The 72,089-nt window shown below is 36.8% G+C and overlaps 3 protein-coding genes across 3 annotated transcripts in view; all 3 read right to left on the bottom strand.

Annotated features, from left to right (window-relative positions):
• The window catches only part of LOC113352098 (F-box protein At3g07870-like), an 819-nt gene extending 494 nt beyond the window's left edge, over positions 1–325 (bottom strand). The window contains exon 1 of the mRNA XM_026595968.1: positions 1–325. This exon is cut by the window's left edge and continues 494 nt beyond it. Coding sequence (XP_026451753.1) covers positions 1–325 — 325 coding nt within the window.
• Positions 326–36,013: 35,688 nt separating this feature from the next.
• Positions 36,014–37,547, bottom strand: LOC113352097. Its single transcript, XM_026595967.1, has 4 exons — positions 37,291–37,547; positions 37,006–37,166; positions 36,463–36,912; positions 36,014–36,369 (listed from the first exon to the last, which is right to left on the bottom strand). Exons 1-4 carry the CDS (start codon positions 37,545–37,547, stop codon positions 36,014–36,016), a joined length of 1,224 nt encoding a protein of 407 aa, XP_026451752.1.
• A 25,952-nt stretch (positions 37,548–63,499) lies between these two features.
• On the bottom strand, positions 63,500–67,344 carry LOC113354039 (glutathione hydrolase 3-like). The gene is made up of 7 exons (XM_026597490.1): positions 67,036–67,344; positions 65,742–66,100; positions 65,126–65,647; positions 64,804–65,039; positions 64,450–64,714; positions 64,225–64,362; positions 63,500–63,951 (listed from the first exon to the last, which is right to left on the bottom strand). The coding sequence occupies exons 1-7, from the start codon at positions 67,112–67,114 to the stop codon at positions 63,673–63,675; spliced, it is 1,878 nt and encodes a 625-aa protein (XP_026453275.1). The 5' UTR covers positions 67,115–67,344; the 3' UTR covers positions 63,500–63,672.
• Positions 67,345–72,089: the final 4,745 nt, after the last annotated feature.

Below are 72,089 nucleotides of genomic sequence, written 5' to 3'. Positions count from 1 at the left end.
AAGACCCGACCATGATATCCCTCGTGGGGGCTTTCGTAGCAAAACTGCCGTGTTCTATCTTTGAAAGAGTCTTGCGAGTGTAGTAATAGTTCATCTTTGTATGATCATAATGATCATACTCATCTTCATAGAAAAGTTCTTCTCTAATTACCTCATCGATGCCAATTCTCCCACGAGAGAAAGCGAAAAAGAAACCTGCCTTTTCACTAGTCCTATAACGGAGGATTGCTCTCCAAGTTTTGGATACACGTTTGGCATGTAAAGCTTCCTCAATAGGTATTCGAGAAAGTATGTTTTCTAACGTATCACTGTGAAGATTCTCCATGTTTAAATTCTTCAGCTAGTTTTTTTCTCGCTTTTCTAGAGTTTTTCTCTGCTATACGGCGAGTAGAGTAAGCGAGTCCTAAAGGTTTTAACGCTCAATAGTTGGGCCCTCTACAGTTGTATGGTAGTCTTGTGGGCCCAGTGTTGTGAGGCTGTGTCAACACATTTTGATGTTACACCAACCGGTGGTAGATAGTTTTGGTGCTTATGGTGGCCGAGGTTACCGGCCTACGCACATATCATTCCAATTCCCGACAATGGATGGCGCTGGCATAAGTAGGAGCATCGCTTACATGCACCGTAACAGGAGGAAATCCTATAGCTACACCCGAATACAGTGAATAACCAAAATCAACACATTGATAAATGAATCTATTAATATCATGAAGAGATGATAATTTATGTGTGAAGCTACAACCAAACCCTAACCTAGACTCAGACAATATCACTCAAAATATATATATCCCGAGACAAAACTATTCAACCCCTTTTACGATGCCATAAGGCTCACTTTTATACACATTCAGTGGAGTGGAATACAACTCGTCTTTTACTTCGCTGGTATTCACACCATTCACGTGACCCTCTCTTTCATTTCGCTACCCCTAGGCCCTACATTCGATATTAAATTTTATTTTACTTTGGCGATAACCCCAGTGATTTGTCTGTACATCTGTCCTTATTTCTTGCTCAACAATTTATCTTCGTTCTTATTTCTTGCTCAACAATTTATCTTCGCTCGATATCACTTCTCTTCACTTCCACATTTTATCTTCGTTAAACTCAATGTTTTACGTTTTTCGCTATGTATTTTATTTATCTCGTTGCTGGTACTTCGCAACTGCCGCTTTGTAACTTCTATTTTCACAAAGGTTCTGTGTTTTCTGATAGTTGATTTGACCTCTCGAGCATCTTAATAAATGCTTTGTCTCTAAACTTGGTAATAATATCTTCTGACGAGATTTGATCACTGATTTCGTTTCTTCATAACCCTACACTTGGCGAGGATATTTTCTGTACCTACATGCACAAACTTCCTCATATAGTTTTTCCGTAAACTTTTTGTGGTAAAAATGTAGGTTTCATCTTTATTAGTTTTGTTCGTAAACAAACTGCGAATTCAACACATTCTTTAAACCACAAAAGATAACTACACATGATGATGGTTAAGCGGAAGGGGAGAAATATGGTGGCGACTGGAATTTGGGATGCCTGATGATTTTATCTATAAAACTATCCATTCAGGATCAAAGACGTTTGTAGGAGTAAATATGTGACAGATGCACGTGGAAATATCTTAGGCTATGAAGCACCATAAGACGAACAGTGACGAAGCATTAGATCAAACCTATGGATCTAGATGAAGTAAACGAAATATCTACCACATCCGATCAGAAAGTGCACACATGGAAAGCGTGAGAAGAATCAACGGTTCTGTTTGAAATAAGCAACAAAGCATTAAATACTACTTACGAGACACGCGGGACAGCAGAAGGGTCAGATCAAGGTGGGACCGATTACAGAAGACTAACGGGACACATGGATCGTGTCCAGAGATCCATTGTCAATGGGCGAAGAACCATCGGGACACCTGTATCTCGCGTGACATAAAACATCGGAAGTATTCAGTCATGATCATCCGATAGGAACATCAAAGTTGATAGAATAGTCCAACACTGTAATCTTGTTGTATGTATGCATTTGCCTCTAAATATCCAGTGAGCGAAGTAGTGAGGTAAAGATAGGTTCCGAAAATTTGTCTTAATGTTCATATTAGGAATATAATTCATCGTTCCACAAATATCATAAAACATGATAATTGTAAGGGGGAAACTCACTTTTACTACAAGGAAAGCCGATTTCGGGGTGGATTTAAAAAAATACTTTCCCCTCATAAATAATCATTTTTGAAACTCGTGACAAATTTCGAAACTCCCTTTTTCAGCCAAAATGGAGATTCCGAAAGATCATAGAGATAACACAAAATAGGTGTAACTAATTCATGGAACGTTGTCTCGGTTTTTATAGACTAAGCAAATTTTACCATAACAATCATTTCAGAAATATCTTAAAATAATGCTTAACACTTTGGTGTCTGTAGTTACCAATCAAATCTTACTAAGGGTGCACACGGTACGGTTCGGCTCGGTTCTTGCCGAGACCGAGTACCTGTACCTTACACCCTTCGGTACCAAAAAAATGGACCGGTCCCGGTACCGAGTACCTCGGTTCCGGTTCCATTTTGGACCGGTCGGTTCCGGTCGGTACCGGTACCGGTTCCGGTTCCATTTCAGGGAAAAAAAAAAGAAAAAGAAACCTACTGCCCTGTTTTTTACTTTTTTACCTATTTTTCAATATCTCAAAGCAACAACTAATAAGTAGCAATATTAATAGCAAATGAGAAAATGAGCAGTAGTCACAGACTCACAGACACACACTAAGTCTTGAAAATGAGAAAATCGGATAAAAGAACAACTAGCAGTCTAGCAGTGCTGTAGTAGCCTTGAATATTGATCTTCTAATCCATGTCAGCAACACTTGTGGTGTCATCATTGTTGATAGGACCAAGTAAAGCTGCAAAAAAAAAATAATAGCAGTTAGTAACCATTAGACTATATCTATTACTGCCAAACACAAGTAATATCCAGAACTGTGTATCCAACATACCCCCTGCACCATCCAAAACATTCATATTAGTCTCAAACTTTAGGGTTTAAATTTAACACACTACAAGAGTTCGAAAATAAAAACAAAATCAATCTCAAATACAAGACTTTTACTCTCTGCATGCTATGAGTTGAACAGCAGCTGCCAAAGCTGATTCACCAGCTTATAGACGGAAAGAAGAACAGGCTATGCTACTCTTGCAACCTTTATCAAAGCTTTATACTTGGAACCTGTCACACCAAGTAGGCATCTCAAAAACTCAACAGCTAACAAATTCTTTTCCAGATTACCATTAGATCTACAACATCAAACTCAACCCATTCCCTGTATAATCAAAAACCCATATCAGAAACAACCTAAAGCTACCTGTTGTTGTTGTTTAATTTCAATAGAACCAATGGATTCAATCCATGATATTCAAAATTGATCTCAAACAAACCCTATATCAAACATGCAATCTATAAAAACCAAATTCTCATTTAACAAATTAATCAAACCTGAAATTAATAAAAACCCTAAGTCAATCTATAGCTGTACAACTACAAATTAATCTGCAATTAAACCCAAATTCATCTCAAACCTAAATCAGGTTCAATCGTGCAATTAAACAATTAAACTAAACATGCAATTAAATATTTAGAATCCAGAGTTCATCAAACAAACTACCCAAAAGCAGATGAGTGACTTACTGATTTACCTTGACTAAATCAAATTACCACAAATCAGAGTTCATCAAACAAATTGTTGTTGACTGAAAGAAAAAGAAGAAGATTAATTTATTCATCTGAATAGTAAAGATGGTGGTGGTGGAGAAGAAGAGGCGGTGGTGGTGGTGGTGAAGAAGAAGCAGCAACAGCTGGTGAACTGATTTCTCTAATTTTCTTCACACCGGAATCAAAAACGAAGAAACAGACGAAGTAACAGAGAAGATGAAGATCAGAAAAAGGGGAGAATTTCTTCTTCTTCTCAGAGAGAAGTACTGAGAAGAGGCGAGAAGAGGCGAGAAAAAAATTAAGGGAACTGAAACCCTAAGAATTTCTTCAGAGCTTATATACCCCCTATTAATCCAACGGCTGAGACAGATCCCTTATCCCCTAAATCTAACGGTCACAATTATTCGGGACTTCGGTCCGGTACGGGACGGTTCATGTGTTGGACCGTGTACCTGTACCCCCAGAGCTCGGTTCCTATTTTTGGGACCGGTACTTGTACCTTGTACCTCGGTTCGGTCCAAAATCAGGTACGGTTCCATCGGTTCCGGTTCGGTCCGTCGGTCCGGCTCGGTTCCTGTGCACCCTTAAATCTTACACTAAACAAACTAACACATGTGGAACATTGTATATGTATATTATTTTTCATTGATGTGGCTTTGGTGCAAATTTGCGAACTACGCACATGTATTATTGAAAACAGAATAAGCGAACGGAGTATAGACCAAAAACAAATGCATTTCGGTCTCCACACAACCAACTAAATAATAAGAAACACTTTAGTACGGAGTTCAAGAAGGAAAAAGGCTAATCAAAATCTAAGCCAGGAAATGAAATTTAGAAAAAAAAAATTAAAGAACAAAGGCTGAAAGTGAGAATGAGAGGGTAAGGGTTAGCAAATCATCATGTAGGTATGAAGAAATAAAACTTGTTCAGGAGCAGTAAGAACGAGGCACTACTCAACCTAACCATACTAAAAGTGAGATGCAACACCTTGCAATGTGTATGTGTAGGAGTAGCATTTCCAACTATTAAAGAATAGAGCACCTCAAACAATATAGAAAAGTAAAAATAAAGAAAAATTATTGCTAGGGGAACTTTTTTTTTAAATCCACCCAAAAATCGGCTTTCCCCCAATCAATTACCTAAAATATTATTATGACTGGAAATATAAAAATCAAGAGCATGCACTTAAAGGCGAAACATAAAAGCGATCGTGATCTTAACAAATTTTCGATTTTAGAACCATTCTAATAAATTTGAAACATCAGGCTCTCCAAATATTTCAAAGAAGTAACATTAGTTTCTCCCAAATATTTCAAAGAAACAATGCTCCGACAATGAGGAATGCTTCAATGTGCAAACATTTCATACCCTTAGCCTGATTATCCCAAAGACAGTTTAAGGTTGAAGTTTTAGGGTCATAGCAATGGAGTCTCATTTCAATCTCAAGACGCATGTAGTGTTTATACCACAATAGAACTTCATTGTTCCTTGTGATTGCAAATGGCGTAGGTCGTGGCGATTTCATCTGCATACTAAACTCCTTAGTCCATGGAGACGAACTTTTTCTGTGGTTCACATTATTTTTCTTATACTACCATATGTCCGTGTGTGACGGTCCTTCAAGTGAGCATAATAATTATGCATCACAGAGTTTCAATCCAAGTCAGTACTCCGCCGTAATGGTGCAATGCGAAGCCATAATAGCACAACACAAGCCATAATAACAGTATTCTATATAGACCGTCAAGTGCTAAGAATGGCATAATCCCGCAGGGCCAATGAAGTGCAAGAGTAGCACTACATTGTAAAGACATTTGACTAAGTAATGAAGCTTATTGGCAGACACAATGAAGCTTCATTGAAGGTTTGGCAAGACATGGCCAAAGTTGACTGATGCAACACGCGATGTTGGCATCGATGCATATCCATGGAATTGAGTTGGCCCAAGCTCAAGGATGATGCAAGAGTGAAGTATAGATCAAGAGTTGGTCTATGGAATTATTTCAAGTATGGCCAAAGCTTGAACAATGCAAACAAGTTGGTAATGCAAGAGTTGCATTGCTGTTGTCAAGCTAATTGGCGAAGTGAAGCATATATGACGCATGAGTAACTAGAGTGAGCTTAAGGAGCTGGCCTCGATGTTTGAAGCATAAAGATTGTCCATGCATGAGTTTGGAATGATAAAAATGAAGGGACAAGAGATCTGAACGTTGGTGCAAGACAGAATCCAGTATGACACAACAAGTGGGCAATACGACTCAGGTGGCGGTTACAATTTAGTTATTGGCTTCACAAGCGTGCCAAAGGTGTGATACAATTTGGAAGGGTTATTAAATGAGTTCATAAGCTTAGTAGAGTGTCCCTAACCGTTCAAAACAAGTGTGGCATCAGTTGGCATGACAACTCAAAAGGTGGCAGTTGAAAGTGGCGGTTATGGAAACTACTTGGACACTTGGCTGTCCAAGGCTTGTGTAGTGGTTGCACATAAGTTTTGGCCTGATCATAGTTATTATAAATATATTAGGAATCAATAATGTTGGTGTTGTTCAATTGAGATAAGAACCACTAATGTAGAGAGAGTTTTAGGCATTCACTAAGAGGGTGAATGGCCTGTTTTGGTCCATGAGTTTGACGAGTTTTGTAATCTTCCTTTAGTGCAATAAAATGGGTTTGTTGCAGTAATCTTTATGTTCATTATGTTGCTGATCTTGTGTGATAATTGCTTAAGTGCATGGCAGAACCTCTTATGCTTATGGGGGCATGAAGAGTTAGAGAGAAAGAAGAAAAGACTTCCGTTGTGCAATGCCTTATGAGTGAAGGAAGATGCATACTTTGATGCAAGTGTGCAAGGATGAGTGATTGTGGGTGAAGATGATTGACTGAACCACAATCATTTCCGGTCATGTCCCATGAAAATTTTAGGCGATTAAATGGGCATGTAACAGCCGGTATCAGAGCTGTGTTAGGGGACACAGTTGCTGATTTTTCTCTCTTTTACTCAAGTTAATGTCATTTGTTTGTCAAATTCAGTGGTGAATTTTTTGGGTTTCACTAGTATGGAGACTAGAAGAAGTTGGTCTTGTGTGGAAAGATCAATTGGAATGAACTTGAAGCTTGATGTAGCAACATGCCATGAAAGTTTATGACATCCCAAAGTGTTAGACGAACGTGCAACAGTCATTGAAAACCGGGTTTTGAAGTGATGGCATGACAAAACTATGGAGTATGCTGACTTCTATGGTGCAAGTCAGGTGTTAAAGTCCATGTTTCTCACAAGTATACGAAGATTATTCATTTGGAATGCATTCTTTTGTAGTGTTATCAGTAACGAATACATTACAAGTTGTAATGGGAATTTTAGGGGAAATTCCTGAACTCAAAGAAGTTGATGGCCTTTGCAGTGGAAAAGTAGATGAAGAACATGTCTATGTGATAGATTGAAGATGTTTTCATCGTATCCAGTTGGATGGAAGATTAAAGTTATCTCTCTTGAATGCATGTACCTTGGTGGTAATGCAAAGTCTGGTTGAACCAGCATGTTTTTGGCAATGTGATGCCATAAAAGAAGAATTGGATGGCCAATTCTTATATAGAATAAAGCTTATTTAAAGGCTGAAGAAATAAGCACAAGTTAGGGAAAAACCGATACACCACGGTCTTGTGTTTGTAAATAGTTCTTCGTTGATGCTAGATGAGCACAAGGAGTGTGCTTGCACCTGGTTTATGAGTGGGATCAATATGCTTGAACAAGGGTGTTCAAAGACGTGCATTTGATCATATAACCACAAGCGGATGTTATTTTTAACTACAAATCAATATTTCTACAAATATGGTTTTGGAGAATGGGAAATACAAGAGTTTCCAGTTGTGCATGGGCAGTAAAAATGAGTTCCAAGTTTGAAGAAGAATGCGGCATTCTTGATTCATGGAATGTAGGAAGTGGCGCCTCATTTGCAAGGATTATGACCTTTTTAAAATTGTCCAAAGTGTTTATCCGCGGAAGTCATTGAGTGATATGACTTTTCTGAGCTCTATGGTGATGCTCAGAATCACCAAGTTAAGTCCGTTCCAGTTGTGCAAAGGTGCAAAAGTTTGTGTCAAGATTTGAGTGCCAATTGGAATAGCATGTATGCAACAGTATCATGCGCCAAATGAGATTTGGGAATGGCCAAAATGCATAATGCGTGAAGAAATTCAAGTTAGGAAAATTGTAGATGCATGGAGAAGAAGGACAAAGTGGTGGTGATGCATAAGAATGGCCTGAGGCCATTATTTAAGAAATCTTCATGAAAGCTAAAGCAAAATGATAACATCAGTCTAAAAGGAGTATTCAACTAATTGTCAATTATAGTGTGCTTCGTTATGGGAGTGGCATACGAACGTTGATAGTTGGAAGAGTGCATGTGGCAAAGTGAATTCTACATTGGAGACAATAGGTATTGTCTCACTTCCTTTGTTGCTTAGAGGCGAAGATGAAGTCAGTATTGCAATGCTTTTTAGGTCTTACAAGTTGCAACCGGTTGGCGCGAGTATTTGCTCAAGTTTGAGTTTACTTTCAGTTTGGGTCGAGTGGACCTTGGTGTTGGAATGAAGTGTATCTATGTAAGGTAGTAGTGAATGAGGGTATTTGAAGTGAAAGATCTTGCCTCTTTCGTTCAAAGTAAAGCTAGTTCGCGTGGAGGATGCTACATAGGATATTAAGACAAAATATGCAATAGAAGATGCTGAAAGTGAAAGAAGCAAATAGAGTTGGTGGCATAGTCGAGTTTGTTGTTGAGAGTTATGTGGAAGTACGACGGCATATGGCAGCGATAGCATGGAATAACGCAGCAAGAATGAAGATGTAAGTTCATTAAGTAAATGAGTTAAGATTGACTCATAATTAGGAAGAACATGGTGTTGTTTTTCCGCCACATTAAAGCGTAGCAGTTTGAAAGAGCAAGTGATGCTTAAATTGCTGGTTTCAAAGGCACGTGAAGAGGATACTGCTTTTAAAGCGATGGAGGATAGCCCCGGGTATCCTAAGTCATGACTATACCAGAGTCATGCATTTCAATCATGATGTTGCGACAATGCAAGCAAAAAACAGCAAGGTGTAAGTTTTTTGGCATACAAATGATGCAAGTCCAAGAAGGTGAAGATTGCAACATGATTTGGAGGCCAAATCTAGTGAAAGTGCTGATGTTTGCAAGGTGCAGCAAAGGCTATAGATTGTGGCGCATACCAAGAGTGGTGTGAAGTCATAGAGTGCATACCTTAAGGCATGGCATGATTTGGCGTAGGCTCATATGATTGAAGAATGTGGCCAAGTTTTGTATAAGTCCTGTAAAGTTGCGTGGTGCAACTAAAGTCGGAAAGTGAAGGCAAAAAACTATGGTAATGATCATTGTGATCAGTTGGGAAGAATCATTACTTGTGTACACTTAGGCACAAATGATTCATGCGAAGTTCAAGCACAATTCAGGGAATTGACTAAGGAGAATTTCAGTTTGCATTTGAGTATTGATATGCGACTTGAAGAAGAGTTGGAACGTATACAGAACGTATCAAAAAAGTTCAAGATCAGTAGGATCAATGGCAAGGCAGTAAATCTAAGTGATGGCATTAAGTACTAGGCAGAGAAGTTTTGGCAAGGTTAAAGGCCAAGCAAAGTTTGCTGATTTCTGAGAAGGGATCAGAAGCGTACAAGGCCAGAGAACAAGTATAGAGTTTATACTTGGTTGCGTTCAACGAGGACGTTGAACGGATTAGGTGGGGGAAGTATGTGATGGTCCTGCAAGTGAGCATAATGATTATGAATCACAGAGTTGCAGGCCAAGTCAGTACTCCGCCGTAATGGTGCAATGCGAAGCCATAATAGCGCAACGCAAGCCATAATGGCGGTATTCTGTATAGACCGTCAAGTGCTAAGAATAGCATAACCCCGCATGACCAATGAAGTGAAAGAATATCACTACATTTTAAAGACATTTGGATAAGTAATGAAGCTTATTTGCCGACACAATGAAGCTTCGTTGAAGGTTTGGAAAGACATGGCCAAAGTTGACGGATGCAACACGCGATGTTGGCATCGATGCACATTCATGGAATTAAGTTGGCCCAAGCTCAAGGATGATGCAAAAGTGAAGTATAAATCAAGATTTGGTCTATGACATTAGTTCAAGTCTGGTCAAAGCTTAAATAATGCAAACAAGTTGGTAATGCAAGAGTTGCATTGCTTTTGTCAAGCTAATTGGAGAAGTGAAGCATATATGACGCATGAGTAACTAGAGTGAGCTTAAGGAGCTGGCCTCGATGTTTGAAGCATAACGATTTTCCGTGAATGAGTTTGGAATGATAAACATGAAGGGCCAAGAGAGCTGAACGTTGGTGCAAGACAGAATCCAGTATGGCACAGCAAGTGTGCAATACGGCTCAGGTGGCAGTTACAAGTTAGTTATTGGCTTCACAAGCGTGCCAAAGGTGCGAGACAAGTTGGAAGGGTTATGAAATGAGTTCATAACCTTAGTAGAGTGTCCCTCCAAGCAACTTGAGTGTAATGAAGGAAGTTTCGTATTCAAACTCTATATAACGTGGCAATTTGACGTAATCGAACTTCTAATCTTCCATATCAAAGGATACAATCTCACTTTCTTGTACGTTATCAATATCTTCTTGCAACCAGTAAAGTGCTCCATTTGCATAGATACCCGGCGAATCATTATATATGTATAACCATCGATACATCCAACGTATCGCCACCCACCGCCAACGGTATATACTTGAACATGAGTCTTATGTGCATCGGAATAACATGTTGTAACAACCTTGTATTCATTAGTTGAAGGACAATAGCCAAACCCACTTGCTAAACGACGACCGTAGGGAAGCTCATGATAGTTATATTTCGGAAGAAAGACAGATTCTCCCGTTAACGGGTTGCATATTAGAAAAGGTTCTGTGGCTTCTAAGCATCTGGCATCTCTATCAAATTTGCAAAAACAAACCAAACCATTGCAAGACCCTACCATGATACCCCTCGCGGGGGATTTCGTAGTAAATCTTCAGTGTTCTATCTTTGAAAGAGTCTTGTGAGTGTAATAATAGTTCATCTTTGTATGATCATAATGATCATACTCATCTTCATAGAAGAGTTTTTCTCTAACCTCCTTGCCGATACCAAATTCACCATAAGAGAAAGTGAAAAAGAAACCTACCTTTTTACTTGTCTTATAACGGAAGATTGCTCTCCAAGTTTTGGATACTCGTTTGGCATGTAAAGCTTCCTCGATATGTATTCGAGAAAGTATGTTTTCTAATATATCACTGTGAAGATTCTCCATCTTGCTGTCGATCAAGTTGGAACCAAACTATAATAAATCCTTCTGCTAGCTATTTTTCTTTGCCATGTGGCGAGAGAAGCAAACAAATTTCAACACCACCATATGTATGTACGATTAGTTATGTATCCTAAAGAATACATTATTTATATGTCCCTACTTTTACTTTTGACACCCAATAAATATATCCTTATACAACAATAAATATGTCTCTACTTTTTAATAACCTTATCCACTTAAAATTATATTACATTAATGCCCTCATCCATATAATATTTTTTTTTATTTCAAAAATGGAACAAATTTCTTCCTCTACCCCTTCACCACCACCACCAACAACAACGACATTCAACTACCATTCCACCACCACCGTTCAACAACCACCACCTACCAACCGCCACCACCACCAACAGTCCACCACCACTAGTCCGCCGCCGCTGCCACTACCACCGCCACCGTCGCCGCCACCACCACTGATTCAGATATTTTGTATCAACAACAGTAGTTGATCCAAATAAAAATAGAACCAACAGTAGAAGTTGATCCAATTAAGGGGATCAACAACGGTAGTTGATAAAAAAAAAGATCAACTGTAAAAGTTGATCCAATTTATGGGATCAACAATGGTAGTTGATCCACTAAAATGGATCAACAATGAAAGTTGATCCATGTAAATGGAGTGAACTTGGCGTGAGTCGAACACGCATCATCTGACATGGAGTCAGTCATGCTACCATTGCACCACAAGTTCAACAATGGAAGAAATTTAAATGATTTAAACTACAAGCATGGTTATACTAATCCAAGAAAATGTTGTTGAAAGGATCAACAACAGTAGTTGATCCATTAAAAAATTGGATCAACAACAGGAATTTATCCCATAAATGGATCAACAACAGTTGTTGATCCCATAAAAAATTGGATCAATAACAACAGTTGATCCATTATATGGGATCAACAACAACAATTGATCCCGTAAAAACATATAGATCATCACATGTAGCTTCATAAACAACAACAGCTTCAAGACCAAGCTCTTCATCTGAAGCTAAACACAAACAACACCAACAATCACACAGAATATCCACCACCACCATCACAAAACCCAATACTACCACTATCTTCATCAACAATTTCAATACTCTTGCCTCACCACAACCATCATTCCAACCGGAACCACCACAATCTCCATCATCAATTACATCGTTTTAACCTTCTTCAATCTACATCATCAAACACAACCAGAACCATCGCAAAATCTGCATCATCAATTCCACCGATATCTCCATCATCATAAATTAAACTGAAAAATCAAGTAACAAACTTAAAATCTCCATCATCAATTTCATCATTTTTACCTGAATCTGTTATCGATCTAAAGAAGAATGAAATAAAAAACTAGGGTTCGAGAAGGAAATGCAAATCAAGTACATACCATCATTGTTTCTCGTTGAACAATCACCAGATTTGAGATTTGTAGCTGAATAAAGAGGAAATCGATCTAAATCGATTCTTTAAAGGAGGCAGTGATACTGATGGTGATAAGAGGTGATGGCGGAAGTGGAGGTGGTGCTGGCATGGCGGTGGTGCGACAAAGAAGGTAGCCGCTGTTTGTGGAAGAGGAGAGAGAGTTTGGATCTGAATCTGGAAAAATGAAAGAAAAATTGGTAATTAAATTGATTTCTTTTAAAGAAAGTAAGGATATATTTATTATGTGATAAAAATATTTGTATAGACCATCAAAAATAGGACAATACCACTATCCTAAAGGCCTAAAGCTGGTTAGGCCCTTTGCAGTTGTATTTTAGGACTATTTTAGGACTTATATGGGATGCTGTACCGACGCATCCTGATGTTACACGAACGTTGTGGTAGATATATATATAGTGATAATTATGGCGGCGTGGCGGAGGTTACGAGCCTAAGCCCACATTATTCTGACAGGTTAAGGTGGACTTGCACATACTTAACAAAGAAACGATTATCTTTAATCTCAAGATCCTACATACTCCACATACTCCCTATTCTAGCTATATCTTAGATTTGTGGGGTTTATCATACCCATCACAAGCTCTTCCCTCCTGCGGAATAGTTGCAAACTCCATGAACTCAACATCATTCGCAAGGGCCTTCAATATTCCAAATGAAAGACAAATATCAATACTTATAATCCCTTCTGCGGGGCCTGGTTCTGTCAAAATCTTTCCCTCATATTTGTTATTGACCCCAGAGCGGAGTGCGACCGGTCTTCCCCATCCAAAATCATTGCCAAAGACATTGAACCTAGGTGATGATCCAACCCTTAAACTACTAGACGATAGCAAATCCAAGTCATGTATAGAACACAAAACAGGTTTCTCGATCCATGACTTCCAGTAACTTTGAATTGCGTCGTTGTTGCAGGACATAGTCACCTGCCTCAACAGCAAAGCACCCCACTCCGATCCCCTTTCCAGTAACTCCCCGGATTTTGTTGTTGCGGCCCCAGAAATGAACGCATTTCCAAAGTAAGCATTAGGTAGCTGTGGATACAACCTAGCTCTGCTTCCAATCACTAACTTACAGCTTGTAGTTTTGTTCGGGGTTAATCGCTTGGCACGTGTTACCGCCACCCAAACATGAGCCAAAACAGCATGTATGGACGAAATATTCTGAGTTATACCATCACTCGTTGATGCGTTTGCAGTTTTCTTTTTAATCCTTGCGATGTTGTTTGGTGTAAAATAGAAGATTCTCTCTTCAAATGGAGGTGGATTAGATGTTTCTACGAAAAGCTCATCGATGGATGAGAAAGGGAGACAAATAGGGTAAGTTGAACCAGCAGGAAACCACCGTGGTTCAAAAATAGGAAGAGGTGAGATGTTATGGTGATTTGAGCCTTCTCGAGCTATTCTAGACCATGCATTCATGAAGTTCCAAAATGACGTACCATCACAAGCAACATGGTTTACACTACACCCAATAAAGATGCCATGGATTAGTTCCGTTACTTTAACAGAGAGCAAGGGAAGAGATAGGCCTTCGTAATTGTGTACTCCATCAAAAGTGAAGAAAGAATGAATTATATGGTTCGGAACGTGCGTTGGTGTGAGGATTTCAGCTAGGGTTACCTTAGCTTCAGCATGAATGAACTCCACACCAGTTGAGTTGCAGTTTATGTAAAATGATATAGAAGCACCGCCCCAGTTACCATCATCGTCACGTTTTGAGATAGCTAAGCGCCCAGCTAGAGGGTAGAAATTAACAAAAATAATGCTATGATATGTTACTTCATCAGATCACACAAATAGAGAAGAAATCAGAAGAGAAAGAACTGGAATATTGCTGAATTCTATTTCTCATGTTAACTAGTTGTGTTGATTGATTTCTTCAATACATTGCAGACTCAATTTATACTAGTTGAGAACATGACTCACTACTAACAGACTCCTACAAACCAGCAACAACGACTCACGACTTCCACTACTACTGACACGTTCAAAGCAAGACTGAAGACACTACTACTGACACGTTCAAAACAGAACTGAAGACTAACAAATAACTGAAAACACATACACGAACTAGGCACTAATTTTTGACACTCCCCCTTAGTGCATAGTTACGGTCAATTACTCCAAGAAGGTTCCTAAAATTTTCAAACTTAACTCTTCCAAGTGCTTTGGTAAAGACATCTGCAACTTGTTCTTCACTTGGAATGTTCTGCAGCTCTATTTCTCGATCAAGCACCTTCTCACGAACAAAATGATGTTGAATTTCGATGTGTTTGCTGCGAGCGTGAAACACCGGGTTTGCTGCAAGCTGCATTGCACTCTGGTTATCACATTTGATAGGTACTGAATAGTCTACCTTGTTGCTGATATCACCAATCAATCTTTTCAGCCAAATGCACTCCTGTGTAGCCATAGTTGATGCCACATATTCAGCTTCAGTGCTTGAAAGTGCCACAGTACGTTGCTTTTTACTGCACCAGGAAACTGCTGCTGAACCCATATAGAAACAATATCCAGTAGTTGAGCGCCTGTCATTCATATCACCAGCCCAATCTGCATCAACGAATCCGTGCAACGAACACTCTTTACTGCCTGTGTACATAAGACCATACTCCAAAGTACCTTTGACATAACGTAGAACTCTTTTTGCTGCAATCCAGTGATACACACAAGGTTTCTCCATAAACTGAGAAACAACTCCAACAGCATACAAAATATCAGGCCTTATGATAGTTAAATAGATTAAACTACCCACAAGTTGTCTATATAAGGTTGGATCCTTCAATAACTTCCCTTCATCTTTCAATAATTTGAGACCAGCCTCCATAGGTGTAGCCATTGGTTTTGCATCATCCATGCCAAAACGCTTCATTAAACTGGTAGCATACCCCTTTTGAGAAACAAAATAACCATCTTCCTTTTCTATTTCAAGCCCCAGAAAGCATCCAACTTCTCCCAAGTTTTTCATTTCAAACCGAACGGATAAGTTATCTTGAAGACGTGCAATTTCAGCAACATCGTCTCCCGTAATTATCATATCATCCACGTATAACAATATCATGGTACACATATTTGTTTTCATTTTAACAAATAAGCTAGAATCTGATTCTGAAATCTTAAAGCCACAGAAAGTAAGATATTCAGAAATCTTACCATACCAAGCACGTGGAGCTTGCTTAAGACCGTACAACGCCTTCTTTAGTCGACAAACGTAATCCGGGTACTGCTCTGAGATAAAACCTTGGGGATGCTCCATAAAGATTTCTCGATCCAGTTCACCATAGAGGAATGCATTTTTGACATCAAACTGCCACATATTCCAGGAGTTGTGCACTGCAAATGAAATGACGCTTCTTACTGTTACCATTTTTGCGACAGGACTGAATGTCTCTTCATAATCCAACCCATAGTTTTGTGAGAACCCACGAGCAACTAGGCGTGCCTTGTATCGATCAACAGCTCCGTCAGCCTTCTTCTTTAACTTGTAAACCCATTTACAGGTTACTAGCTCGGTATCTTTAGGCTTTGGTACTAACTCCCACGTGTTGTTCTTCTTGAGGGATGAGATTTCCTCTTTCATCGCATCCTCCCATTTCGAAATTCCTTGAGCTTCTTTGTAGCATGAGGGCTCAAGTCCAGTCATATTTCCTGAAAGAAAACATGATGTCACAGTACAAGGGTTTAATTGAATCACATAATCTTTGAGATGCTTAGGTTGATTTCTTGCTCTTGTTGACCTCCTAGAAGAATCTTCTTGCTGATTTGAATCATCAGAGTTGCTCCCCCTACTACTTGTAATATCACCATCAGTTGTCACCTCTTGGTTTCTCACTGAATTTTCTCCATCCACAGCAACGGGATCATCAATTTCATCCTCCAAGTTGGTAACCATGTTAGGAATAGTGTAATAATTTGATACCTCGTCGAATATCACATCTCGAGAGGTGACACACTTCTTCTCTCTGGATTCATACATTTCCACCCTTTCCTACATGGGTCATAACCCACAAAGATGCATTTTCTAGCTTTTGGGTCTAGTTTTGTTCTGTTGCTTTTAGGCACATGTACATAACATATAGACCCAAATACACGAAAATAACTCACATCTGGTTTTTTTGAAATAGAATTTCAAATGGAGATTTTTCGGTACCTGGCCATGGCGGCAATCGATTTACACGTGACAGAAACACTGCATTGCTTCTGCCCAAAACTCTCTAGGAAGGTTCTTATCGTGCAACCATGATAGACTCATCGAGGTGAGGTGTGCGATCTTCCTTCTGCTACTCCATTCTGTTGTGGGGTACTTGGGCATGTCATTTGTCGTCGAATGCCATGATGACTGCAGTAGGTTAGAAACTCGTCTGACATATATTCACCTCCATTGTCTGTTCGCAAACACTTTATTTTTGACCCAAACTCCTTCTCTACGTTGTTCTTGAATTCCATAAACCTTGAGAAGACTTCGCTTTTGTTTTCCATAAAGTACACCCATGTGTATCTTGAATAGTCGTCGACAATGATCAACATATAATGAAGGCCACTGTAACTTGGAGTTCTGGTCGGACCGGTGACATCTGAGTGTAATAATTCAAACATTTTTGATGACCGGTTAACTGAACTTTTAAACGGAAGACGATGAGATTTACCGTATTGGCATCCTTGGCAGATGACATATTGTTGTATTCTCTCCAGATCAGGTACACCATCAAGTAGTTTCTTTGAAGAGATTTTTGCAGCAGCTGATTTCCAATATGGCCCAATCTTGCATGCCAAATAGATGCACGATCATTCCTCCCAGTATTCTCTACAAAGGCTTCACTTGCAGTCATAACAAACAAGGACTCCTTCTTCTTTCCAGTGAGAATAATGTCACCTGTTAATGATTTAATATTCTCGATAATCTTTACGTCTTCAGGACCAAAAAGAACATACCTTCCCGACTTGGTTATCTGAGGAACAGACAGAAGGTTCTTTTTCAGTCCGGGCACATGATATACATTATCCACATCTACGTTATCTCCATTTCGTTTTTTAACTATGACATTCAGCTTCCCTTCATTCACTACTGGATGCACCGAGTTATCAGCTGTAACGATTGCTCTCCTTCCATCATGTCTACGGACATCCGAAAGTAAGGACTCGTTTCCAGTTGCATGATGTGAGCAACCAGAATCGACAATCCATTCCTTCGTATAATCAATAGAGACATTTGCATTACACAACTTTTTAATCTCCTTCATATCAGCAACTTCAATTGAAAAACATTGCTCCCATTTAGGGTCATCATCCTTCTTTTCATGGACGACATTCGCATTTTCATCCACGAGCTTTGCATGACATCTCTGCTGGGTGTGACCACGTCTTCCACACCTAACACACTCAATCCATTCTTCATATCTCGTGCGAAAATTTCTTGCTATGTGATTAGTCTTCCCGCATTTGTGACATTTAAAAATCTTCTTTCCACGGACCTCCATCTCTCCATCAGCATCTCTTGATTTTTCTTTGGTGAAAAGTACATCTTCTGAACTGTGGTTTCTTGACATTTGCTTCATCAACGCCTCTTGGTTTGAGAGAAGATTTTCTAACTCAATGATGGACGGTTGAGTTGTCCACCCTTGAATACTGGAAATAAAAGGCATGAATTCTTTTCTCAAGCATCGAATTATATGACGCCGCATTCTTGCCTCACTGATCTTCTCCTCCTCATCCAGTTCTGAAATTTCAGCACAAAGGTTTTTGATTTTCAGAAATAAATCAGAGATGGACATACCTCCTTGACTTAATGTCGCAAGCTCATTCTCAAGAAATTGTAACTTGGCAGTATTCTTCTTCATATTCAACCTTTCAAGGTTATCCCAAATTTGTTTTGGCGAGATCTCATCACGAACATGATCAATATACTCCTTAATGATTGATGTTCGCAAGGCATAGAGAGCTTTTCCGCATTTTATCTTCCACTTCCTACGTGCTTCAGCATTATCTTGAGTGTCGTCAGGAATAACATCAGCACCACTTACAAGATCCCACAGGTCTTGACCTTGCAGATAGGCCTCCATACACAAACGCCAATACTTGTAATTGTTACCTACAAGCTTCTCCACACATACTTGAGCCGAATTACCACCATTCATCTTCACAGACAAGAACAAAAAACTAGACTTCTCTCTCAGATTTTTTTTTTTTTTTTTTTTGTTTTATGTTGTAGCAAACTAGTTGTACTCGAATAAACAGGTTTCTCTCAACCTGCTCTGATACCATAACAAAAATAATGCTATGATCTGTTACTTCATCAGATCACACAAATAGAGAAGAAATCAGAAGAGAAAGAACTGGAATATTGCTGAATTCTATTTCTCATGTTAACTAGTTGTGTTGATTGATTTCTTCAATACATTGCAGACTCAATTTATACTAGTTGAGAACATGACTCACTACTAACAGACTCCTACAAACCAGCAACAACGACTCACGACTTCCACTACTACTGACACGTTCAAAGCAAGACTGAAGACACTACTACTGACACGTTCAAAACAGAACTGAAGACTAACAAATAACTGAAAACACATACACGAACTAGGCACTAATTTTTGACAGAAATAGTCTAGAGTGCGTGACAAAGAACTCTTAAGCTGCTCAATAATAACAGTATTTTTTATTTCTTGTTTGGATTTGTTTGTTGGCTTTGCAGGAGGATTACTGAAGATAAGACCATTTTGGAAGTAAACACGTCGGAGGGAACTGAATCGACGGCGTTCAACTCTATCCTTTGAACATTCCGAGTCGTGGCAGGTCGTACTACGCTAGTCGAGATGTAGCGGACCTTCTCTGAAGTCATGGGGTTATCCCTCTCAAACAGTAAATGTATATGAAATGAAAATGCAATAATTTGTATGCATAAAAGTTTCTACAAAATATACAATATAAATAATGCCCAACAACCAGGCATTCTCCAATAATTCTTCTAGTGGTTGAACATCTTAAAATTTGCAGTTAATGTCCAGTTGGGCCAGTTCGGTTGCGGAAGACAGGTAGATGAGTAATATAATTACACCAATAACGAGAATACGAATGAACGAACCAGAGAGCATGGGGTTGTTCTTAGGAGCGATATACGTTGTTCTCAGTACAGTTGACGCTTCCACCGAAATTGAATGTAGATCAGGAAAGCCATCTATCTATCTCACAAGATGATAATTGAAACCTAATACTTACTTCTCCTTCATTTCGATCCCACAAAATGCTGATGTGGACGATTCTGGTGAAAGTATTTGGAAGTTGAGATCTCTCATTCATTCTCGCCCACATCAGCATACAAACAGATTATCTTTGTAAGTACCGATCTCCACTACTTACCTTTCATCCGTACCTACAGAACGATCCCATTCCCATCCAGTACTGCTCATCACCGGTACAACAAATAACCACCTCCAATTCTGATTTTCTAAAAATTCTAAAAGAAGAAAACATATTCATCAGCCGATTTCAACACGATTTATGCAATTATGTAATATTATTGATAACGACGATTCTTATGGACATAATCATATGCCTTAAATATGAGACAATGATTAGCACACAAGTTTTCCACACACTTATAATACAGAAACCAAGACAAGTCAAAGTCAACTAATGTTGATTTGACACACACTGCTCTCACATAGACACATGCTGTCTAATATACCCCTCAAACTGATAGAGGCACAATAACGGTTTGAAAAACAGAACAAGTAAAATACAATACTAAGTAACTTCATCTTTGACACTTGGAAATGAAATATCCTTCAACTTTGTATCCATGAGAGACTGCAACAATCTGGAGAATGTAGGAAAGCAAAGCCCCTTGGTCAGATACACCAATTTGCTCTTCACTAGTAATGTGTTGAAGTTGTAGAAACCCCTGCTCCACCAGTTCTCTAATGGTATGATACTGAATCTCTATGTGCTTTTTCCTAGAATGAAAAACCGGATTAGAGGCGAAGGACAAAGCACTTGTATTATCATGATAAAGCAGTGTTGGAGTAGAAACTGAAACATGTAACTCAGACAATAAATCTACAACCACTTCAGCTCTGCAGAAGCAACAGACATACACTTATATTCAGCCTAAGCTAAAGATTTGGAAACAGTTGCCTGCTTTTTAGAAGACCAAGATATTAAATTTTTACCCAAGAACACTGCATAGCCTGAGGTGGATCTCCTTGTATATGGGCATCCAGCCCAATCTGAGTCTGTGTAAGCTTTTAAAGTTTGACTAATTATAAGTGAAAATCTGTTGGAGAATGCATAAATTTTGACACATAATTGACTCCAAAGACAATATCTGGTCTAGTGATTGTCAAATACTGTAAACTTCCTACCATTGTTCTGTACTCACTTGAATTATCTAATTTATTACCATCATGTAAAGAAACTCTTGCACCTTTTGTAACTGGTGTATCACAGGGTTTACTATCAAGCATGTTTGCTTTTGACAATAATTCTAGAGTATACTTTTTCTATGTCAAAACAATAAAATCAGACCCTCTCACCGCTTCAATCCTCAAGAAGTAACCCAAATCACCTAATTTCTTCATTGGAAATTCTTTCTTAAGAGAAACAATCAATGTATCAATCATTACAGATGAACTACCAGTTAGTAGAATATCATCTACATAAAGCAAGAGAACAAACATTTCATGTTGAGAAGAATATATAAACATTGAATTATCTGATATTGCTTTCTTAAAACCATAAGCAATCAAAAAGGAACTGAACCTGTGAAACCATGCCCTAAGAGCTTGCTTCAACCCATACAAACTTTTCTTCAAATGACAGACAAAATTAAAAGGATAATCACGATTAATAAAACCTTGTGGTTGTGGCATATAAACATCTTCATCTAAGAAACCATGCAAAAATGAATTACGTACTAACATCTAACTGTCTAATTTTCCAATTATACTGTAAATTCATGAAAAGAACAACTCTCAGAGTTGTAGCCTTAACCACATGGATAAAAGTTTTATCATAGTCTATACCATCTTGCTAATCATACCCTTTTGCAACCAATCGAGATTCAAACCTATCAATTTTACCATCTGGCTTTTGCTTTATCTTGTACACCCATTTAGATCCCAAAATATTTATATGAGGTTCTGGAGCTACATATTCCCAAGTGTCATTATCTCTCAAAGCTACATATTCCTCTTTTATTGACACTTGCTACTTAGGATCACTCATTTCTTGTTTAAATGTTTTGGGTTCAGAAAGTGTAGTTAACAAATATGCATATGCAGAAGAAATAGGATAATGAGAAACATGATCTGGAAATTGTTTTGGTTTTGAAACACCTTTCTGAGACCTAGTGACCATAGTAGTAGTAGAAGATGTATCATGAAGAGAAGGAGCTTCAATAGGTAAAGAAGGAGAAATAGAACCAAAAGAATTATTTTGAGTAGAAAGATAATTTGTGAAGTAAAACTGTGTCTCATAATATACTACATTTCTTGAAATATAAGACTTTTTAGTTGCTGGATTATAACATTTGTAACCTTTATGCAAAGGGATATAACCCAAAAAAATTATATTTCACATTTTTAGGAGAGAGTTTATCAGCTCTTGCATAAGCTAAATGAGGATAGCACACAGTGCCAAAAATCCTTAGAAAAGAGTAATCTGGGATAGTACCAAACAAGAGTTCAAAAGGAGATTTAAAATTCCGAATTTTTGTAGGTGTTCTATTAATAAGGTAAGTGGCAGTTAAAAAGGCATCATACCACATCTCCTTAGGACAAGAAACATGAAACAACAAAGTATTACCCATTTCAGTAATGTGTCTATGTTTTTTTCAGCTAGACCATTCTGCTTTGGGGTTTTTGGACAAGAAATCCTAAGATGAATACCATTTTGTTCAAGAATAGTTTTAAAAGGACCTTTTACAAGCTCACCAGCACCATCCACTTGAAAAGAAATATTTTTTGTAGAAAATTAATTTTCAGTATGCTTTTTAAAACCTAGCGAGATTGGGGTTTACCCAGATTTAAATGGACCTAGTGCCCTTACTAAGGGGAGGTAAAATATTGGTGAGTTTACTTTAATACCCTCGAACTAATTAAACTTAAAAACTAAACCCTATTTTAATCGGTTAACCCTAAAATTAAAAAACTAAACCAACTCTTAATCTTATCTTCCTCCTTCATCTTCCATTAACCTCTCATAAAATCTCTGCAAATCGTGAACTTTGATTTTCCACAAAAATGGTTGATTCCAAACGATCAAGCAACAATAAAGATTCAACAGGTAATATCAAAAGATCCAAATCAGAGGGAAAAGTTAAGAAAAAAGTTGGAACTAGTGAAATCAAAAAACCCGAGAATCCAATCCCTGAGAATGTTGAAAAGAACCCTCCACCGGCGAAAAGAAGACTGTAAGTGATGTCTAAACTCAAACCCATTATTGTGTTGTGTGTTTTGATTGTCATAATAGATTAGAAATCGAAAATGATGATTTTCAGGGTATTTAGTCGGCAAGATATGCATGTTACGACCTTGCCGACTAAAGACACATAAATCATAAATGAGTGAAAACCTTTTGTGAGTGATCCAAGGAAAGATGGAAAACCCTGCAGCTATTTGATTGTGAATTATATTGCTCAACTTGTTCGAGGTACTCGTAAATATAAATGAGTGGACGTTCTTTCGAAGTGTCATTCAAAAAACACAATTTTTCATAATGTTCATATTAGGAATCTAATTCATCGTTCACGACATTGAAAGCAAAAGATAAAAGGGATCGTGATCTTAACAATTTTCGATCTTTTAGAACCATTGTTGTAACATCAGTTTCTTCAGATCTCTCAAATAAGTAACATTAGTTTCTCCCAAATCTTTCAAAGAAACAACTCTCTGACAATGAGGAATTGCTTCAATGTGCAAACATTTCATACCCTTAGCCTCATTATCCCAAAGACAATTTAAGGTTGAAGTTTTAGGGTCATAGCAATAGAGTCTCATCTCAATCTCTAAACGCCCGTAGTGCTTATACCACAGTAGAACTTCATTGTTCCTTGTGATTGCAAATGGCGTAGATCGTGGAGATTTCATCTGTATACTAAACTCCTTAGTCCAGGGAGACAAACTTTTCACATTATTTTTCTTGTACACCTATATGTCCGTGTGAGAAGCTGTATAGTGACTCAAATACCAATTATCATTCCCTCCAAGCAACTTGAGTGTAATGGAGGAAGTTTCGTGTTCAAACTCTCTAGAACGTGGCCAATTTGATGTAACTGAACTTCTCATCTTCCATATCAAAGGCTACAATCTCACTTTCTTGTACATTATCAAGATCTTCTTGCAACCAATAAATTGCTCCATTTGCATAGATACCTGATGAATTATTATATACATAACCATGGATATATCCAACGTATCTCCACCTGCCGCCAACAGTATATACTTGAACATGAGTCATGTTCGCATCGGCATAACATGTTGTAACAACCTTGTATTTCTTAGTTGAAGGACAGTAGCCAAACCCACTTGCTAAATGACGACCGTAGGGAAGCTCATGATGGTTATATTTCGGAAGAAAAATAGATTCTCCCGTTAACGGGTTGCATATTAGAAAAGTATCTACAGCTTTTAAGCATCTGTCATCTCTATTAAATTTGCGAAAACAAACCAAACCATTGCAAGACCCGACCATGATATCCCTAGTGTGGGATTTCGTAGTAAATCTGCCGTGTTCTTTCTTTAAAAGAGTCTTGTAAGTGTAGTAATAGTTCATCTTTGTATGATCATAATGATCATACTCATCTTCATAGAAAAGGTCTTCTCTAACCTCCTTACCGATGCCAAATTCACCATGAGAGAAGGTGAACTAGAAACATGCCTTTTTACTAGTCTTATAACGGAGGATTGTTCTCCAAGTTTTGGATACTCGTTTGGCATGTAAAGCTTCCTCAAGCGTTTTCTAACATATCACTGTGAAGATTCTCCATGTTTAAATTCTTCTCCTAGCTATTTTCTTTCTCTTTTCTAGAGCTTTTCTTTGTTACAAGGCGAGTCAGCGAGAGAAGATCATATTTAACGTTTACTTTTGTACCCTAAAGGCCTAAAGTTTGTAGGGACATTTAAGGCCCAATCCTTGTTGGATGGGCCCTTTGCAGTTGTACGGTAGTCTTATAGGCCTAGTGTTGTGCGACTGTGTCCGACTTGTATGGAACGAAGGGCCATAAATTTGGGGATTCAACCTTAGCAATAAATAATAGAAGATGTTGTGCCAACACATTATGATGTTACACCAATCGGTGGAAGATAAATTTGGTGCTTATGGTGGCCGAGGTAACCAGCCTACACACACATCATTCCAATTCCTGACAAAGGTTACTTACAATGGCGCTGGCATACATAAAAGCTCTTGCATTGACCAATGAATACAAGACACGTCAGATTGACACAGTCATTTCTACAGACTGTAATAGAGTGTAACCAACGTACAAGGAGTGTAACAGAGGTGTTAATATGACATTAAGACACATGTTCTCTATTAGTATCCCTCAAATTGAAGAGGAGAAATCACCTTCAGTTTGATTTTCAGAAAATAAAAACGTGGCTTAGCAAGACCCTTTGTCAGCCAACTGCAGAATCGTAGAGATGTAAGGAATTTTAGAAAATTTTGATTGAACTAGTTCTCTGATAAAATGATAATAATTGCTAGGTGCTTCATTCGACTGTGCGGAACTGGACTGGAGGCAAGAGATACTGAGCCTTTGTTATCACATAATATTTGCAAATAATTAGGAAGAAATATATATAAATCTCTGAGAAGTTGACAGACCCAGAAAAATGCAGAAGTTGTGGATGCTAAGAATTTGTACTATGTTTCTATAGAGCATCTAGATATAGTTGGTTGCTTCTTAGCAGACCAGGAGATTGGATTATTACCCTAAAATAAGCATACATCACTTGTAGATCTTATAGTATCTGGATCACCACCCAATCAACATTACTAAAACCATATATAACAGTAAGACCCTTTGTAAATAGAATACCATGATCAAGAGTGACTTTAATATATCTGAGTATCCTTTTTGCTACAATCAATTGAGCTATGGTAGGAGAGTGCATAAGTTGACAAACCTGGTTTACATCATATGTAATCTCAGGCCTTAACCAAGTAAGCAGAGCTCCAACAAGAGATCTGTACTCTGTTGGATTTTGAAGCTCACCATCTCTAACACTTAGCTTTGCACCAGGAAAACATAGAGAACTACAATATTTTGAACCAACCATATTGCACTTCTAAAGTAAATCTAAGCTATATTTTGTTTGATGCATAAAGATTCCAGCTTTGCTTCTCTTAACTTCCATGTACATGGAAAAATTTGTTGAAATAAGAGATAACCTCATCACAATAAGAACTAAGTCTCCCTGCAATATGTTTGTCTCAACATACACCAAGACAGTAATCCTTGAACCCTTTTTTTGAACAAATAAAGAAGTATCATATGAAGATGGTTTGAAATCTAATTGAAAAGAAACTTCAAGCAATTTCTTATACCAGGCTATAAGGGCCTATTTGAGTCTATACAAATACTTATGCAGTTTACACACATACTATGGATGTTCTTTATCTACAAACCCAGGTGGTTGAACCATGCACACTTCTTTTTGTAAGTCTCCATGTATAAAAACATTACTCACCTCTATTTGTTTTATGTCCCAATTGAAATTAACTGCCAAAGAAATAACAGATTTGAAAAACTGAAAAATAGTATTGAAAACACTCTTACACTTTAGTGGATAAACCCACCAAAATATAAAAAGGTCATCTACTATGTTTACATAATATTTATATCCATTCACAGAATTAACAGGAGCAAGACCCCAAACATCCATATGCAACAACTGTAAAGGAAAGTTTGACACAAAAAAAGAAATAGAAAAAGGTTGTCTATAACTTCTAGCCAATTGACAGTCATTACAGAACAAAGGCTTGGTGGCCACATTATTCAAACCTAAATATTTACAGACTTTGGACATAAACTCAAAAGAAGAATGTCAAAGTCTTCTATGGAAAGTTTCAACTGAATGTTTGATGGTTGAAAAAGCAGAAGTAGCTGATGTTGTAGGTGACTTGAAATGTATGGAAGTATTGCAGTATAAAGGATAATCCATTTTCAGTTGGACCTTGAATCAAATTCTTCCCCACTTGAGATCCTTAATAGAATATCCATTATAATCAAAAGTTAGAGAGAAAGTATTATCACTAGCAACTTGCGCACAAAGATAAAATTGTTTGATGATTTAGGAACATGAAGGATGTTGTTCAGTTTAAAATCATGATGTGATATACTAATGAGAAACTGACATACCTTCACCCGATGTAATATTTATCTTGTCATGACCATGATAATGAGCATAAGTATGTGTTTGAGGGTGAAAACGGTTTCTGCTGATTTCGGTAATTTCGTGTGTGTGGGTGAGAAACGAGTCTAAACCCTAAAAAATGTACTGCACGAGAGTACTTTAGATTCGAGAGATCAATCTGTACAAATCCGGCCTAAACCAAGAAATGTCCGTTCCAGACTTGCTTCGGTCACAAAGTGAAGGACAAGGGTTGGTTTTGGGGAGGGAAGCGAAGAGAGTGTTGAGACCATAATAGTTGATTCTGGAAGAGTGGTTGTTTTACGACTTGTATCAGAAAGTGGAAAGCTAACAGACGGGAAAGCTAATAAGTGATTTCTGAGTGTTGTATTCTCATGACCAAAGACTTGTTCCTTAGTGGAAATAAGTGAGACCTATTTATACAAATCGCAACAAACGTACCCTGGTCTCGTAAGAAGTGGAAACAGTTGAATAAATGGAAGAAAGCGGTAACGGGTAACGCCTGGAATTAATGTTTCCATAATGAAGGAAACGTTTCACCATTACTTTTTGTATTTATTAACCGCCTTACTCTTTTGACACTTTCTTGTAACGGGCGTAGTGTAAGTCGCACGCTGTAAACCTCCAGACCAATACCCTGATGAGTATCCCCCAGTTTGTGACATGTTTTGATGTCTCGTGTGTTTTTTGTAGCATGTTGTTATTGTTTGGCAAGTTGAGCTTGGGAGGCTTGCCGGCTCGGTGGTGACCTTCGACGGTCGAGATTTTGCATCTTGAGAGGGAGGTTAGCCGTTGATTGTGGTTACCTTCCGTTGGTAGCCAGTATCCTGGACACGGTGCTGGCATGGCTTGCGCATGCTCTTGGCGTGGCTAATTAGGGTTTGGTGTCGTGACCATAGAATTGGCATAACTAAGTGTGCGTTGCGGCCAAAAATTTGGCAGCGTAGCCAAAGGTTGCCACAAGTTGTTTGGTTTAGTGGCATGCTTGTACGCTGAGATTTGCATCTCAAAAGGGAGGATAGTCGTTGATTGTTGCAACCTTCCGTTTGGAAGCCAGCGACATGGAGGCATGGCCGACATGGCTTTGGCGTGGCCAAATTAGGGTTTTGGCACCGTGGCCAAGAGTTGGCACCGTAGCCAAGAGATTGCCACAAATCGTTTGGTGGCAAGTTTGTACGGCTGAGATTTGCATCTCAGAGGGAAGGGTAGTTGTTGATTGTTGCAACCCTCCGTTTGGTAGCCAGCGGCATGGAGGCATGGCCAGCGTGGCTTTGACATGGTTTAGGCGCGGCCAAGCTAGGATTTTGGCATAATTTTAGGCGCGACCAAAATTAGGGTTTTTGGCATAGTTTAGGCGCGACCAAAATTAGGGCTTGGCATTGGGCCAAAAGTTGGGACGCAATTGGTGGCGAACTTGGACGGCTAAGATTTGCATCTCAGAACGAAGGGTACACGTTAATTGTTGCAACCCTTCGTTTGGAAGCCAGCGGCATGGAGGAATGGTGGGCGGCATGGATTTGGCGTGGTTTAGGCGCGACCAAGCTAGGATTTTGGCATAGTTTTAGGCGCGGCCAAAATTAGGGTTTTGGCATAGTTTAGGCGCGACCAAAATTAGGGCTTGGCATTGAGCCAAAAGTTGCCACGCGTTTGGTGGCGAACTTGGACGGTTGAGATTAGCATCTCAGAAGGAAGGGTGGCTCTTGATTGTTGCAACCCTTCGTTTGGCAGCCAGCGGCATGGAGGCATGGCCGTCATGGCTTTGGCGTGGTTTAGGCGCGGAGATGTGGCTGGCATGGCATGCCATTGGCACGGTGGTGCAGCTGACATGGTTGGTATGCCTTTGGCGCGGAGAAGTGGATGGCATGACATGTCATTGGCACGGTGGTGCGGCTGGCATGGTTGGCATGCCTTTGGCGCGGAGTTGTGGCCAGCATGGCATGCCATTGGCACGGTGGTGCGGCTGGATGGTTGGCATGCCTTTGACGCGGAGTTGTGGCTGGCATGGCATGCCATTGGCACGGTGGTGCGGCTAGCATGGTTGGCATGCCTTTGGTGCAGAGATGTGGCTGGCATGGCATGCCATTGGCACGGTGGTGCGGCTGGCATGGCATGCCATTGGCACGATGGTGCGGCTGGCACGGTTGGCATGCCTTTGGTGCGGAGATGTGGCTGGCATAGCATGCCATTGGCACGGTGGTGCGTCTGGCATGGTTTCCATGCCTTTGGCGCGAAGTTGTGGCTGGCATGGCACGCCATTGGCACGGTGGTGCGTCTGGCATGGTTTGCATGCCTTTGACGCGATGGTGCGGCTGGCATGGTTGGCATGCCTTTGGCGCGGTGGTGTGGCTGTCATGGTTGGCATGCCTTTGGCGCGGTGGTGTGGCTGGCATAATTGGCATGACTTTGGCGCGGTGGTGCGGCTGGCGTGGTTGGCATGCCTTTGGCGCGGTGGTGCGGCTGGCATGGATGGCATACCTTTGGCGCGGTAGTGTGGATGGCATGGTTGGAATGCCTTTGGCACGGTGGTGCGGCTGGCATGGTTGACATGCCTTTGGCGCGGCAGTTTGGCGATGGCCTCCTTGGTGTGGAAATTAGGGTTTAGCGTGTCGAAACCCTAATTAGAATATACGGCCTGTGCGAAGATGATGCCAGTCAATACTGAGGGTTCTGCCATGGAACATAGCATATATGTAAAAAATGGTACCCTGGTAAATTTCTCGTAGACGTATTGAAAGGCTCAATAAATGTGTTAGTGGAGATATTGGTACTCACGACTCCGTTTCCTTACAGAGTGACGTCACCTTAGACTAAGGTTTTACGGTTTTAACCCTAAGTTAAAAACCACCATCAACAATATGCAAATTATTCATATTATTCATATTAGCAGCCAAATGATTTGTAGCACCAGTATCAAAGTACTAGAGACTCTCACCAAGAATACAAACATTATTATGAGCCATCTTAGCCAAAAAGTTCTGAGGAACAACATGTCCTTGATAAGAAAAATTACCCTTGTGACAACACTCAGCAACATAATATTTATATTTGAAACAAATTTGACATGTTGGTCGTTCATAGCCCATCCTTGGAAATAAAGTAGAGCCAGGATATGAAGTTGATCCAGAATAAGCAGAATTACCATACGAAAGACTAAAAATGACCACCACCACTTCTATCTTGATAATTTCCTCTACCTATACCACAAAAATAGTTACTTCTACCACCACGGAGAAATCATTTGATGACTGGGAATTGTATCTTGGTTATAAGGATAAGAAGTAGTAGAATTTGCAAGAAATCTATTAGAAGTAACATCATATCAAATACTCTCCTTATATTCATAAATGATAATCTATTCACTTAACAGTAGGTTGTGTAGGTTTCTAAATGAAACAAGTGGATATCGAATTCTAATAGAGGTGCAGAAATAAAAGTACTTGGATGGTAAATCTCTAAGAACTGAAACAAGTAATTCACTATCACTGATTGTAGATCTACAAGCGACAAGAGAATCTCGAATTTTGCTTATTTCAGAAATATAAGTAGTAACATAAGAGGTACCTAATTTAAAGATTTGGAGTTTGGTTTATGAAAATGCGGGGGTCTAACAACCACACCCAAAATTTTTTTTGGCAATCTGAGAGGACTTACTCCAATACACTTTCCAGAGAATCAACTAGACAGACAGACTCAATCTAGAGTAAAGTATATCAAAGATCTTAATATCTCTAACTCTTAATTCAATCCGCAATCAGCAGATAGAAATCTGCGAGCACGATTGAATATAAGAGAAGTTACTTGAACGGTACCAAAGACCAATGTTCAAGTGTCAATCAATGTAAATCAACAACCAAAGGTTGGATATTCTAATTGATTGATCTTAACGTATAGCCTGTGATATTTCAATTATATGACAAAATATAATGCGGAAAACAAATAACAAAGAACCAGAATTTTGTTAACGAGGAAACCACAAATGCAGAAAAACCCTAGGACCTAGTCCAGATTGAACACCATACTGTATTAAGCCGCTACAGACGCTAGCCTACTACCAATTAACTTCGGACTGGACTGTAGTTGAACCCTAATTAATCTCGCACTGATTTAAAGTACAGTTGCGTTCCTTACGTCTCTGATCCCAACATGATACTACACACTTGATTCCGTTAGTTGATCTCACCCAAAACCAAGAGTTGCTACGACCCAAAGTCGAAGACTTGAAAACAAAACTGTCTCACATAGAAAATTCTATATATTGAATAAATCTGTCTCTCACAGAAATACCCAAGAGTTTTTGTTCCCTCTTTTGATAAATCAAGGCGAATAGGAACCAATTGATAAACCGTACTTATATTCCCGAAGAACATCCTATTATTATTATCAATCACCTCACAATAATCTTAATCGACTAGCGAAACAAGATATTGTGGAATCAAAAACGATGAGAAGAAGATGTTTGTGATTACTTTTATCTTGCCTATCGGAGAAATTAATCTCAAGCCAATTATTTCAATTATACTCAATACGATAGAACCGGGTAAGATCAGAACACGCAACTACAAAGAAAATAGTTGGGTCTGGCTTCACAATCCCAAAGAAGTCTTTGAAGTCGTTAACCTACAGGGTCTCGATAAAAACCTAAGGTTAAAGGAGAATCGACTCTAGTTATGAAACTAGTAACACAAAGGAGGTGTGGGGATTAGTTTTCCCAGTTGCTAGAGTTCTCCTTTATATAGTTTTCAAATCAGGGTTTGCAATCCAAGTTACATTGGTAACAAAGCATTCAATATTCACTGTTAGATGAAAAACCTGATTCAACCAAGCTAATATCTTTCAACTGTTAGATCGAACTTAGCTTGTTACACACAAATGAAATGTACCCTCATTTAGGTTTATGTAACCGTACCTAAACGTGTACACCATGTTGGTTCACAAATAAGTCAACCGAGGTTAGCCATATGATTACTCTCATATCAACCTTATTCATCTTAACCATAACTAGTTCAAATGACTCAAATGAAACTAGTTAAAGAGTTGTTCAATTGCTATATTCTCATAAAATTATACAAGAACACAATTGAAGCAAAACCGGATTGATTCACTCGAATCAATCATGAACATTATAGCCACGGTTTGCAAAGATTCCTTATTATATAAATGTTTATGTTCATGTTTAAAACCGATTTTAGAACTTTAACCTTCAAGTATGCAAACGGGTACGTATACTTGAAATACCCGGACTAAGATTGAGTTACGCAGTACGCAAACGGGTACACAAACTTCAAATCCAGGAAGAAATTCTCGCACATGAACCTGTACGCCAGTACGCAAATGGGTACGCATACTTAGGTCCCCAGATTTCTCAAACCAACAGGTACGCAAACAGGTGCGCATACTATGGTTCTCGAACATGGATTACATATGTGCAAGAGTGCACAACATTACATATCCAATGATGGTTAAGTGTTCTAAACTATTATTTCAATCATTGAAACTTTCTTAGAGGATGACAATAGCCGTTTTCACACACTATTAGCATCAAAGCAATTTACAAGTTATTGAAATAATCATTACGAAACATTCCAAGGCAACACCAAATGATTGTATCACACAAACCATGTAAGATGTTACTCGGCAATTTTCACATGATATAAGATGATCTTGGTCGAAGCAAAAGCTTGCCAACACATATTTCGAGAAATATGTAAGCGAGATAAACGCAGCTCGAAATCTCAAATGTCTGTATAGAAAACTATATCGTAATACGACTTATGTCTCAATATAGGAGATAGAGTAGAAATATACTTTCCAAGTGATAGATGAGTTTAAGTATCCACATACCTTTTGTCGATGAAGTTCCACAAGATCCCTTTAGTAGTTCTTCGTCTTCAAATGATGAACGTCGTGAAAATTAAGCTCAACTACACAATCTATGTCCTAGTCCGAGACATCTATAAATAGGCTAGAAATTAAGACTTATAGTTTTGATCACTAACATTGACAAACATGCTTGAGATAGCAACGCATGCAAGTTCGACCGAGCAGTGCTCTAACAGTTTGTAATTAAGTATCATGAGTTGATGATGAAAATCCAAAATTTTCTTTTAATGTACCCCAAAGTTCTTTTGATGTGGTAGATCCATCAATATAAGAGATGACAGATGGAGAAATGAAATTATTGAGAAGAATAAGGATCGTAGTATCTGTATCTTGCCAGGATGTATAAAGATGATTGAAAGTTTGAGATGTTCTTGTCGCCATAGATACAAATTATTCAGGACACGGGATACCACCTATAAAATGAAATTACTTTAATACAAGAGTGATTAGAGTCTTCCAGGTTAACCAATTATCTTCTTGAAATTTGAAAGGTATGATGTTTGATAAAGTATAAAGAGGAATTGAAGTAATAGATGTATTAGACGTAGATTCTTGAGTTCTTGACATTGTAGAAGATGTTTGTAGAATGAGAAATAATGGTGAAATTAACAGGATTTGAGTGGATTAGAAACCCTAGGTTTTGTCTGATACCATAATACAATGGAGAAACATATTTTGATTTTTAACCAGAGAGAGACACTGAGTCGTGTTTTTTTTTTTTTGATCGGTCAAAGAGAAAATTCATTAAAAAGAAAAGGTACTTAAGAGTGGTACCTCAACCCAATGAATACAAATCGAAACAAAAAAGGATGGATTACCGAAGACGAATTCGACAATCTAAAAAAACAAACAACGAGCTCAATAAGGACGAAATAAAGAGTCCCATAAAGCTACTACCATATTTGCCGTTAGACCTAACATTCTTGTGTTTGAATCGGCCCAAAAGAACGCTTGTAGTTTAACATTTCTAATGAGACTAACCATTTTTTTTCTTGTTTTCAAAGACTCTTGCATTTCGCTCTCTCCATATGCACCACCATATTGCGACCGGGATGTTATTCCATATTCGATTAAGCCTTTCGTATCCCCAATTAAACTTCCAAGACTTCACATTTATAGTGACATTTGAATTATAAGTCCAATGAAAGCGACATCCTTCAACAAAGTAATCACAAATTCTCCGGGTCCTCCAACATTCATAGAAAAAATGCGAGCTAGTTTCATCATTTTCTTCACAAAAACAACATAGACTAGAAACCTCCATACCCCTTCTTAAGAGCTTATCCGCCGTCATTATCCTATCATGAGAAAGACGCCAAAGAAAAAAATTGAGTTTGCAAGGATAATCACGACTCCACACAACATCGATTGGAAAGTTTGGCTCATCTTGATCTTCTTCATTCCTAATACCATCCTTAACCGTATATTGACCATGCTCATTTCCTACCCAAATACGGCTATCCAAAACACCTTCTTGGATAGATATGGAAGAAAGAATATTTGATATGCTTGAAACTTCACTTGAAATATTTTGAGAGTATCTTTGTCTAGAAATAAATCCCCACCTTATACCATCTTCATCGACTTCATACATACTAGCCATCACAAACTCCTTGGTCCTTGAAGCTTCGTATGCCAATGGAAACATATCACATAATCTTCCTTCACCAATCCAAGCATCTTCCCAAAATATAGTTTCCTTGCCCGCGCCAATCTTGAATCTAATACTTTTGTTGAAATCTTCAAGTTCTTTGTAGATATTAAACCACAAGCTACCACCTTTTGGTCTTTTGGGCTTGAGAGTTTCCCAACCGGTAAAGGTTTCGCCAAATTTCTCAACAACAATCTTCCTCCACAATGCATCTTTCTCCAAACCAAAACGCCGCCACCATTTCTTTAGCAATGCCGAGTTCACTTGCTTAGTTCTCCGAATACCAAGACCACCTTTTTCCTTTGGTTTTCTAGCAATTTTCCAACGAATATTATGAATTCTTTTCTTATTGGGAGCATCATCCCATAAGAAATCTCTCACCACTTTATCAATTTTCTTAGTAATGGAACATGGAGCAAGAAAAATGGAGAGATAATAAATGTGAAGACTAGCCAAAACACTTTTGATGAGAGTTAGCTTACCTCCTCTTGTTATTGTTTTCCCATTCCAAATAGCAACTCTTTTCGCACAAGTTTCAAGCATCTTTTCCCATTTTTGTATTCCTTCCACTTTGTCTCCCAAAGGAAGACCAAGATAGATACTAGAAAAACTAGCAAACTTGCATCCTAACATGTTAGCAAAATTTTCAATTCCCTTTTCGAACCCAACCCCAAATAAGATACTTTTAGAAAAATTTATCTTCAATCCCGAAGTTAGCTCGAAACAAAAAAGTAGGTAACGAAGGGCATCAACTTGTTCTCTTTTAGCATCAAGAAAAACAATAGTTTCATCGACAAATTGTAAGTGATTTATTTTTGTTCCCCCCTCCTTCACCGAGAAACCCGAAATTTGATCAACTTCTTGTGCTTTGCTCAACATACAACTTAGGACTTCACCAACAATAGTAAAAACAAAAGGAGAAAGTGGATCTCCTTGGCGTAGTCCCTTCCCACTACCAAAGTAACCATAAGACGATCCATTAACAAGAACCGAGAAATTTGAGTAAGTTAAACAATTCCTAATCCAAGCTCTCCAAGTACCACCAAACCCCATTTTGAATAAGACCTCATTTAGAAATTTCCAATTCACATTATCAAATGCCTTTCCAAAATCGAGCTTGCAAACCAACCCCGGTAATTTTTGGCGAAGTCTTTAAACACTCCGCTAATACCTTTGAGATGATTTTGTAGACACTCCCAATAAGGCTAATAGGCCGAAAATCTTTTACTTCTTCTACACCCGCTTTCTTAGGTTCAAGCGCAATAAAGTTATTTTTCAAAGACGAACGAAGAACATTGTGGTCATGAAATTCTTCGAAAACCTTCATCAAATTTTCTTTTAAAAAATCCCAACAAACAATAAAGAACTTCATAGGATATCCATCCGGACCCGGAGCACGATTAACTCCCAAATCTTTAATTGCATTCTTGACCTCATCTTCACTAAAAGCCCTCTCCATCCACACACTTGCATTCTCATCAATACGTCTTAAGCACATATTCTTGATTCTTGGACGGTTGTTAAAAACTTATTTAAAAGCTAACTCAAAATGATCTCGAATACCCTTCTTGATTTCTTCTTTGTTACCGGTTCATCGACCATTGATGCGAAGGTTGTTGATGTTGTTAAAGGCTCTATGTCCCTTCACTACTCGCTGAAAATGTTTAGTGTTGCGGTCACCATCCCTAAAATATCTAATTCTTGACTTTTTTCTTAACATTATGAATTGACGACGATGAGCCATCTCAAACTCCACTTTAGCCGTCACAAGCATGTCCTCTTCAACTTCGGTAAGACCCCTACCATCATCTAGATCGTCCAACTCTTTCACCTTGGTAAGCGCTGCATCGATAACCCTATCAATGCTCCCAAAGACATCTTTATTCCACACCTTCAATTTCTCCTTCAAAGCATTTAATTTCTTTGCAAAACAATCACCCGCCGTACCTACAAAAGAGAAAGATTCCTACCATTCTTTCATTAAAGGGATTATGTTAGTACCTTCGAGCCAAGCCAACTGAAATCGAAAAGGGAAAGTACCCCAATCTGGATTCGATGAGCATAACTCAATAGGAAAATGGTCCGAAAAAGGTCTTGCGAGGCGCTTGAAGATAATATTTGGAAAATGATCTTCCCAATCCGGAGTGAAAAGAAAACGATCAATCTTGCTCTTCTTATTAGGTGTCCTACTCCAAGTAAACTTCCCATTGGAAAGAGGCAATTCTACAAGATCAAGTTCATTACATGGGTCATTGAATAATTTCATTGAAATTGATGCTCTACGACAACCTCTTCTCTCCACCATATATCTTATCTCGTTGAAGGCTCCACCGAAACACAAAATATTTCCATTCCAATATCCATGCAAAGTATCTAGCTCCGTACGAAATGTTTTTTTCTCATTCACATGACAAGGACCATAAACACCAATAAGGACCCAACGAAAATTATCCTCCAAGCTACGACAAGATATACTTATAGTAAAAATACCTTCAAAAAAATCATCAACTTCAATCATATCGGAATTCCATATCAACAAAATTCCGCCCGATCTTCCGTAAGAGTTTAAAGCAATCCACTTACATGGAGTTGTGCCCCAACATTGACGCACAATAGCATCCGTACAAGCCTTGATCTTCGTTTCTTGGATCATAAGAATAGTAGGCTTCCATCGTTTCACAAGCCCCTTTAACTTGAAGCGTTTATCCGGGTCTCCAAGACCATTCACATTCCAAGATACTATACTAAACATTTAGAACTATGGCAACCCAAAGAGAACAAAGACCAAGATCGCGATCCATTAAATTCCAACTCTATATCCCAGGACAATCTCGTCTCTAAAGGCATTTGCATGAGAAAATAATGTACACAAAATTGATCTCCTTTTTTGTGAATTCAATTCCTGAATAACTGCCAGACTCTTTGATTTTTCCGAAGAGCACATTGAATTTCTCTTGTAAACCTTGTTCCATCTCTATAACGTCATTATTATCAAGCCGTGCTCTTTTCTTACTATTACTTGTTTGTGACGCCGCATCTTCACCCTCATCAAAATTTTCTTCATGCACTTTGTTATCTCCATTCTCGCCGCAACTGTCCATAGTGGTATCAGACCCCTTTACCATCTCTCTATTTCCATTTTTCTTGCTTGATACCTACCCATTTAGAGATTCAGAGGTAAGAGAGGCTTCTTTGGATAGTTTAGACTTTAATTTCTTCTTTAGACTTCTCAGAGATGTGTGGTCCATGGAAACCCGGGTGGTGCTGAAATGGAACCACTGTCTTCATTTTATTCACTTAAAATAAAATCTTGCTGCTGGCCCATAAAAGAAGGCCCAATCCCGTTCACTGCTGAAATACTGGGCTCAGTCACAAGTTTTCTTGCCTCATTCTCTTTGGTAACGAATTAGTGAAAACTACTGGGAGACCCATTCTCCCTGATGTTTTTACTGTGAAACCCACGCTCCCAAAACTACAGGCGCGCACCCAAATTCTGGAAGAAAATTATTCTCAAACCCAAAATATTTAAAGTCTGTTTCTGTCTTCTTTTTTTTTTTCTTCTTCTTCGTCTTTTTTTCTTCTTCTTCTCCACTATACCTAGATCTCAGAAAAAGGGAGAGATGCGATTGATTTCGAGAACAAATTCATGCCTAAATTCGATTGATCTCAACAGAAACACCAAATCGTCTTATTCTTCGAATTAACGACGAACACTCTTACTACCGATTCTCTTCGTTACAATTTAAATTCACTACTGTTATTAATGGTAGCAGCAAAAATCCCTAAACGGGTTTGTAGAACACGGTTTGGTCATCATAGATTTATGATCAAAACTTGTTTTCAATGAAGATTTTGAAATGAATTTCAGATTTTTATGAAACTCTCAGCCGTGAATTGAGTTGGAGTAAGCAATACTGGATGAGTTGTGAAAAAGGTTTAATTGCAGATGATGGTGTAAATACATGAAAGAAGATGATGGTGTAAATACATGATTTTGACCAAGAGCCCCCGAAATATTGAAAGATAATGGTTTGTGTGGGAGTTAATGAAACATGAAAGAAGATGATGATGTGGTTATGACTGCATAACATGTCATTCAGTCGAGAAACTGTTTGCATAACATGTTATGCATTCGTGAAAATGGATGATGCATAACCTGTTATGCATCTACAAAATTTGTTGCATAACTTGTTATGCAGTCCAGAAAACCTGCGTAACCTGTTATGCAGGTTTAATTGCAGATGATGGTGTAAATACATGAAAGAAGATGATGGTGTAAATACATGATTTTGACCAAGAGCCCCCGAATAACTGAAAGATAATGGTTTGCGTGGGAGTTAATGAAACATGAAAGAAGATGATGATGTGGTTATGACTGCATAACATGTCATTCAGTCGAGAAACTGTCTGCATAACATGTTATGCATTCGTGAAAATTGATGCATAACCTGTTATGCATCTACAAAATTTGTTGCATAACTTGTTATGCAGTCCAGAAAACCTGCATAACCTGTTATGCGTCCGAAAATATGGCTACATAATGCATTATGCATCGAGAAAATAGATGCATAACCTGATATGCATCCGTAAATATGGATGCATACTGCATTATGCATACAACCATTTGCCATTTTCTTTAGAAGATGAGACAACCACGTTCCAGCCTTGAAATTAAGCCAGCAGAATTGTCTTTTAATACCCGACCAAATTGCAAGATGAAGGATGTCTCTGGAACCTTTTCTTCCCACGGAGCCACCTATGATCTTCCTTTCCACCTTGATTGATTTCCCTTGTCTTGACTGAATATCTGATCTTATCCTAACTTTATCTTCGTAACCCCTAATTAAGCACGGAGTATGCTCAACCATTCTCGATCTCCTTCTTGTTGTTGTTGTAAATCCCTCCTTATCCACTGTTTTGTTGTAGTTTACCATTTTCCGTCCAAAACAGTGATCTGAAAAATTCACTTCACTTCTAGATTTATTCCTAGTCGTAATAAATTTGATACTCCGCTAAGAATGAGAAATCTATTCGATTTGTTTATTATGGTTGGCTAGGAATGAGCTAATATACTCCGCTCGTTATCGATTCAAAATTAGAGATTGAGTCTACTCAAAACTTTTCCGAGTCATGCTAGGAATGAGCTAATCTATTCGATTTTTTTTTTTTTGTCCAAGTCATGCTTTTATACAGACAAAAAAAAAGTTACAACACATGACAAGTTTTTCAATACACAACAGATATGGCCAATGAATACAGTATACTCAGACTGACAAAGAAGCAAATACAAACTGTAATAGAGTGTTTAACCAACATACACAATATCTGTGTTAATGAGAAATTAAGATAAATATTCTCTACTACTTTGTGCATCCAAGGGTCTCCCATGAGGTTCTTCTCTATCCATCTAAATTTTTGTTTTATATCCTTGATGTGAGACTTTTAAAAAAAAACTTGAATTCAGGGTAGTGCCTTCTTCTTGCTCATGAATTCTAGTAACTAAGAATGTTTCTAATTATATTTTGTGCGTGCGATGGTGCAGTTAATCCCAAATGTGGTATTGTTTGATAACTTTACCACCATTGATGGGGAACAAATATGAGTTTCTTGAGGGAGAGAGGACATGAATTGTGAGTCTACCGGGTGGAGATGTTTCTCAACTTTCAAACCTCATGGAAGATAGGTAGATTAGGTCTTAATGCAAATGATCACCATCAACATGTTCTTCATGGTATTCTTATTGCTGTTAATGATCCGAAAAAGGATGGAAATCCTGATGCCGTTTGATTTGTATTTTGGTGCTCAACTCATTTTAGATATTTATAATAATACGAGTTCTGGCACATTAATTTAGATTTAGACTGTATTGGTTACTCTGGGTATTACTAAATGGGGACTTCCATATATTTAACAGATTATTAAAAATCGACCAAAAAAATGATTACCAATGATCTTAAGATCCTACATACTCCCTACTGTATTTATATTTTATATTTGTGGCGTTTATCATACCCATCACAAGAACTTACCTCCTTCCGAATAGTTGCAAACTCCATGAACTCAACATCATTCACAATGGCCTTTAATATCCTGGCGTTTTTAGGGGCCACTCAAAAGGATTTAGGGGCCAATAATAAAACAAAAAAGGTCACCCAAAGGGAAAATGTAGCCATCCCTTATCTCGCGTAATTCGTAATGGCGAAATTACCCTTATATATTCGGAGGATATGATAACATTGTTACCCTCCGAATGCAATCGGAGGCCAAAATATTTGCCAGACGTCCGATTATACGAGGTGCAGTATTTCTTGGTTCGTGTTTTGGATTCAACGTTAATCGGGAGTTAAATATATTACAAAACCTACCGATTATAAGTTGCCGCAAATTCAAATTTTGAAAGCTACCATAATCGGTAGATATGCTAAATCCAATACCTACCGATTATTGGTTTCTCCACATTCAACTTTCGTCAAATTAGCCGTTGGAGTTTTTGGGAAAAACAAAAAGAGCCGTTGGACCCTAAACCTATATAAAGAAACTCATATCTATCACCCCAATTGCACCAAACTCTTTCCTCTCTTCAGTTTTAATTTTCATAACAAAAAACATGGATATTGATTTTGCCGAAGAAGAAGATTGTGCTATTTATAGAGCGTGGGTTGTGGTAACTACTCATGATCTTGTTCACAAGCTCCACAAATAGGAATCCGAAGAGCAGATATGGAACCGTATCTTAATGGTATTTGAGGCCTTAGATGGTAATCGAATTCGAAGATCATCCAATGACATTAAGATGAGAAAGAATGCGCTAGATAAGGAGATTGACAAACTTGAAGATGAGGAACGGTTTGTTAGGAACGCTTTTCCTTGGTGGACGTATGAAAAACGAGTAAGTATCTCTGTAACTCCAATTCACATTAACAAAATTTAGTACTAACTTGTTACTCATTCGTAATTTCAGAGAAATCTTGCGGATCGCCGGTATGTGGACCTCTACGGGAAACGATTTGAACATGAAGGATGCTACAAAATCAAGAGGGACAATTTCTATGGTCACTGGAAGTTATGATATGTTTTAATACTTTTATGGTCAATTAGGAGTATGGATTTAGGTGCTTTTGACGAAATTGTAAGGTTAAGGCCGTTTGAACTTTATGTAATGGATGTAATCGGAGTATTATTAATATAAAAACTAGCCGATTATACGAAATCGGTAGATTATTTTGTTAAACAACCTACCGATTGTAATATTCGGTTATTTTATGAGTCAACTTTCTTTCCGATTATGGTGTTGTTTGGTTCCAGGAAACAGTTTTTTTTGAACTTGTAATATTCGGAGGATAATGTTTTTGTAAAGTTCCGAATGTACGATGGCCCAAAAATCAGAATTTGGAAAAACTTATACTTTTCAAATTTTGTCTTTGAAATAATCGGACGTTAAATTAGTTACCAAAACTTCCGAATATGGGATGTCTAACCTTCAATATGGGCCCTTGGAACCACCTGGAGCCATGGCGTGGTTTGTTTTGAACTTGTGATATTCGGAGGATAGGTTTTTTATAAAGTTCCGAATGTACGATGGCCCAAAAATCAGAATTTGGAAAAACTTATACTTTTCAAATTTTGTCTTTGAAATAATCGGACGTTAAATTAGTTACCAAAACTTCCGAATATGGGATGTCTAACCTTCAATATGGCCCTTGGAACCACCTGGAGCCATGGCGTGGTTTGTTTTGAACTTGTGATATTCGGAGGATAGGTTTTTTATAAAGTTCCGAATGTACGATGGCCCAAAAATCAGAATTTGGAAAAACTTATACTTTTCAAATTTTGTCTTTGAAATAATCGGAGTTAAATTAGTTACCAAAACTTCCGAATATGGGATGTCTAACCTTCAATATTGGCCCTTGGAACCACCTGGAGCCATGGCGTGGTTTGTTTTGAACTTGTGATATTCGGAGGATAGGTTTTTTATAAAGTTCCGAATGTACGATGGCCCAAAAATCAGAATTTGGAAAAACTTATACTTTTCAAATTTTGTCTTTGAAATAATCGGAAGTTAAATTAGTTACCAAAACTTCCGAATATGGGATGTCTAACCTTCAATATTGGCCCTTGGAACCACCTGGAGCCATGGCGTGGTTTGTTTTGAACTTGTGATATTCGGAGGATAGGTTTTTTATAAAGTTCCGAATGTACGATGGCCCAAAAATCAGAATTTGGAAAAACTTATACTTTTCAAATTTTGTCTTTGAAATAATCGGAAGTTAAATTAGTTACCAAAACTTCCGAATATGGGATGTCTAACCTTCAATATGGCCCTTGGAACCACCTGGAGCCATGGCGTGGTTTGTTTTGAACTTGTGATATTCGGAGGATAGGTTTTTTATAAAGTTCCGAATGTACGATGGCCCAAAAATCAGAATTTGGAAAAACTTATACTTTTCAAATTTTGTCTTTGAAATAATCGGACGTTAAATTAGTTACCAAAACTTCCGAATATGGGATGTCTAACCTTCAATATGGGCCCTTGGAACCACCTGGAGCCATGGTGGTTTGTTTTGAACTTGTGATATTCGGAGGATAGGTTTTTTATAAAGTTCCGAATGTACGATGGCCCAAAAATCAGAATTTGGAAAAACTTATACTTTTCAAATTTTGTCTTTGAAATAATCGGACGTTAAATTAGTTACCAAAACTTCCGAATATTGTCTAACCTTCAATATGGCCCTTGGAACCACCTGGAGCCATGGCGTGGTTTGTTTTGAACTTGTGATATTCGGAGGATAGGTTTTTTATAAAGTTCCGAATGTACGATGGCCCAAAAATCAGAATTTGGAAAAACTTATACTTTTCAAATTTTGTCTTTGAAATAATCGGACGTTAAATTAGTTACCAAAACTTCCGAATATGGGATGTCTAACCTTCAATATGGCCCTTGGAACCACCTGGAGCCATGGCGTGGTTTGTTTTGAACTTGTGATATTCGGAGGATAGGTTTTTATAAAGTTCCGAATGTACGATGGCCCAAAAATCAGAATTTGGAAAAACTTATACTTTTCAAATTTTGTCTTTGAAATAATCGGAAGTTAAATTAGTTACCAAAACTTCCGAATATACCACACAAATCATTGTCATTTGAACTTGTCTAACTTAGTTACCCAAACAAATTTCCGAATGTACAACAAAAATCATTGTCATTTATCTGCTCTTCTTTACTTTACGACCGTGACTACCTCCCAGTCCTGCACGACCACGGGTTTGAGCACCTTCAGTTTGAGCACCTTCAGTTGGAGCAGCTTCAGTTGGAGCAGCTTCAGCGCTCGATGAAGCTCGAGTTCTTTTACCCGTCTTTGATACTGCCACCTTGGGCTGATGCCTCTTCGTGACTTTCTCCCCAAACTGGGCAGCATAATCTTCGTTATCCATATTATCAACTAGATCTCTAGCCTCTTTGATCTTCTCAGCTGGCATGGGATCTCCGCTCTTCAAGCATGCAGTTAACATTTTGGAAACACGCTTGAACCTATTCACCTGTTTTTTATACGTAATGACATAACATCAAACGGTAATTACCTAAGATTTATAGGAATAATATAAAATGAACAAAAATATAAGAACACACACCAGTCTATCATAACCAGCTGGTTTGTCTTTGATGATACAATTATAACTTGAACCCGCCGCAGTAGTGTTGGATTTGATTTCACGGATAACCAAAGGATGTGATACCTTGTTATACCAACTCATATAGTCTGGAGAATTTTCATCACCTCGGATGGTTCGTCTACCAGTGTCGATAATGAAGTCATTCCTCTTATCCCAGTTATCAAGAACAGTAGGTGGGCCTGTGTGAACAATCGTGAGATTGTCACCACTAGAAGAACACAACTCCAACTCCAATTTGTAGTAATCCCCCATTTTCTCCAGAGGTTGATGTTGTATATACCCGTGTTGTCGCATCACCCTAGAGGGGTTATACATCACATATCCTGTGGGGTGCCACAATGGTCCAAAATAAAGGGACAAGTCCGACCGAACATTTATATGCCCACTGACTCGATCTTCCTTGTATGGATCAAAGCATACGTCTGAGGCCTTCAATTGGTCCAAAATCTCCCTCATGCGAATCAACTGCTGCTCTTTGTCCTAGAACGGTTGTCTTCAAATATATACTTTGTTCCTCTAGGAGTACCTTTGCACCACCCCGGGTTCTCTCCGGCCAACTTCAGGATAGGGAAGTGGTCATAGATCCATGCCTATATACATAAGAAACCAAGTTTTAGTAAATAGATTGTGTATATTCGGTAGTAATTTCCAAACATAATTTCCGATTATATAATCGGAAACAAAACTGAGTAGCTATCCACCGAATACACAACATTCGAAAATATATGGATCATTTCCTACCGAATATGCGTCATTTGGAGTTCAGTAACCTATAGCTTTTCTGGCCTGTATATTCGGTTCTAATATCAAAAGAATATTTCCGATTGTATATAATCGGGAAAACAATAAGTACCTAGCCACCGAATAACCAACATTCGGAAAATAAGATGGATCAATTCCTACCGAATATGCGTTTGGAGTTCAGTAACCTATAGCTTTTCTGGCCTGTATATTCGGTTCTAATATCAAAAGAATATTTCCGATTGTATATAATCGGGAAAACAATTAAGTACCTAGCCACCGAATAACCAACATTCGGAAAATAAGATGGATCAATTCCTACCGAATATGCGTCATTTGGAGTTCAGTAACCTATAGCTTTTCTGGCCTGTATATTCGGTTCTAATATCAAAAGAATATTTCCGATTGTATATAATCGGAAAACAAAGTAAGTACTTAACCACCAAGAATAACCAACATTCGGGAAAAGATGGATAATTTCCTACCGAATATGCGTCATTTGGAGTTATGGATATGCATCATATGTATTGTCTACTGAATAACTATAGAGTGAGTTATAGAGTTAAAGAAAAAACCTGCAATAGAGCCACATTCCCGGCAACTTGGCAGGTTCCTAGCCTCGAAGCCTTTCTCAACTCTTCCATCAAGAATGCTAGGCATGCCGTGCCCCAAGAATAGTCACCGACTTCATGGAGAGGATCCAAAAGTTGTATAAGGTTGGCGTCGATCCGGTTGCCAGAAGTATTGGGGAATATGACACATCCCAATACACAAAGGAGATATGCGGTGGCAGCGTGGTTCACTTGCTCATCAGTTAACGTTCCATTCTTTTCCTTCTCCAAGGTGCCTCGAAACATATTCATCAAAGCTAATGTTGATCTGTCTTGTTCTGTAACTTGCATGCCTCCTAAACTCTGCTGTTGTTGTCTCTTCATCCCAACCTAAGCACTTGTTAGTTAGAGAATAAAGTTGTGCCCAACTTAACTGCTTTGTGTAGTTAAACTTCACAGCTGTGCCTTGGTCGGGAAGGTTAAGAATCTGCACAACATCATCCGGGGTGATCGTCATCTCCCCAAACGGCATATGGAAAGTATCGGTCTCAGGATACATTCTCTCCACGAACGCCGATATGGCCACACGATCATGTTCCAACAATGAATTCTCGGCGGCATTAGCTAACCCCGAGTTGGCAACAATTGTCTTGAACCTTTCACATTCACCGGATAAAGGCCACGCAAGCATTTTTGTTGGTGCGGCGGTAGGTTTGAGTAGACGGACCGCATCTTGATGATCCTATTAATACAAGTATTACGATATAACACATAGACAATACATTAATAAAAAATAGTAATTTTATTACCTCGGTTTCATATATTTCTCTGGCCCATGAGTCTTTGTATCCAAATAGCAATTTTCCTCCATCCGCTGGTAGTCCAAGGATTGTGCCTGCTGGAATACCCTTCTTCTTCAAGTGCTGAGGGACAAGATGTGATGCTTTCTTAGCAATATCCTTCCTTACAACATCTTTTCCTTTTTTGGCTTTTTGGGTACCACTTGGTTGTCCTTCTTCTTCTACTCTTGCCACTGGATCAACTGGTTCAACACTTGGTCCTGCACTTTGTTGAGCGGCTTGTTCAACACTTGGTCGCACCCCTTGTTCACTGCCTTGTTGTTCAACAGTTGGTTGCACTCCTTGTTGACTGCTTTGTTCTTGTTCGCTTTGTTGAGCACCTGAATTATCTTTGGCACTCCTTTCCCTCCTAGCACTAGCTGTCACTTTCTTCCTCCCTTTTCGACTTTGTCTAAACAACAAAGAAAGGAACAATATTTACAAACTATACAATCGGAAGACAAAGTATGGAAATATAACCCGAATGTGCACATTCAGACGTAAGAAGACACATATTGTTCCCGAATACAAAACAATCGGAAGATAACTAAACATATTTGCAACAGAATATACATCAATTGGAGTTCAGAAGCTGTAAATTTTTCATCCTACACAATCGGAAGAAAAAGTGCACCTCTATAACCCGAATGTACAAATTCGGAAGTAAGAAGACACATATTTTTTTCGAATGAAAAACAATCGGAATATAACTAAACATGTTTACAACCGAATATTCATCAACTGGAGTTCAGAAACTCTAAAATTTTATCCTACACAATCGGAGGTATAAAACATTATATTGTCTTCCGAATAAATACTGGCCCCAAAATGGGATTTTTCCTATATCATAAATTTTGAGATTTTTTCAATATATACATTCGGTAGTGAGTGTTCTTCCGAATACTTTGTGTCTACTTAAATATATTTGGTAGCCAAAAAATTCATTAAACTACCGATTATTAGCAGTTTGTATCCAGGAAGATATGGCCACCAATATTCGGCAGATAATCATCAAATCTTTCTCCCGAATACTGTCGATGTTCTTGAAAAATGAAGAACACGACTACATTCGGAAGTAAATGAGCATGCATATCGTCCGAATCTGGATAAATAACCGAAAACCCTAAAAAAAAAATTTCTCGATTCGACGAATTAAAGCGAAATAAACCCCAAAAATGATAGATTCTTACCTAATTGGGGCCATTTGAAGTTGACGAAGTGTTTGAGTCTCGGAATCGCCACCACCGACTACATTGCCGGGTACTTGTTCTTCGCGTTCTTCGCGTTCTTCTTCATTTGCAGCAAGAATTTCTTTATTTCTTGCTAAAATTCCAATGTTTGGATCGATACCCCGAGCAACATTTTTGGTTCTAGGTCTGTGGGTTTCATTTCTCTTATCCATTGTTTTATAATCGAATCGACGATGTTTTGATTTTACGATTCGCAGTGATGTTTCGGTTGAACGAGGAATTTTTTTTTTCTTCCACAATCGGAAGATAATATGAAACTGGAAGAAGAAGAGTTGAAATGAGTAGAATTGTTTTTGATTTGGTTTTTATACAGTTTTACCAGAAGGGCATTTATGTAACTTCAATATCATATAGGGTACATCTTAACTAGAGTCTTTGGCTGGGTATAAATTGATGGCCCCTAAATCCTTTTGAGTGGCCCCTAAAAACGCCAGGTTTAATATTCCGAACGAAAGAAAAATATCAATACGTATAGTCTGCTTCACGGGGCCTGGTTCTGTACAAATATTTCCCTCGTATTTGTTGTTGACCCCAGAGCGGGGCGCCACCAGTCTTCCCCATCAAAAATCATTGCCAAATACATAGAACCTAGGTGATGATCTAACCCTCAAATTACTAAACGATAACAAATCCAAGTCATCTATCGAGTGCAAAACAGGTTTCTCGATCCATGACTTCCGGTAACTTTGAATTGTCGGACATAGTCACTTGCCTCAACAGCAAAGCACCCCACTCCTATCCCCAGTAAGTCCCCGACTTTTGTAGTTGCAACCCCAGAAATGAATGCACTCCCAAAGTAAACATCGGGTAATTGTGTATACAACCTAGCTCTTCTCCCGATTACAAACTTACATGTTGTAGTTTTATTTGGGTTTAACCGCATGGCATGTGTTACCATCAACCAGACATGAGCCAAAACAACATGTATGGACGAAATATTTTGAGTTATATCATTACTTTTTGATAAATTTGCCATTTTCTCTTTAAGTCTTGCGATGTTTTTTGGTGTAAAATAAAAGATTCTCTCTTCAAATGGAGGTGGAATAGACGTTTCTACGAAAAGCTTATCGATGGATGAGAAATGGAAACAAATAGAGTAAATTGTACCAACAAGAGACCACAGTGATTCAAAAATAGGAAGAGGTGGGATGTTATGATGAGTTGAGCCTTCTCGTGCGATTGTACACCATGCATTCATGAAATTCTAAAGTGATGTACCTGTTAGAGCATAGCTCGGTGAACCCACCAAGCGTTGGTATGTCAAGTTTGGTTGTCATATTTTAGTGAATCAAAAATCATCTAAGAGTCGCTTGATTATGTACTAGAACTACACCAAAAATGGACTTTAGCAACGGGCTTCAGCTGTTGCAAATCGGTGTCGCAACTGCACTCAGCTGTTGCGATAGGGGGGACGTGAATTTTCGCAACAGAAATGTTGCTATTGCAAATTTCGAGTAGCAACTGTTTTCGCAACAGTTCCGCGAAACTTTAGCAATAGCCTATCAGCAGTTGCAATTTTTTTATTATTAGTTGCGAATTCTTGACTAAGTCAATGAAGACTGACCTCAAAAATTCGCCGTAAAAAATTAGCAACAACATTCAATTATTGCTCAATTTTTGCAACAGAAGAAAAAAGAGAGTCTTCCCCCTGATTCGACAATTCTTGTGATTCAATCTAATAAATCATATTCAACATACAATCAGGATAAAATTTAACTACAATATTTCATTACTGACATACATAACAAAAAAAATAATATCTAGAGTAGCCTTGCTTTGCAATTTATCAAGGCATCTGACAACATAAACATTTCGATTAAAACAAGTGTTACGCCACTTATAAATTTCTGTGTTATGAAATGATAACATGATAGTGGAGTTCAATTACGATTTTTATGTTATAAAATATGCACATATTGAGGTCAATAACTTACTAATTTTGCTCCATCACTTGGTTTAATTCCACGCCTTTCAATCTCCTTCACATCACTTGCTTTATCTTTGACATAGTTAAATTCCAGTAAACCGTTGTAGCATATACATTATCTCTCAGATGAGGAGATAACCTCCTGAAATATTATGCATATGCTCCAAAGATTTGCTGGAACCGGAAGAAATCGGTCGAATACTATATATGACAAGGTAGGTCCTATGTTATCACACCTCAAAAAATGGAAGTTGCTCCTCTGCAATCAACCAATTTCAAGTACCACAAATAAAATGACAATGTAATAAAAATTAAGTCCAAGTCGAAAAGAAGAGGAAAACTTAACTTAGTACTATGAGACTTATAAATGTAGTTAAATTGCAACTCTCCTTGGATTCTTCTTGTTACATAGTGAACTGGTTGATCGCTTGTAGTTCAATAGCTAACTAATTTAGCTCTCCTGCATAGTTTAGATGTAGTTAAAATTCAAGCTGTGCAATTGAAATTTTCTATTCATATGATGTTGACTGCCAGATAATAAGACATTTATTAGATTTACAAAGTTATGACAATCAATTAATATAAGGTAGAGATATAAGGAGAAGATCAAACAAAAAGTAAGATAATAAGACAATGATTAGATTTCTTGATCAAGACAGTAACCATACCTTGTTTCTGCCGCATTAAAGAAGCTGCTTCAAGAAGAAGTCTCGACTGATGATCAACATTATAGGATCTAGCAAAAGCTACATTATCCATAACAACAACAATATCATTCTATCCAAACTTGCAAGCATCCTCAATCTTTTTCTAATCACCCTCGCCACCCTACCTGAAAGAAAAATTCAGTAAGCCATTTCAAGTCGACAAACTTGCATAGTTGTGCTGAACCGTAAAGCGGCTACCTACATATTCTTCTCCGTAACTCGAAAGGGATCAAGCACGACCATAATTCGTCATTTTTATTTAGATAATATGAACTATCCTCAATAATAACAATTATCTGTTAATAAATATCAAGTAAATGTATTCCACTTATAGTTCACATAATAAATTACGATTAGAGCACTGCTGAGAGTAGGCCAATACACTAAGGTACATAACAGATGGGCATGGTTAATCGGCATCAACACATAATTGGGTATAACATATACAGTCCAAGTGCACATAGTAATGGAGTACATAAATAAATTAAAAAGAAAGTAAGAAGCCATTATTTTATTATAGAAGTAAAATTTTCACTTCCTCATTCCATAGATCCAACAAAATAACTTTGAGAAAATCCTATAATTTACGTCTAAATAGGCTAGCAAAAAGCAAACACAACAAGTTCCAAGGAAACCGGTAAAACAGGTATATACCGAAACCTGAACTTGATAGCATTTAAAAGCACAATAAAATGGTAAATAATAACCAAGTGATAATATTTTCTAGTGGTTTATGTGTCATTGAACTAAGAGTAAGCAAGCAGAAAAATGACCACGATGAAGTACTAAAGAAAAGCAACTTCATAAATAATTGTATAGCCAGAAGACTTGCTCATAGATAGGAATGACTAGGAGCGTAAGTAGGATTTGGTTTTGTGTCAAGCAACTAGGCACAACCAAGCTCACATATTAATTTAAGTGTACAATTCTAAACTCAGGCTAAATAGCAACATTCTGTAGACAAATAGATTTCTTTCTAACTAATAAAATCACTAACACCCCGACACTGGTTAATATACCTCCAATGTGCATAGCTAATTAATTAGCGACTCTATAATAGTTTAGTACGTATATTAGGTGGCACTCACCTAAGAGAGGATAATGTTGAAGCCAACTTGCACACGTAAATTCGTTTAACTATAGAAAATTCATCAACTTCAGTTATTTCCCAAATTTGAAGAGTGACATAGACTACACGTAAGGTAGTAACTCTCATCTGTATTCATTTCTTGAACTCTCATTTACTAGCCATTAATACGAAACTAGATATGATTGATAGTCTAACACATATCATGTATGCAATAGAAATTTATGGATGGTAGCATCATACTCAATAAAGAGATCTTAATGTAAACTCAACAACACATTTTGCACACATCAGAAAACTTGTTTCCATTTAAGCATTACACTACTGAAATAAGTAAAGAGACAATAATAACATTTACCATTTTTCTTTTTGCTCCGAATTTTTTTCGAACAACTTCCGGGGGTCTTTCTATTGGTGAAAAATCCCTTGGTTGTTGATTTTTAACCCTTTTCTTACATCTCCTTCACTGCAATTAATTTCGAATGGTATAACAAACCCAACAATGTTAATCATTTACGAAATTTTTAAACAATCTCAATCTCGGCCATTCACTACTAAATATCAGAAACCACCATTGTTTGAAATACGATCCAAAGGAATTGTTCCAAAGCGTGCACTTATCGAAATCGGAAGAGCAGGGATACTGAAGAAACTAAGTGAATAAGGGTTAGTTGCTTGGTCTCGATTATACGAAGTTGGTTTAGATTTTGTATACGACTTAATTCTGAGAGTATTCAATTCTGGACTAGGTCCTGGGGGTTTTCTGCATTTAGGGTTTCCTGATTAACAAAATCTTGTTGTGTCATTTACTTTTCCTTTCTGCAATTATAATTGTTGTTATTATAATTTAAAGTAAATTATACAAACGTCAACTCCGCTTTACTTGATAGTGATCCTATAGAGTTTGGTTAAGTCCAAACCTAATATCAAGTAATCACACTTTGATTGTTGTATTGTCTCCATCTCGTATCCATAAACAATCACACAAAGTGTGAATGCCGATTTGTAGTATCGTCTCGACTTTGTCCATAGACAATCACTTTCGGTAAGAGGACTTATAGGTGGATAAATTAAAGATTGTGGTGTATTTGGGTACCCTCGTCTTTTCAATTGATACCAGAGTAGGCAAACACGAAAAGATCTAACAATATGTGTTTAATAAAATCTTGTTGTGTCTTTTACTTTTCTATTTCCGCAATTATAATTTTTTATTATAATTAGAAGTAAAATACACAAACATTAACTCTGCTTAACTTGATAGTGATCCTATAAAGTTTGGTTAAGTACGAACCTATTATCAAGTAATCACACTTTGGGTGATGTATTGTATCGATCTCGTATCCATGAACAATCACACAAAATGTGAATACCGATTTGTAGTATTGTCTCGACTTTGTCTATAGACAATAACTTTCGGTAAGAGGACTTATAAGTGGATAATTAAAGATTGTTGTGTATTTGGGTACCCTCGTCTTTTCACCATGTTTTCTTGTTTCTACCATTTACATATTCACTAATAATTTGATTATCTTCTTCATCGTTTGAGTCTAGTAAATTACATCATCAGTACAAGTATATTCTTCTCCCAATTTGATTTTGGAGATTTGATCTAAATCATGTTAAGTTTTTGGGGATTTTGTATAAATCAGAAAATTAAGAGATTGTACATTTATGATTTCTTACTAGTGTTTAATCAAATAAATGTGGTTCAATTTGATTTCAAAGCTTTTCATACTCTAAATTGAAAAAGATCAATGTTTCTGTTAAATTTTAGTGTTTTGGTATAAGTACAAAATCTAATTACTAACTGTTTTGTATTGTGGTTATATTGGTAAAGCACTCCAATAGATGCTGGACGAGACGACTCAAAGATTTTTTTTTTTTTTTAGCTATGATTTCTGGTTGTGAACATCGACCCAACTGTCATTAGATCTTGTCTCTTTCTTCCCTAAGTCACTTATTTCACTTTTCATGACTGCAGACTTTATTAGTATGTTTTTCGGTCATAGGTTGGAACTCCTAGTCAAATTCAGAAGTTTCATATGATGGAATGATCATACATTTTGCGGATGACAAAATGCGAAGTATGTTGATAATATTTTTGTGTCTTTGGTAAGAACCTATAGTGTGTTTCTTTTTTTTCCCTAGTCATGTGTGGCATGATACTCTATTGACCATTTTGTTTGTATCCGAGTTGCAGAGTACACTAGAGCCTATTTCATCTTCAGCGGCTCTACCATTCATTATTAACTTATGTTGACTTGAGTTAAGGTAAATATTTAGTGTTGATGTGAAGGCTAAGATGTAAAACACGCTAAATTAATTACAATTAGCCACTTGGAAAATAACTTTAAAGTATGTTGTAGTAAGTTATCCAGCGACACTATCTATAAGCAGAAAAAATCTTTGAAATTTGTATTTGTAAACCAAAATGAAATATATATCCTCATCCAAGACCTTTTACTGGTTGAGGTTGCACCTTGGATATTGTAATTTAGTTGATATGACTTTTTTTGCTAATGCTTTTATATGTCCGCGTAATTTTTTTGCACCCTCTCTTTCAAAATTCTGACTCCTCCCCGGGCGTGATTGTGAGAGTAAATTTCACGAACATGGAAATATATATACCACCGATATTGTAAAATTAACGTTGTTCTAGAACACACAAGATGTCGTTGGACATCAGTCAAGACTCGTAGACTGACATTGACCGATTCGAGTCCTGGGTGAAACGAGTCATAAATACGTTTTTAGGGTTTCTTTTCTTATGAAACTTCAATCTTATTTCCCATCGCTCTTCAGTTTTTCTCACCCTTTATCCCCTTCCTATTAAGTTTCTTTCTCTTAATCATGGAGAAAGATGAGACCAAATTTTCCACGGAGGAAGTTAAACATGATGTAATCATATTAAGTCTTGTGAACTATGGTACAACAATCCGCAATGGAATATATAAGAATCGTAGAGTTGCTATTGTGGAAGCATAGTCGACGAGAAGTCGCTGAAGGAAGATCACGTTCTCGGATATGAAGGGGATTTTATAGGTGGTAAATGCTCCATTTACGAATCATACGCCTGCACACTGTGGGAGTTTACGAACAAAAGTATGAACAAAAACTATTGAACCAAAGCTACATACATTCACTTCTATAACCATCAATTGTAAAAAAAATATTAAAATAAAAAAGTAATCAAACAATTCAAATCGTCACTAACAACGGAAATGTGACAAAAAAAGTTCGATTAACAATTATTGCAACATAAAATTCTACAACCATCAATTATACAAAACAAAATACAAGAAATTTACAAGAAATGGGTTAATATAAAGAATTCGTCGAAGATTTCAAAGTGCCACAACAACAAAACAGGTATGAACAAAAGTTTGATCGATATATATATAAAAAGAAAGATATAAAATAACATTTCACTTCTACAACCATCAATTTAAAAAAGGAATTGAGTAACATAAGAAATCTCATTGAATAGTCAAATCCACTAACGACAAAAAGGTAAAAATAAAAATGAGCTTGTGACATCTTGTCATACACTTCGCATTCTGGTTTATAACCGTTTCCTATCAGCAAAGCGAGAATTTTCTGCATAACCAAAATGTGTTTATAATTGTCTCTATAGTCTAGCAAAACCAACTTTTTAACAATTTGTCAAGTTAATCTCGGCAATGATATTTTAGTTGATGAAGAGTTTCGACCTAAGATTATAATTGCTAATGTATATGAAAATTTGTTGTAGAAATCTGTTAAAATGATTTCTACTTTGTTTGATACCTGACATTAGTGAGATGTTCTTTTTTTATTTAGTTTTAGTGTTAAGCGCTAAAGAGATACTACAAAAAGTGCATAGGTGATATATTAGTATGTGCGTGTATAGTAGAATGATTAAAAATAAATAAAATAGGAGATATATCTTGTTACTAGAAGTATGAGAAAATACGTCTTGCAGAAGAACAAGCCAAAGAGATTCAATATCAAGTTAATTTAATGGTTTTAATAGTCATAGTTTGGAAATAGACAAAATATTTTTTCTACATCAGATTATTAACGCAACTTTTTAACACAGATGCATCATTTAACACCCAATTATTAGATACCTTTTCAATTGAGACCATTAGTTTATAATAAATTTATGAAATCGATATTTTCTGTACAATAGTTGATATATACTTTACAATTATATTTAACCCTTTTCTTAAGAATTATGTAAATAATTAAAAACAAATTTTTTTGATGCAAACAATAGGAGAACATATAAAAAAACCATCCCTATCTTGTAGAAATACAAGTGTTTTAAACTTCTTTAGATAGTTTTCGTAATACTTTCTAAAATTATATTCTTAGACAAATATGTCGAATTGTTTGGAACTTGATACTTGTAAAGCTTTCACAAAAACTTGTTTTGAAAAAATAAAAAATTCTTACCAATCAAAACAATGTTTTTGTCTTGGTAAAGAACGTGAACTTGTTTTTGTCTTTTAAAGAACGTTAACTTGGGAAAGATATGAAATTCGTTTAAAAGTTTTATTTTATTCATGATAGTAAAATTATTATACATTAGATACTAAAACTCATAATATATTTTAGAATACAAGAACATGTATTGGTCTTGTATATAATTTTTATTATAATATATATATATATATATTTTTTTTTTGTTTTCTAAATCCCTTTATTTCCTAATTAAGTCATTTCGGCATTTTTAGGCGTTTTACCAAAGTCAATGCGAAGAAATAAAAAATATACTATAGTAAACCCATGATTTCCAATTCAGTCGAGGAAAGAAGATATTTTTTTCTTCTATATTTACCAATGATTGTATTATAAGATAATAGTATTGTTTTATTAAAAAAAACTGAAAATAATTCTAGAGTTTTATGAAAATACAAGGTTTGAGGTTCTTGAACTTTGAAGAAAATGCAGTATGTGGACCCCTGTGTGATATGTTAATATTATGTGTAAAATGGGGGATCCTATAGTGGGTGTTTGCTGTAAAAGAGTCTGACAACGTATTTTATAACAATTAACAAACTTTTAATCCATATTTTTGTAGTTAAGAGTCGCATCAATGAAATAATCGTACCTCTTAAAATACTAAACCAATCTATCCAAATTGTACAATCTTTAAAAGCACACACAATCCTCTAAAAATCTATAATGTTTAACCTAAATTTAATTAATAGTGTTATATGAACCTTCAATCATTTTTTTAGTAATTTTTTGGATATCTTTTGTTGCAAATTGTTCTTCACTTTTAAAGAAAAGACATCCTTTACAAACTTTGGGACAACAAATATTTTTGCTAGTTAACCTGTTGACACCACCAATGTTACACAATTTCAAGACCAAATTCATTAAAATTGAAATGTTTTCCAATTGGAATGATAAATATAAATCAGTGTTACTATCTTGCAAAAGTAAAATCTAGTGGGCTCATAATAGTAAGGAACACTCATAAAATTAAGCACAATTCTTTTATTTATGATGTTGTGCGAAGCCAAAATACTGAATTCATAGTTAAAACTTTAAACACCACATACCAACGTTATTGTTGGACCACAAAAGTCTCGACTTTCTTTATATTGTATGAAATTGTGGATCATATTAAGAGGAACAAGTTTAAGTTAGACTAAAATCCTTAATGTTTTCATGAACTGCTTGATTAAGTGTTTTAAAATCTCAAAATAAAGATTATAAGGTTTCAACGAGATAAAGTTGTCCAAGGTATCAAATTGAATGCTGATTTTAGGCATACTGAAATCTTTCTAGGCATACTGAATAAAGACAAAAAAGGTTGTGAAATAACAAAATCAGATATCCCCTTAACCCAAATTTTTTAATGGCAAATCTACCATTTACGTATTAGTGTTAGTAATATGGATTAGTGATTAAATATTTTGTTTAGTGATTAAGATAATTTTCAGAATTATAAAGGTTGTTTAGATGAAAAAATTTGGGGGAAAAAAATATCAAAGTTTTGGTTAAGAAGGAGAAAGTGAGTGGATTTTAATTCTTGATTCAATGGAGGATGAGGAGGGTCATAATTCATATAAAAAACCTAGGAAAATACATATAATTACAACAATGATTTCCAAATGACTGATTTCTTTTAGATTATGAGAATGATTTTACACAAACTCAAACTTAAGCTCAAACTCAAACACAAACTCAAGGTGGTGATTTTTATGAACCAAATCCATATGATGAGTACATATATGAGGAACCCAATACTTCTAATACACAGGTACACTTTTATCTTATGCTCAATATCACTTCTATAGCTCGAAATTATCAAAAGTTTGGATTTTTGCTTCATGGTTCGGCGAACCAGGTTGAGGTTCGGCGAACCAGCTAGGAGCCGAATCAACCAAATGATGAACGGTTCGGCTCACTGAATCTGTTTACAGAATGCGACGAACCTATAATTTTCAATTCCAACCCTTTTGCTAGACACTAGTTCGGATTATATGAAAGTTCCATAGTAAGCCGAACAACATCCTGAATAGCCCGGAATAAAAATTATTACTGGTTCGGCTTATATGTTCAAAATCGTATGAGCCGAACATGAATTTGTTAATTTTTGGGTTAAAATATTGTTATTGGTTCGGCATATATTGAGAATATCGTATAAGCCGAAACCTCTCAATGTTCAAGGTTCGACACATAATATGATTATCGTATGAGCCGAACATGAATTTTTTAACTTTTGGATTAAAATATTGTTCGTGGTTCGGCACATATTGAGAATGTCATATAAGCCGAAACCTGTAAATGTTCATGGTTCGGCACATAATATGATTATCGAATGAGCTGAATATTGCTATTATATTCCTTTTCTAGTATTTAACCTTGTGATATTCTTTGTAGATCGTGCTTGGCGGACCTGTACCCATGGAAAATAAACCTGATCCAGTAGACATAATTCACGAGGATACCAAGGATCACTTCCAAAATGATTTGGTATGTAAGAACTTTTTGTTTACCTTAATGTTGTCGGAATATTCCAAAGTTTTTCTTGCAAATTATTTGTTTTGGAATGAACGTAGAGATGGAAAACTAAACCCGAAGTTCTTGATTGGGTTGAGGAACACGCGATGAAGGTAAATTGTGTACTATTTAAAGGACAACAAAGCCGAGGGGATCGGTTTGAAATGATTTGTGAGCGTAGTGGAACCGGCGCTAGCAAGGTTAAAAAGGGTATCGTATATGTTGGGAAGACCGGGGTTGTATTTCTTGGGTTTTCCTTGGGGTTGTGTTTCTTGATGAACTTCTTGATTATCATCAACTTCTTCATCTTCAGCTATTCCTTCTTCTTGTCTTTCAATTCTTACTTGTTCAGCTTCTTCTTCTAAAATTCCTCCTCTACCTCCCGCTCCCAATTTTTCCTTACCTCCTCCTCTAGGATCGGGAGTTTTAGAAGTAGAAGGTGTTACCTCCATCTTCTTCCTCTTTATAGCTGCATTGGTCCTGACACAAGTATGAAAGTTATAAGACTAATTCGAACAACAAAGGGATTTGGAATGCCAAATACTTGTAAGAAAATAAGAAGGTTCGGCTTATCCGAAATAGCACATATACGTCGAACTATGTCTTAACATTTTTCTTACTTTACACAGAGAGTAGTTCGGCTCATAAGTACCAAAGACGTATAAGCCGATTCTACATATTCGGCTCACAACCAAAACTATCGAATAAGCCGAACCTATAATTATGAATTGAGACTTGTATTCGGCGCAACATGATATCATATAAATAAGCCGATCCTTTACACTTATAAAATTTATGAATTTTAACAATGATATTCGGCTCAATCCTAATAATATCGAATAAGCGGAATCTAGAATTATGATTCAAACATATATTCGGCGCAAATTGGTGTCATACAAATAAGTCGATCCTACACATGCAGAATTCATGAAATTCAAACAACACTAATCGGCGCAAAACTAATACTACCATATAAGCCGATCCTAAACACATGCAAAATTTCTGAATCAAAAACATTTGTTCGGCGCAAAACTAATATAACCATATAAGCCGGTTCTATAGACATGCAAAATTTATAGAATTCACACAACACAAATTAGGCTCACATTTCACACCATCGAATAAGTAGATCCTAAAAATTAGGCTATGTGTTCTTAAGTTCGGCTCAAAAATAATATGCACTGTAAGCCGAGCCGTTCATATGCACTTTCAGGGTTCGGTTTCAAGAACATCTCGGCGCACATCTAAGGGTTTTTTTTACGTCGAACCAAACCCTGTAACCGCCATACAAACATGTTTTTGACGAATTAAATCTATCATACCAATCAAAAACATAAAATACGAGATGGGTTTGTAGAACTAACCTTCTTATTCTCATTTCCGGAGTTGGTTTTTCTTCAATCTCTTCTTCCGGTTGATTTTGTGGTTGATTTTGAGTTTGTTCTTCACTCTCTAAATCTTCTTCTTTTTCAATAGGTTGTTCAATCAATCGATTAGAACGAGATACTGGCTTACGACGATCCATTATATAGATGAGTTTAATCGTCGACTAAATTTTCATGAATGGAAGATTAAATTTCGGCGATGATACGATGAAAAAAAGAAGAAGAAGAGGTTCGGCTGTGGAGGAGGAAGAAGAAGAAGGGTTTGAATGAAATTGATTTTAGGTTTATTAATTATAGGTTTTTGTATTAGGGTTAGGAATAGATTAGTAATTCAAAAGATTTAAGGGCATATAGGTAATTGAACTACCCATAGGGTACCCCTTATAAGGTCAATCAAGTTAGGATTATTGCTTTGTATGCCTAGAAAGATTTTGGTATGCCCAAAATCAGGGTTCATCATATTCCAGTCGAGACAGAAATACCAACTAGTCTTATATGTGCAAAGTGCAAACCATTTAAAAACTTGGGCCATCAAAACCTAAAGAACAATCAAAAGAACGATTTTTTGGGCAACACTCCATTTTGGAAAGGGACCATGATTTTTTTAGTAGGTCATTTGGAAGTAAGGTGAAACACCTCTTATCCATATGTCTACTTTAATGTCAAAATTACCCTTTCTAATTAATTAAGTGTGATTAATAGTGAGTTACTTGATGATTAGTGAGATTAAATTAATAAGTTGATTTTTGTTTAAAAGAAGAATGATTGATGGGGGAAGAATAAGATGAAGAAGAGGGTTTTGGAAAAAAAAAATAGATTTTTTTTTTTACGAGCCACAACCAAAGTATGATGTTTTGGGAACTCATGGATATTTCAAATTTAGTTAACGTGTTTGAATTAGCCAAAACATTCTTGAAAATGAAAATTTTATAAATTGATTTCAGTTCGGTTAAATTTTTTTTGCTATGATAGCTGAAGAACATGTAACCGAATTTATCTGTAGATGTAGTTCGGCTAATTTTTCAGTTTACGCAGGTAGCCGAACTTTGCTTTAATGGAGTTTTAACCACCTGCTAAGTATTAAGTTCGGCTATCTTTTCCGCACCGAAATTTGGAAGATATTTGTTCCACGTGTTCGCGAAGTTGCCTATATAGCCAAACTTTCTGCTCGGTTTAGTAGACAAAATATAGACTTAACCGAAGTCAACATTTGTTTATACAAACATGAGTTTGGTTAAGATAAAAAAAATTGCGACTCAGCCGAACCCAACATATTCCTATACATGGTGGAGTTCGGCTAAGAATTTTTTTTTGAGTCTGGGAACAATTTTTTTCTTAACCGAAGTGTTCTTTGTGTTCTTCTTCTACGAAAATTCGGTTAGCAAAACTAGGGTTTTCTAATAAGTCTCTTAGCCGAACTACTGTATCTTCCATCTTCACTCTATTTTGACGATTACTACTCAAGTTTTATAATCAAAAATGAATTAAAAGTAACTGGTTTGTAGGAAATGAAAAGAAGATGAAGAAAATTTTTATAAATCAAGGTAATCGACAACGACGAGTAACGGTTGAAAGAGGGAAAAAGAGAAGAAGATGAGAAATTTTTGTTTCCAAACTCAGAAATTCGGCTAGGAGATGGATATGATTTTGATTTTGTTTTGTTATTGATTTAGAATAGGTAAAGAATAGATTGGTCAATTTCATATTTTATGGCACTCCTTATAAGTGTAACTAAGATAGCCTTAGTAATCATCATCCCCTCCAAAATGGAGTGGTGCCCAAAAAACGGTTCAATCAAAGGCTCATCTAATGGGCCAAAATCCAAGATTTAATAACTGAACTCACATCACACCGACAAACGTTAGCATAGGCAGTATAGACGCCACTCAATAGTAGAATACTTTAAAGTGAAAAATGATCTTCTTCTACTTCTTCTTTTTCTTCTTCTTCTTTGTCTCATTTTTTTTTTAGGGAAAGGACTATGAAGGTTGAGAGTCTCTTTCAAAATGAAAAAAATTGATCAAATTTGACCAAATTAGGTCGTATTATAGCTAGAGGAAAACCCCCTTTCACCTCAAATTCAATCACATTCTCTTTCAGTCCAAAGAGTGTGTAAAAGTCTTCCTTATACGACTAATTAATTTTCCGTTTGAAATAATCTGTGGAAGTACAATAAACAATTTGCGATATACAAGTAACATGAAAATACAAGGCAAATTGTTTTCCGTTGGGGTTTGGGTAGTTTATGAGTTTATCAATCATGAGTCTAAAAGTTGGATGATAGATTTAATGGAGTCCTTTTTCACTAATGATAATTGTCAAAAAATCAGAAGCATGAGGATTCCTTTCTGGATGTGATACTTTAATTTAGCCTTACAACATAAATGGCATATTAACTGTAAAATCTGTCTATAAACTGCTAGCAAATGAATTTCCTCACAATTCTAGTCCCAACCCTGATTTTGAAGCCCATAAGGCTATCTGGAAGTCTCAACTTTTGCCTAGAACCCAATTGTTTATATGGAAGTGTTTCGAGAATATTCTACCTACAGGTAGCAAACTAGCTAGATTCAATCACACCCATGATGACAGGTGTAAATCTTGTAACTCTGGTGCTTCTGAAACACTAGAACACATGCTACTTCACTGCTCCTTTGCTAAACATGTTTGGTCAAACATTCCTGCTGCTAGTAACTCTATTTTGTAGGATTCTGATACCAACATCAGTATTAAGAACTGGATTTCTAAATGGCTCACAACAAAACCTCTACAAGATAAATCAGCTACCGTCCTTACTGTGGCCTGGTGTGTATCTGGAAAGACAGATGCTCGAAAGTTTTTGATAACATGCATTTAAACCCTCAGATTACTGCTAGAAATGCTCTAAGAATAGTGGGTGGGACCATCAATGTTTTTGCCCCTGTTTCTGTGCCTAACATTATCAATGTTGTTCCTGATGTTGCTTCTAGGTTTCTTGAATCTGTACCTCCAAAAAGTCTTTTAGTTTTCGGTGATGCTTCATTTGACAAGAATACTAATGATTCTGGAGTTGGGATTGTGGCTTTAAACTCTTCAGGTGACTTCAAGGGATGCAAGCTAGTCGCAGGGAGATGCGCAAGTTCTGAAGTAGCTGAAAGTGCAACAATACTGGAGGCCGCAAGTTGGATTAAAAGGAATAACTTTCAGAATTTTTATATTATAAGTGATGCTAAAAACATTATAGATTATCTGAATAACAGCAAAGGCCAAACTAGTTGGACCTCATGTTCTGTATTAGATGACTGTCTTTTTCTTCTAAAAGATATTTTTCCACTTAGATTCATTCATCTTAAGAGAGATCATAATAGTTTAGTAGATATAGCTGCAAAACACAGTAGAATTTTGAGAATTACAGGAGAGTGGGATGTCAACAATTTCCCACATTTTCTCCATCGGACTGTAATTTCTCATTAATTTCAATGAAGTTTATTTTCCTAGCAAAAAAAAAAAATTGTTTGTCGTTTAAATGAGTTTTTTTTCCAGACGGCTTTTGAATATCCGTGTAAATATATTTGAACTTTATATGGCCAAAAGTCTAAAATTCAAAAAATTCCAAGCATATTTGAACTTTTTACGGCAGAAAAGGGGTAACAATTTCCCCACTATTTTGGTTCTTTTTGCAAAACGACTGATCGTTTCCCGTATAATCTCCTGCCACTCTATTCCATGGTCCATTATTCACTCGTTGGAAGATAGACTCGTCCATTTTGAAAGGATAGACTATTTTAGAGTCTATCTCGTAATCCTTGCTCTTAGCCCTTGCGTGTGAAAATCAATACACAAATAACACCTCAATTTTTTAGGGTAAATGATCGGATTTCTATCTCGCTAAGTAAATCTTAAATGTCGTAAAATGTTAAAATAATAATCTCATGGTAAACTCTTAGTGGTTCGACATAGCAGGAAAGTTTTGCATTCCAATGATAAAATGGTTAAGAAAAACTCGACCTACTGACGATATATAAATCGATAAAATCAATAGGAAAAGAAAGAGAGCTTTAATTGGTTCTTATTAGAAAATATTTGACAAAAGGCAAATTGTGCATGCAGATTCAATTAAACAGCGGCTGGTCTTCCATTTTTCCTGGGATCACTAACAGCAGTAAGCATTCCGTGAAACACTTCTTCACGTCCATTACCATATTTTCTTCCTCCTTTCTTCTTCTGAATTGGTTTTTCAAGGTCTTGCATAACAAGTTGACAGATAGCTCCACTCGACTGAGGCTGCAATGTATGATTTCTTGTTGTCAAGAATCTCTTGTTCTTATTTGAGAGCTCAATGTGCTCACCATTAATCACTGTCCAATTCTCGTACAATACCACATTTGGTACTACCTGCACATTGTTTGGTAACCAATTTCTTATTAGCAAATTTTATGGTTACTATGTCTAGGTTGCAAAATTGGTCAGCTTAAGTTTTAATAATCCAATACTATGCACACTAATTTAAAAGTTTCACCCCTTCTACATAAATACCTGCACGTTGTTAAATCAATATATAACACTGAGTTGTCAGGTGAACACATTTTAGAAAATGCCGAAAATACTACTCAAATATTAACCACCGTGTGCGTAACATGGAAAAGGATATTGATTAGCAACTTTTACCTGATGGTAAACCCTTGGTTGTTTTACAGCGGATAGAGGTTCCATTCCTTTGACAAAATGGTTGAGAAAGACTTGGATAACGGCAGGAATTATAAAAAGCCCACCGCTAGCTCCGACAACTCCAGTTAATTGATTATCCTATAGTACAAAAAATCATCAAAAAATGGCGCGATTGGACTTGGAAAAGAAAAAATTAGAACGAAAAAATTATAGTAATTTTTTTACCTTAAGTACGATAACTGGGTTCATAGAAGATAAAGGTCTCTTGTTTGGTGCAATAAAATTTGCTGGTGCAGGAGGAAGTCTAGTTTTGGATATTTCCGTGGGTGCAGAGAAATCATCCATCTCATTATTGAGAACAATGCCCGTAGACGGAGAGAGTAAACCGGCTCCAAAATAAGAATTTATGGTGGATGTCATTGATACAGCATTCCTGTCTGCATCTACAATGCAGAAATGAGTAGTTCCATGATCATCTAGCTGACTCCATCTGATTATTCGATCATCAAAAACGAACCGTTAGCTACATTTTTTTCTCAGTTAGCTAATGACTAGTAATGTTCAGCATATATTTCTTACTTTGGCAGGTAATAATCGGAAGAAAACGTAGTATTATCGAGTATTTTTCGTCGAAGTTTAGCAGCAAATGATGGCGAAACCATATCAGCTTCATATTTTGTTGTGTTCACAAACTTTGGATCACCAAGGTTCATTCGAATTGCTAACATATGCTTTAACGCTTCGATAAATCGATGAAGACCCAGCGGACTTTTCAGGAAATCTAATGACCCATAGCCACTCAAAATGTTTGTAACCTGATAAATCAACATGCAAGTACCCAAAACATAAGATAAGAGACACAGAGAGAAAAGCAAAAGAAAATCAAAGTATCTTTACGTACCAGAGAGAGCCCTAGAGTACCACTTGAAGGAGGAGGCATTCCAAGTACGGTGAATCCCATGACATTCACAGACACTGCATCAGTTATATCAACTTTGTAATCCCTCAAATCCTTCATTGTTATTATCCCTCCAGCCTTCTTCACATCCTTGACAAATTTCTTTCCTAGGTTCCCGTTATAAAATGCCCGAGGCCCTTTTTTTGCAATTATTTCTAAAGTGCGACCAAGTTGTATATTATAGCAAGTGTCGCCTGCTCGCAACAATTTTCCTTTTGGTGCCAGTATTCTTCCCAATCCAATGGTATCCGCTAGAATGTTACTTTTGGTTCTATTAATGCCCATTTCGAGATAAGGTGAGACTACAAAGCCTTCTTTTGCGAGTTTAATGGCTGGCTGGAAAAGCTTGCTCCAGGGCAATTTTCCATATCTCACCCATGCTTCATGAAGTCCGGCTATCTCACCTGGAACAGCAACTGACAGTGCGCCGACGGACTTGTTCATGAGGTTATTTGCGTACATGTCCTGTTATACACTTCAATGTTAGTGTCATCTTAACCCAGTTCGGTTTTACTAACTATTCATCACGAACAAGTCAATCGAAAAGAGAGAAAGGTACCTTTGATGCAGCTAAAGGTGCTGTCTCTCTAGAATTGAAAGCTTGGGCTTTCCCGGTGGATGAAGATCGGACCACCATGAACCCACCACCACCTATTCCACTTGACATAGGATACACAACGCCCAAACACAAACATGTTGCAACTGCAGCATCAACTGCGTGCCCCCCATGTCTCAACATTACTGCACCAATTTCGGAACAACGCGCATCATCTGCCGCGACAACTGCATGCTCCGACTCTACAACTTGATCATTCAGTGTTTTTTTGGTCGTGTTTTTCTCATAGTGGTTCACTTCAATATTTGATCGCCGGAATATTGGCGAAGAAGCACCATCATCAATTACTTGCAAACCTACAACTGCATATTACCGTCAATGGTGTGTCAGGCCAATAGAATCATCAAACTGAAAATGAAAAATTTGGTTGTTGCTAGGGGCCCGGCTTTTAGTCGTCTTCTCGTGAGTCAAAAATAAATATTGAGCCAAATATTGGTTAATATACATTTGGGGTCAATATAGCTTAACATTGCACGTCATATTCAATTTACTAATGATCTTAATCTTAATCATACTCAATGATTAATTAGGTACTGGAATCAAAGGCCGGTTTAAGTTGACAAACCGGAAAACTTAGACAAGCTAGTGAACAAGAAAAACATGGAAACACAATTTGCAGTTTTGCACGTCAAATTGACATAAAGCATTATATATAGTCCAAACGGACCAAACCCGTGATGTTGATCAAGATAGTGGAGTTTCCATTTTTTGGTCAACCCAATCGACTATCGCATTGCCAATGATTTTTAGAAGAATAGTTTCACCAACAACAAAAAAATATAAAGAGTAAAATTTATTTACAACATTCTACTCTTTCGTGAATATATTTGCAAGGAAGAGATGAGTATAAAAAAATGTAAAAAAATATTTGCTCTAGCACTTTTAAATCCAGCAACATCATAACAACCCATTCATAGATACATATTACAATAGTTAATCAACCAAGTTAGTTTGGAGAACAAAAGAAATTGCTGAACAAAACAAATATTCTTTTTTTGCAAGTTATATCACAAACAACACAACCATATGCAAAAAGGAGTGTGGTAAAGTCGTTCAACAATAAAATCATAGTATGATGATTGATGAGTCTAGAAACTATTAACATCCTAATCACATGTTAAAACCTTATTACCCGGACAAAAGTAGAAACTACGAGAGTATCCTAGTCATAATATTCCAAGAAGATAGCAACTAAAAGTGGAGCAAAAGAGATTGACAAAACATATGAGAAACTTACAGAAGATTAATGTTATGGTAGCAATGGAAACACAAAGAGCTCTGCACCAATTTGTTCTCTGAAAGTATTGTTGACTCATAATTTAAGATGTTAAGAAACAGAGGGACAGAGAGCAAGGAAGAAAAAGATGGAAGTGAGGGAGAAACAACTTTGTCTATTTATTGGTACACAACTCGATTGAAACGTGAAGGGGAAACAAGTGAGAATCTTTGGACAGCGAGATGAGTTTTACCGGGATTGAGTTTCAAACTGCAAACGAGTACTGCGTGTTATGCTATTCTACCAGACTTGGAAAATTCTAATGTACATATCAGCTTATATATCCAGTAATCTTCTGTTCTATTTTCGTCTATTTTCGTCTGTCTTAAAATAGTTGTTAGTTTCTGTTTATAATGATATTTTTTTATTAAACTATTAAATACGTATATCCTTAATTTTCTATAATTATAAAATTATAAAATTAATTTTAGTATAATTTAATCTAAAATCTTAAATTGTATCTCCATAAATAAGAAACGTATACTTAATATCTTTCTTATTTATCTTGATTCCTTTTTTTTTTAAAATAACAAATGTTAGATTCTTTATGAAATTTCTACCTATTTATATATTATATTCATCTATCATCGAATCACAAAAATATACTCCCTCTGTTTCTAAAAGACCGTCCTCTATTCCATTTTGGTCTGTTTCAAAAATTTATCCAGCTTCTGTTTATAGTCATATTTTTCCAATGATGTCTCTAACATATCCTTAAGTTTTTTATATTCATAAATTCTTTTTTAATGGGACCAATTTAGAATATTAATGAAAATCTGTATAATTAAGGAAAAAAAAATATATCCTTTAATCCTTTTTGAAGACAATATATGTATGGTTCCAAATTAAATTCTTTATTAAGGTTATACTCCATAAGTATACAATCTTTATTGATACTGTTTCTATAAATCGATATGTTTTAGTTCCTTTTTTTTTTTATTTCCTATTTACAATCCCAATACAATTTTTGGTAGTTTTTATTACTAACATATTTATTGAAATAAATTAGGCAAATAATTAAGGGTAGAAATGTAAACTATTATAGCCTCCTTAATATCTTGACAAAGTCAAACCGGACTGTCTTTTAGAAACGGAGGGAGTATATAGTAACATTTAATAATATTTACAATCTAACCATAAAAATATTTTTTCTTATCTTTTTGTTAAACATTTTCAAAAATAATAAATTACCTAGTATGTTTGTTAAACATTTGCATCTCCTTACTATTTTGAATTTGCCAAACCCGATTAATAAAAAAAAAGATTGATGAAATATTTATTTTAAATTTTTGTCTTTTCATAAAAATTGAGCTAGTTTATTAAACAAGTCAGTATTTTTAAATTGTCCTTTTAATTGATTATTTTTAAGTATCTTTTAATTGTGAAATAATCATAATTATTTTTAATTTTTAATAAAAAACCAAAAACCAAAAATCATTAGGGTTCGTACATAGCTTTGGTTGGTAACTTAGCAACAAGCTGGGCCCCGACATCTTTTTGAATAACAATACCCAATTTATGAAAAATAAAACTGCCTACACCACCACTACTAGCATCATTATTAACTAGACAATTCTTCAAACGCTTAAAAAAACACAAAGTATCCTCACTAAGCTCTCCCAAAGTAGAAAAGGCTAAAACACCTAAACCATAACCATGTGAGACACATCCATCCAAGTATTTGGGTACGTTTACGCAATACAACTTTCGAAATGGCTTGGCCTGGAATGGAAGCACGAGTACCTTCACCAGTGAAAGGTGAGACACCTGTGACATCCATAACCAAATCTTGGACATTTTCCCAGTTATAGATAAGGATTTCCACAGGACTAGATCCCTGTTATTATTTGACAAAAAACCCAAAGCAACTTCTTTAATTGCGCACGACAAGCTAGCCTTGTAACAAATATCCGCAATTATATCATATACAAGGTCATGTCGAAACTTGAGTCCAACATCTTTGGCACAGTGGAGCGTGTGGTCACCAAAAATATCCATAGGTCTCGCAGCTTGAACACAAACCATCCTCGACAAACAAGGGGATACCAAACCGGTAGCAAATTACTGCCCTAATTTTCTGAGTCCGAGCCATTAATCAAGCCCACTAATGGGAACGGCCAAAAGATAATTTTGTGCATGCTTAACCCAATTACATTGCCACAAAATAGAGTCTCTTGCAGACATTGAAAATTGGACGGGGATTTTCTTCCTAACTGCATCAACATAAGTGACTGCCAAGGAGTTCACAGAAGGGTGGTGGGTGCAGTATCATCGACGCAATAGTTGGAAGGTAATCCACATACGTGAATAAAGTTTTGAAGAGCCAATTGATAAGCAGAACCTTTATCTGTTGAGTATAAGCTGCCAAGTATCACCATTTGCAAGGAAGTAGTCTGACTCTGTCGGGCAAGGTAACATTAGGGGTACGAGTGTTCTCCATAGTGTAGATACCAAGGACGCCATCTTTGATAGGAAAGGTAGCTAGTCTATATTTCAATGGACCAAAATCGTCTCCATGTCCCGTGACTAAGAATCTCAAATACTGGAATAAATGGTCATCAAAAAGATCAGTAGCCTGTTGTAAAGCTGCAGGGTTGGTAGTTTGCATTGCAAAATATAATCTGGACATGCCAGTGCAATTGCGAAGTAATAATCAACATCTTACTTTGAGGATCCTTGAGTTTTTTGATGGCAGACATTAGCTGAAAAATCTTGTTTACCTTGCTCAACATCATGTCACTTATAAAATTTAAGTCCAGACTCACAGGTCCCCCTAAAAGTTTAATGTCATTAACAGATTTGCCAATATCATGGGGGAATACACCTTCAACAATGCTTTGTGGACCAATTGAAGGCAAAAAGACTTCAATTTTCTTAATTTGAGGATATGATTGAAAAAATATATGAGAATAGTCGTCTTTACTCCTTGCCTCAAAGAACCGTGCAAACATGAAATAACTCAACTTTTAAGAAACAAGGAGTGTAAAAAAATTAAAGGTACAAAATTACTTTAGAGAAAACCACTGAGAATCAATAAATTTGCACGAGAGTATTTAGTTACTTTCATTCAAAGTTAATTTGTCAAATTAGATTAAATTTTATCTATATAACTATCGGAAAGAATTTGTTTAGAGAAAATCTCCAAATTCCCAATTCCTAGATCTCGTTTTTTTGTTTTTAGATTCTCAAACCCATTGAAAACACTCTAATCAAACACCAGAAGGGAAGAATGAAACCTTTTTATGCTAGATCTCATTGTTTTCAAGTTATTTATCTTCACGATTTGCGGCACTTCCCTTATATTTTTGGTCTGCCGGCCGTAAAGTCAGAATAGATCCAAAATAATATCAAATTGTATTTTTCCCGAAAATCACCACAATAGTTGATAGTGGGAATGTTATAAATATTAAATACCCTCCATTTTGGTTGACTTTGCACTTATACCCTCGAGAAGTAAAAAATAATATTTTTTGGAGTCAACGTGAGACGGTTGTTTCCACTTTTGGAGTCAAGTAGAGATAGTTGCTTCCAATTTTGAAAGCAACTTGTATAAAGTTGCGTCCACTTCTAGGTGCAACTTGTGCTAGTTACTTCCGCTTTTAGAAGGTATGAGTATTTTTAAAAGTTGAATAATGGTATACTTCAAGAGGTAGATTTTGAGGGATATTTAAATAAGTTTCACATAATTGATATGGTAGCTCATTTTCCTTCCTTCTAATCCTCTTATGAGGAATAATAGTTATGGTAACTCCTGAAGACTACCCATAATGGTAAGATTAATTACCTGGTAACATGTTTCTTATCAGAATGGAGGTTACAGATTCGACTATTAAAAGATAATTAACTACCTGGTTGGTAGTGGACGATGATAGACTCATTTTCTTAAAATTTGGTGGTGGACGATGTATACATGATTTATAAAGGAATACCACTATTAGCGGGGTGATATCAATTGAGCAATCCGACGGTCAAGATCTGTTAATGCTTGTTTGTCCTATATGCCTAAATAATACCGGTATCTTTTATTCCCTTTTATAAATCGTGGATGTATAGACTCATTTTCTTAAAATTTATTATACCAAGTGGAGTCAATCCGAAGGTATCCTGTAAGAGGAGCTCTTTATAAATATATTCCCAAGAGCCATTTTCTATTTATTATTTGTATTATGAAATATATTACTTTGTAGAGTATTCATTTACAGAAGACTCTTATATCAGTATATTTAATGTGATTGCAATTATTATCCACACGTTGAGGGGCATCTGTCAAGGAAGGTATGCCGTATTATTTAACTTAAAAAAATGCACTTGAAAATGATTTAGAACACTGAATTTGGGTGCATTGACTTTTAATTGATGAAAATATAACACCAGATTAAACTTGCATCTGGTGCGGTTATTGGTTACACAAAAAACATTATTGAAGCTGGGGAATCATATACAAATTGCATAATAAAAAAACAACAAGTAGAAGATAATAAAGAAGCAGAAGCTGTCATCTAATGGGCAACTGAACGGAGTGGATGCAAACTCATATTTATTTCAAAATAACTCGACACCAATTCTAAAATTATCAATGGGAAAATATGTCCAAGCTAAAGAGGATAGATATGAGATTAACAATGATCCAAAAAATACTCTTTCCGTCTCTAAAAGATAAGCAGGTTTGTGTTAATTTTTCAGTACAATATAAAGGAAGGAGTTGATATCTCCATTTTCTGTGATTGAAATGCCATAGAAAATATTTGGAAGGAGATGCTCTAATAGTAATTTCAAACAATCTGTACATCACAAATTGTATTAGATTAAAAGACAACAATGGTAGTTGGTTGGATGATCCCTCTGACATTGAGAATCATATTGTCGAGCGTTTTTGTAATTTTTTTTACGGGTAATGGTGATTATGATACTAATGCTATTGAAACTCTTTTTCCTGCTGTTATTACTGGGAGTGATAATGATTTGCTCACTAGGTCTGTTGTGCTGAAAGAAATTAAGCTTGCTATTAGACATAG

The sequence above is a fragment of the Papaver somniferum genome, chromosome 2 (genome assembly GCF_003573695.1).
Source record: "Papaver somniferum cultivar HN1 chromosome 2, ASM357369v1, whole genome shotgun sequence".
Taxonomy (NCBI): domain Eukaryota; kingdom Viridiplantae; phylum Streptophyta; class Magnoliopsida; order Ranunculales; family Papaveraceae; genus Papaver; species Papaver somniferum.
This window is presented reverse-complemented; position numbering and strand designations above follow the sequence as displayed.

Coding starts and splice junctions, on each gene's coding strand:
- LOC113352097 (XM_026595967.1), bottom strand. CDS start 37,547: ATGGTAAAGGGGTCTGATACCACTATGGACAGTTGCGGCGAGAATGGA. Junction 37,167..37,290: donor AAAAAGGAGATCAATTTTGT/GTACATTATTTT, acceptor CTAAATGTTTAG/TATAGTATCTTGGAATGTGA. Junction 36,913..37,005: donor ATGTTGGGGCACAACTCCAT/GTAAGTGGATTG, acceptor ATTTTTTTGAAG/GTATTTTTACTATAAGTATA.
- LOC113354039 (XM_026597490.1), bottom strand. CDS start 67,114: ATGAGTCAACAATACTTTCAGAGAACAAATTGGTGCAGAGCTCTTTGT. Junction 65,648..65,741: donor CACCTTTAGCTGCATCAAAG/GTACCTTTCTCT, acceptor AGTGTATAACAG/GACATGTACGCAAATAACCT. Junction 64,715..64,803: donor TCCGATTATTACCTGCCAAA/GTAAGAAATATA, acceptor TCGAATAATCAG/ATGGAGTCAGCTAGATGATC.